The 62,967-nt window shown below is 35.4% G+C and overlaps 6 protein-coding genes across 9 annotated transcripts; 2 read left to right on the top strand and 4 right to left on the bottom strand.

Moving 5' to 3' along the window:
• Positions 1-2,092: 2,092 nt before the first annotated feature.
• On the bottom strand, positions 2,093-4,294 carry LOC125496754 (putative pentatricopeptide repeat-containing protein At1g12700, mitochondrial). The gene has a single exon (XM_048642307.2). It carries the CDS (start codon positions 4,086-4,088, stop codon positions 2,232-2,234), a length of 1,857 nt encoding a protein of 618 aa, XP_048498264.2. The 5' UTR covers positions 4,089-4,294; the 3' UTR covers positions 2,093-2,231.
• A 16,917-nt stretch (positions 4,295-21,211) lies between these two features.
• On the bottom strand, positions 21,212-24,465 carry LOC104885131 (putative pentatricopeptide repeat-containing protein At1g12700, mitochondrial). The gene has a single exon (XM_057394359.1). The coding sequence runs from the start codon at positions 24,413-24,415 to the stop codon at positions 22,589-22,591; it is 1,827 nt and encodes a 608-aa protein (XP_057250342.1). The 5' UTR covers positions 24,416-24,465; the 3' UTR covers positions 21,212-22,588.
• Positions 21,760-22,421, bottom strand: LOC109134679 (tRNA-specific adenosine deaminase TAD2). Its single transcript, XM_048642305.1, has 2 exons — positions 22,293-22,421; positions 21,760-22,194 (listed from the first exon to the last, which is right to left on the bottom strand). Exons 1-2 carry the CDS (start codon positions 22,419-22,421, stop codon positions 21,760-21,762), a joined length of 564 nt encoding a protein of 187 aa, XP_048498262.1.
• A 9,254-nt stretch (positions 24,466-33,719) lies between the features above and the next one.
• On the bottom strand, positions 33,720-38,247 carry LOC104885132 (putative pentatricopeptide repeat-containing protein At1g12700, mitochondrial). 3 transcript variants are annotated; one of them, XM_048641753.2, is made up of 2 exons: positions 36,209-38,247; positions 33,720-34,476 (listed from the first exon to the last, which is right to left on the bottom strand). In XM_048641753.2, the coding sequence occupies exon 1, from the start codon at positions 38,118-38,120 to the stop codon at positions 36,294-36,296; it is 1,827 nt and encodes a 608-aa protein (XP_048497710.1). In that variant the 5' UTR covers positions 38,121-38,247; the 3' UTR covers positions 33,720-34,476; positions 36,209-36,293. The 3 variants fall into 3 exon arrangements, with proteins under 3 accessions (XP_048497710.1, XP_048497708.1, XP_019103301.2); XM_048641751.2 differs by having other exon boundaries at positions 33,720-34,435; XM_019247756.3 differs by having other exon boundaries at positions 33,720-34,429.
• Positions 38,248-40,716: 2,469 nt separating this feature from the next.
• LOC130591190 (uncharacterized) lies at positions 40,717-41,596 on the top strand. The gene is made up of 3 exons (XM_057394128.1): positions 40,717-40,829; positions 40,938-41,249; positions 41,389-41,596. The coding sequence occupies exons 1-3, from the start codon at positions 40,717-40,719 to the stop codon at positions 41,594-41,596; spliced, it is 633 nt and encodes a 210-aa protein (XP_057250111.1).
• Positions 41,597-48,414: 6,818 nt separating this feature from the next.
• Positions 48,415-61,889, top strand: LOC104890823 (acyl-CoA-binding domain-containing protein 4). Of its 2 annotated transcripts, none has more exons than XM_019249005.3 (18): positions 48,415-48,784; positions 49,544-49,614; positions 49,878-49,941; positions 50,032-50,100; positions 51,423-51,617; positions 51,761-51,838; positions 51,988-52,098; positions 52,185-52,251; positions 54,040-54,101; positions 54,614-54,753; positions 55,081-55,207; positions 56,180-56,294; positions 56,852-56,940; positions 58,078-58,161; positions 58,255-58,437; positions 58,637-58,786; positions 60,495-60,554; positions 61,382-61,889. In XM_019249005.3, exons 1-18 carry the CDS (start codon positions 48,626-48,628, stop codon positions 61,565-61,567), a joined length of 2,010 nt encoding a protein of 669 aa, XP_019104550.2. In that variant the 5' UTR covers positions 48,415-48,625; the 3' UTR covers positions 61,568-61,889. The 2 variants fall into 2 exon arrangements, with proteins under 2 accessions (XP_019104550.2, XP_010674725.2); XM_010676423.3 differs by having other exon boundaries at positions 48,416-48,784; positions 58,634-58,786.
• The last annotated feature ends 1,078 nt before the right edge of the window (positions 61,890-62,967 follow it).

Genomic DNA, 62,967 nt, shown 5'->3' with positions numbered 1-62,967 from the left:
TTGGACTATTCAGAAATCAACTCAAAGGTAATACAATTAGGAATCACATACATAAAGCTAGATACAGACACATAAAATCAGACTGATCTTTGATGCCTAACTCCTCAAATAGAACGCTTACTTGAATACTTGAAGCAAATGACGATAGGCTAACCAGTATGAAAAAGTGTCAGCAATAGTTGCAATTAAGAATTATCTTACTCAAGTCATTTCAAGAACTTGCTAAGAAGATCCTTAGATGAATCACTTAAGAACTTGCTAAGAAAATCCTTAGATGAACTTGCTAAGAGACTTTAACGAGCCGAGCTGAGCTTGGGGAAGCTCGGCAAGCTCCGAGAGCTCGTGAACGGACACGATTATATATACATAAATATGTTAACCTAGATATCACACAACAATAAGTTAATAGTTCTTTTCTTTAAAAGAAAACCTATAAAATAAAATATTAAAAAGGAGAAACAAATTAAACATGTAAAAAACCAAGGGGCTATAATGAGTCATGTTTGTTCGTGAACAATTCCGAGCTCGGTTCGTTTAACATTTGGCAAAGCTCGACTCGTACAAAGTTCGGCTCGTTAAGCTTCGAGCTCGAATAAACTTAAACGAACACAAGCCGAACAAACCACAATACGGGATCGACTCGGCTCGATCGATAAGCAGCCCTACATGAAACATATAAAAGATTTGGCCTCCTTCTTATAACATAAATTATTCACACTCAGAAATACAATAAATTTAAAACTCACTTTGACTTTTGCAATAAATTTGCCACACTCATAAATACTTACTTTTTAAAAAGCTCATATTTTTTGAAAATTTAATTTGAAATTTCTCAAACTAATACTAATGATATTATTAATAATTTTGAATAGACGGAAAAATACTCCATAGAACTTATGATGCAACCTCCCAACCCCAAAGACTCAACTCAATGCTAAGAATATAATCCCGACTATCAAACATACAAGGACAAGTCCATACATGATGCATCTAATTTTGGATTCCAGATCTGAAAAGAAAAATAAAACATCCCAAATTGGATTTCTTATAGATAGATAGTCACTCTGATTCGAAAACACTCACATGTCTAAAATTAAACACTAATCTCCAAATGTAACAAAGGATCTCAAGCAGAAAGAAGAGTAAAACTAATTATCATCACCTAATTAGAACACTAATACCTATCTTGTAAAGTTAGTTTCTCAAACCTGGTAATTAGAACACTAATAACTATCTTTAGTAGCCACCTATGCGAAATGTTGAAGAATCCTGTGTTTTTACTACAGAGGCAGTGTTCCAATTCTTTCTAGTTACCACATAACATTTTTATTAAATATTAGTAAAAAGAAAAGGTCAGGAGAGGTATCAGGATAGTGCAAAAGTCAAAGCGGAATAAGTATAAATAAAAAACGAAGGGAATAACATATAAGATCATTCAAAATTATATGAATACATTGAAAGATTTTCCTTCCTCATTAGATGAACTTTCAGTAATGAAGGTGGTAATTTATTTCTCTAGAACTGATATAGAATTACAGATCAACTATAAAAATACCTAAATGTAGTGTTCACTATTCAATATTCATTTCTACTTCATAAATAATTCTATGAGCTTGCATATCTCCTAGAATAGCTTGCTTCCAAGTAGGAGTCTGTAGGATTTGCGGTTTTTAACATTAAGAGTGCTATAGATAACAACATCGGGTGTTCTCTCTTCCTGAAACAAATCTTGGGATATGCTTGTTGTATCAGTCAGTCAGAAGCATTGCTGGATATTAGAGAAATCAAACAGTGGAGCCTAGTAAGTAAATAATAGTAACCTCTTCACAGTTAACCAACGACATCACAGCCACTTCATGATTCAATCAGAAGCAGTTTTTCGAATTTCCAGCCACAAAATTGAAGGAGAAAGATCAACAACATTCACCCTACTTTAATAACAGTTTGTACATATAACAGAGGACAATATCACAAGCCACTTCCATCTCCAAAAACAGTCATTGCTTCCCCAAGCTGTGCACTTTCGCATAGGCCTCAAGCGATGAAGTGAGAGTGAAGATGGAGTTTCCTTGAAGTTTTTATGGGGAGACAATTGTTAAACGTGCATATAAAGTGGCAATATATAAAGAAAAGGCATCCTAGTAAAAACAAGGAAAAACTAAAAGGTACAGCAAGATACTACTCCAATGTAGTACTAGATTTAATTAGGCAATCAATAAGAGAACGACAGTTTACAACTTAGCATCTATTCGATTGATGAACTTCAGCACTTGGTCCTTTGACGAGTCACTTAAGTTATTAGAAGACAAAAGCTGAATAAATAATGAGAAAGTGTCAGCATCACCTTTGAATCCCTTGCTAACCATAAGATCACAATAGTAAAATGCATTTGACAAGTCATTGCTGAGAATATATCCTCTGATAATTGTATTATAAGTACGATCATTGGGTGAGCAACTGTCTTCCTCCATTTTCCTCAACAATTGGATAGCCTCATCCATGAGCCCTTTCTTGCATAAACCTTTAATCATTATATTATATGTTATCACATCAGGTTGTAAGCCCTTCAATACAAGATCTGAGAAGAATTTTGCAGCATCTTCAAGTTTCCCAGCCTCACACAAGCTGTCCATTAAGATACTGTATATGACAACAGTAGGCTTAATACCATTATTCTCCATTTCTTCAAGTAATGTCACTGCCTCATCAAGTAAAGCATTTTTGCATAAGCTATCAAGCAATGAAGCATATGTGACAACATTAGGAGTAATTCCATGACCTTGCATATCCTTGAACATCTGGCGTGCAAGGGAGAGTCTATTGGCTTTGCATAATCCATCAACAAGAGTGGTATAGGTAACAACATTAGGTGTCACCCCTTTCTTAAGTATTTCATGGAACAAGTTGAGGGCCTTGTCCATGTTTCTAGCCTTGCAATATCCATTAATGATAGTGTTAAAACTTACAATATCAGGCTCACAACCATTCTTGGCCATCAAATCAAGTAGTTTTTCCGCATCCTCCATCTGACCACGCAAACAATAACCATCAAGTAGAGCATTGTAAGTTATGACATCTGGAATCTCACCTCTCTCAATCATGTAGTCTAGAATAGCTTGTGCTTCATCAACATTCCCATCTTTGCAAAACATGTCAACAAGCATGTTGAAGGTGGTAACATCTGGCGCTATGTCACACTCCAACATCTGAGCTAGCATATCTTTAGCCTCGACCTTGGAGCCGGAGTTGTAGAGACCTCTAATCAAGGTGTTATAAGTGACAACATTAGGTATGATGCCCTCACTTTTCATGGCAGTGAACAGGTCGAGGGCCTCTCTCAACAGCCTATCCTTACAAAGACTATCAATAATGGTGCTATATATAACAAGGTTAGGTTTGCAACAACCAGAATGCATCCTCTTAAGCAAGTGAAGGGCTGCAACATTATCACCAATCTGACAAAGGCCTTTGAAAATAGCACCATAGGTAACAATGTCGGGTTGGAAACCTAGCTTAACAATTTGATGGAGCAATTGAAGAGCTTGAGGAAGCTTATCACAGTTAATAAAGCCATTGATTAAGATGTTAAAGATAACACAATCACCATCAAAGGGGTAACCAAGCTTAAGTCTTTTGGCGAGAAGAGAGAGGCCGAAATCGACACGGCCCAAATGACAGTAAGAATTGGCGAGAATACCAATAGAGTGCATATTGGGTCGAATACCTGACAATTCAAGGTTTCTGAGTAGAGAGATAAGGGTAGAGTGAGGTTGAAGGCGTTTCAATTTGGACATGGCAGTGAAGAGCTGATTGAAATAGATTATAGAAGGAAGAGGGCGCAAAGAGAGCATTTGATGGAAGAGAGAAAGGGGGAAATTGAGATTTGAAAACCCTAATTTGCAATGCTCTCTAACTGATTGGAGAAACAATTGACGATCTTGAATAAAAACATCAGATGCAGTGGAGTAATAATAGCGTGAATGAAAATGAAAAGAAGGAAAAGGAGTAATAAGAGTAGTACCACCATGAAAGAAGGCAGCAAAAGCTTCAGGAGTAGACTTGAACTTCATCTTCATCGTCATCTTCATCCCTGCTCTGTTTCTGGGTTGTAATTTCAGAAAATGAACATATAATAGTTCCTAATCCAGATTCCAGAATAAGATAAAATGAGAGCCAAAAATTATCAAGATAAATTCGATTTCTCTTTGCTGGAGCTTAGTTCATGATTTTTTAACACTTCAACTGAATTTCATATTCCGTCATTCCGTGTGTTGTACTAAAGGCTCTGTTATTTTGGATTGAGGTAGTGAAAATTCAGTTCAGTTTAGTTCAAATCACTCTAGGTTTATTCAATTTAACTCAGTTCACTTAAATCTAGTTAAGTGCAAAAGGATAGAGTCTGAGTACTACACTTATGTCAAAAAAACAAGGACTACCTTAAAAATAAAATATTCAAAAATGAAACCATTATATTAATAATTTACTTAGTAATTTGAGAAAAAATAAGGTTGCAAAATAACAAAATATATAATGACAAATAATAGGATTACAAGATAATATTTTCATACAAAATCTAAACGACTCATTTTCATCTTTGCTTCTTTTTTTTTCTCTTATTTATATTGATGTTTTATATATGTATAATTTGATTTTCAGGAAATTGTATTATATAAGATTTTTCCATTGAAGAAATGATTGTTAAAAATAATAGTAATATTTAGATTATTTATACTATATAAGATTTCTATATAATTATTAGGGCTAATTGGCTAGAACAACACCACCATTGGCCAAAGTGCAAGAAACAACAGATTCTTAAACGAGTGCAAAGCGTAGCACCAACTTAAAGGTGGGGTGCAGAAAATAGCATAAATGACACCGGACAACGGAGATTCCATGGAGGTAGGGAATCTCCATTATTTTAATATTTTTGTTAATTCCCTCCTCTTTTTTTTAGTATGTCACGTGCCTCCTTTTTTTTTTCTTCCTTTCCATTTCTTTTTTGTTTCTCTCTCTTCTCCTCTTCTTCTTCTTCAGGCTATTTTATGCACCTTTCAACTTCTGGAATTCGCCATTTGAGACAAGGAAGACGAAGAGCAATTGAACCTCTATGCACGAATCAGAATCTGAACTTCAACTTGGTAACTTTGCCTACATTGATTTTTTTTTTTTATTTGGGTAATTTGTTGGTTTGTTGTAGTTTAAGTATGTGTTCTCAGCCTTCAATCCACTGACCTCCATTTTCAACCCTTGAATTTTCCTTTCGGCATCCGCTTTTGCTTCAATTCCATTTCTCAATCTCTTCGTTTCAGATTCCAGGGCATCATTAGTGGATACAAGATCTAGAATAACCTCATCAGTAGCACGTTGTCCATATGCTTTCTTATCAATCCACTCAAAGAATTCACAATCATTATCCTATTACAAATGAAATTCAAATCAATCAAATTACATAAAAATGGTTAATATGGATTGATTTCAAAAATATTCAACCTAACTTGAACACCCATGGAACTGTGTGCCATGGTTCCCATTTCTCTTGCTCACATTTTGCGCCATGGCTGGCAACCCATGGTGGCAGTAAACTTTCCCATGCCTTTCAATCATGATGAAGGTTGGCAGTTAAAGAAGAAGATAAAGGGAGAATTGGGAATTTTTGTTAATTGAGATTTGGGAATTTAGGGTTTCTGATAATTGAGAAAAGGGGATTTAAAATAGAGTTGGCAGTTAAAGAAGAAGAGGGAAAAAAAAGGGGCACGTGATTTACTAAAAAAAAGGTGAGGGAATTAACAAAAATATTAAAAAAAATGGAGATTCCCTAGCTCCGGTGGAATCTCCGTTGTCCGGCGTCATTTATGCTATTTTCTGCATCCCACCTTTAAGTTGGTGCTACGCTTTGCACCCGTTTAAGATTGTGCTGTTTCTTGCACTTAGGCCAAAGGTGGTGTTGTTCTAGCCAATTAACCCTAATTATTTAAAAAAAATTGTAATGACTAGATAATTGTATTATAGAAGTGTTTTCTATTATAAAAATAGGCGGAAAATAAGTCGACTCGGGTTTGGAGTCGGACGTTCGGATTTTAAGTGGGTCGGATTCGGAATTGGGTTTTCGGATTTTAAGTCGGAGCCGCATTTTCGGATTCGGAATTGGGTTTTCGGATCTTAAGTCGGAGTCGAATTATGCATAATCTGATCCAAGTACGACCCATTGTCATTCGTGTACTAAAGGCTCTGTTATTTTGGATTGAGGCAGTGAAAATTCAGTTCAATTTAGACAAATTCAGTTCAGTTTAGACGAATTCAATTCAGTTCAGTTTACTTAAATCTAATTAAGTGCAAAAGGACAGAGTCTAAGTATTACATTTATGTCAAAAAAACAAGAACTACCTTTAAAATAAAATTTCCAAAAATGAAACCATTATATCAATAATTTACTTTAGTAATTTGACAAAAATAAGGTTGCAAAATAAGAAAGTATATAATGACAAATTATAGGATTACAAGATAATATTTTCATACAAAATCTAAACCACTCATTTTCATCTTTGCTTTTTTTTCTCCCTCTTATGTATATTAATGTTTTATGTATGTATAATTTGACTTTGACTTTCAGGAAATTGTATTATATAAGATTTTTCAATTGAAGAAATGATTGTTAAAAATAATAGTAATATTTAGATTATTTGTACTACATAAGATTTTCATATAATTATTTAAAAAATTGTAATGACTGGATTATTATATTATAGAAGATTTTTCTATTATAAAAATAGGCGGAAGATAAGTCGGATCGGATTTGGAGTCGGGCGTTAGAATTTTAAGTGGCTCGGATTCAGAGTCAGGTGTTCGTATTTTAAGTCGGGACCGGATATTCGGATTCGAGTGTCGGGTCAAACTCGATCCTATATTTAAAATACGACTTCTTATAGGGTCAAGTCGGATTCTGCATAACCCGATCCAAGTACGACCTGTTGCCATTCCTAAACGCCACCCGCATCTTGGATAATTATGCTTTGTGTGTATAGATTTCATTAAATTTTACGTCTAACTTTAGTTGTATTAGCTTCTCATTTGGATTTAGGTAAATGTCAGTTAATCAAGATAGCTTAAGTAATTTTTTAAAAATTTTATAGAATTTGCTGGATAATTATTGAATGCAACTGGACTTTCATGTTCCTTTTTTGATCACGTATAAGAAAAAAAACATCAATATATATAAAGCTTGTAATGTAAGTTTAATTCTCGCTTTTCGCTTTATTTGGTATAATTAATAAATGTGTGAGCTAAATATGTATAAAGGAATTTCATACAAACAAATATAGAATATTTATCACAAATAGTCATAATTAACAACCTTTTTAAAACAGAATCATATTTAAACATTGAAAAACAATGTCGAACAACCATTATCTTAAAATTTACTATTTCCTTATCACTTGTTATTATATATCTTCCTCAACTTCACCTACATTGTCAACCACCATAAGAAGCACTATAACACAGTTATTTAACATCATAGTCCTCCTAATCGAGCAGTTCTCTCCTAGTTTAATTTATTTACATGATTTTACTTGTTATGTAAGAGCAAATAATGCTTAGTTTAGTTTTTTTGTTTTTAATATGGTACTATCTTTAGTGTGCAATTCTGTTTTAAATTAATGCAAATTTTCTCGTTGTAAAAAAAAAAATCACTGCATTTTATCTTCACGACCATTTTCTCCCACCTCGACTCCTCACCTTTTCCCATTTGCTTCTTCTTCTTATATTTGTGTCCTTCCTCACTTGTCTACGAAGTATATGCTATCATCATTTTTAAATAAAAAATCATTAAAAAAAGCTTAAATAAATGCGGTGTCGCCCCTTCCCCATATTTATTGCTTGTTTTTTTTTCCTTCTAATTTTACATGTTGAACTTTTCTTTTAATTTTTCCCCACTTTACATTAGAACTATTTTCTCCATTTTCCACTAAGAAACTGAATGAAACCAAAGCCTCATGTATGTTTTTAAATCATAGAATAAAAAGTAGAAGAAAACAATATTAACTTATGACCCTTGAACTTCAAAGCTTATGATGCATATTCAAAATTGTTAGGCACCCAATTACTATATTAATGAATGCATTAAATTAAGCTGAATACATATACTTTTCTTCTCTCAGTGTATCCTTATTTTCTTGGGAAAGAATGATCTTACAAGTCAAAGTAGAATATTATCACAATCATGATGATTGATGTAAAAATTTTTTAAAAACCAAACATCAAATTATTATTAAGAAACAAGGCGAATAATTCTCTTAAAATTCTACTATTTATTCTATTTCTCTCTTGTTATCCTTTTCTCTCCCCCTCCCCCCTCCCCCCCCCCCCCTTCAATTTCCCTTGATTTCTGACTCCAACATCACTCACCCTCTCTCCCTCCTTCTCACTTACTTTCTCCCCTCTCACTCATATATTTTAGAACTAGTATTATGACCCGTGCATAATGCATATTGTTTTATTACATATTTAAAGGAAGTCACATAATAACATTAACTTAAATTCCCATATTACACAAAATCATAAAACATAAAGTATGAGTAATTGAGTGGTGATGAACAAAAATTACAAATAAAATTTTCAAATCAATTTATATGTTTGCGAACACTTCCTTGTAAACTACATTTGGCATATTTGCATGCAAACAATGTTCTTCATCCAACAAAAGGATCTTGAGACCTTTTTTGCTTGTAAGGGCTTGTTCTCTTCGGCATAAAACAGCTGAACTGAACTGTACTGAACTTATTAGAGCTGAACTGAACTGAACTTATTGGAGATGAACTGAACTGAACTGAACTGAATTGAATTGAATTGAATTGAATTGAATTGAATTGAATTGAATTGAATTGAATTAAACTGGATGTAATAAATATATAAATAACATTTTAAACAATAATAATATGAATATTAAATAATAATTATAATGATAAGTAATAATAATGAATAATAATAGTAGTAGTATTTTGGATATTTTAAATGATAGTTACAAATAAATAATATTATTAATCATAAATTAATAATAATAATAATGATAATTAATAATAATTATTTATATTATTTGTATTAATATATTAATATTTGATGATGATATATAATAACAATAATATTTAAGAAGTAAATTAATATTACTTTTTTAATAATTAGATTTAATAATATAAAATATTTAGTAATAAAAATAATGATTGGTTGGACCGCGAAAATTACATCATAAACCGTCTTGACGCGATTTGATTGGTTTATGGGCTAAAAAAAGTTGGTTTATTTGTGCTTTGACCTAAACCATGTTCTTCCTAATAATAATAGTAATAATAATGAGTAAAGCTATAATAAACAAAATAATATATAGAAACAACAACAATAATAATAATAATAATACTTAATAGTAATATATATATTTAAATAATAATAATAATAATAATAATAATAATAATAATAAATAATAATAATATAAATAATAATAATAATAAATAATAATTAATAAATTTTTAATGAAATAAAAAAAAAAAAAAAAGTAATTATAAAATATATATACCAACATAATAATAGTATTTAACAAAATGGTTATAAAAGAATGGAGCTGAGCTGAACTGAACTGAACTGATTGGAGCTGAACTGAACTGAACTGAACTTATTGGAGCTGAACTGAACTGAACTGAAAATAAGCTGGGGAGAACAGGCCCTAACTCTGGAAACGACAAACATAAAATTTTCCATGGCTGAAAACAGCTATCGAAAGATACATCTACATGAGACAGAGTTTGTCCTTGACTTTTATTTTTGGTCATAGTAAAAAAAATCATTAATTAAATGAAATGTCGTCTGTGAAATCTGATAGAAAATTTAGCGAAATCAGACGGGATTAGTGTCATCTTTCGGATAAATATTTTTTCTCCAACATTGCTTTCGAAAATAATAGTAACTTCCCGTGCATCGTGCATACTGCACTTGAAATGTTTTGTCTTATAAATTGAAAATTTTAAGAAGTTTGTCCTAAAGTCATGGTGGTGAATATTAACTTGTGATTTAAGATTTCATAATCATGTATTGAGATTATTTTAGAAACTGACTTATAACCCGTGTCTTTAGGCTGATGTAATTTAAGCCATGGTGGATCACATGACCCACCTATATTTTTTTTAAAAAAGTTGATAGAAATAGTATTTGCTCTGTCTATTGCTTCCCATAGAGTCTAAGATAAAATCACAATTCGCACCACCAATAACACTCAGCCATACGAAGGTTTCAGCAACCAGTACTTATGAAAGTCTTATTCTAACTTCTTGCACCACCGATGCATCATATTTGGCCACCCACTGGTAGCTGCCACTTAGTCATGATTTTAATATTTATACCCGTGCAACTCATGGGGATTTTTTTTATTTTTATAAATTTAAGATTTTATGTTATTTCCCTAAAATCAGGGTGAAAATATTTAACTCGTTCATCTATCAAATAGATGATAAAAAGTTAGTTAGGAATAAAAAAATAAGTATATACATAAATGTAAATTTTAATTTGCTATTAGACCTGTGCAAATTGTACGGGAAATTTTGTTTCCTAAATTTAAGATTTTATGTTGTTTTCCTAAATCATTGTAGAAATAGTATCTTGTGATTTAAATTTTATAATCATGTATTATTTACTTTGAAAATGGCTTATGACTCGTGTTTTTAGCAGTTGATATCATTGTGGATCACGTGACACATTATTAATCTTATAAAAAAAATTGATTGAATTTTTTCACTTATGGCCTACGACTTCATTTAAAGGATAGATTAGATCACACAATTTGACCATATCTCGTACTCCAATCATTGAGCCACTTTTGTTCCCGCTACCTACAATCCCTCTCACCTCCATATCTTGCTACCTTGCACCACCATTGCATTAGGCCACCCATTGGACACCATTGTTTCTAATAATCTGCATTTACCTTTTTTCCATTCACTTTGCATACATTTTTTCTGTTGATCTTGTAATTTGTTGATGGATTTTTGTTAATTTGCAATGAGGTAATGTATTCTATTGAGTTTTAATTAATAAAAATAGAAATGTTTATATTGGGCGTGGTGAAGAACTTCAAGTTGTGGTACCAATATACCCTTGGCTTGAAATTAGCTAATATGTAGTTTTATATTTGAAAACTCGTTTTTGAGTATCTTGTATTAGTTTGACTTTAATTTTATTATGGTTTTTTAAATGAAAACAATTTTTTTATGAATATGGTTTAAATCTCGAAAAATTGGATCGGAGTGTTACTTCTAGAGTGAAACTTTTTATGAAGTTTTCAATTCACGCATTGATTATTGATTGACATTTTGTTGTTGACGGTGGTGATTCACAGTTGTAAAATCCTGGATCCGCGAGTAACTATGTATAGATTTTGACTTATGACTTATTTCGAATAATAAGTATAATACTCGAGTAAATATGTTACTTCAAGCTCTCTCATATTATTTCTTAATTATACTTGTTTAACTGATCACCTAATTAGCTCCTAACTTTATTTAGCTTAATTGTTGCCTATCTTTTCTCTTGTTGAGATTCAAAGAGTTCCCTAATAATATTGTTTAGCTGACATGTCATATATGTGGCAAATAAATCAAGCTGCATGAAAAATGTCCCTTTTTTTTTGCAAAATGGCTCGTGATCACGTATCAACATATGATAGATCCTTATAAGTTTTAATTCCGGTAAATGAATTATTCAGAAAATATAAGTTATATTTTCAGAAATAAATATTGATATGTAAACCTCAACTCCTAAAACACATACATAAAATATATTATCTTACTGATTGTTTCTTTTTAGTCATTAAGCAATATGTCAATTATATCATGTATGCAAATTATTTACTTGATTGACAGAAGCTACATATAAGCAGGTTTTTTTTTTTTGCATAATTTGGAACTTGGTTTTGATCAATAAACGAAGTTCAATCTATATGATGATACATCCTTCCTTGGCTTTGCTCATTATATCATATAGATTGAACTTCGTATATACATACTTCTAGAGTTGAATTCTCCCATAAAGTAGTACATTTTGATTTTCGAACATTATAGTAAAAATTTATTATTAACTAAAATGTTACGTCCCAATCATCATATAAATTACTCCATCCGTTTCCTAAAGATCTTCCCTCTTTCCGTTTAAGAGTGTTTCCAAAAAATCTTCCCTCTTTTGCTTTATTCCTTATTTGGCAAAAAAATTTCCTTACCTTCTCTCATATCACTATCATATGGTCCACCATTACATTATTAATTCAATTTTACTCCCTTTCTCTCTCCACTTTAACCCTTTATATTTGTTTATTTATCTTAACCTTTCTCTCTCCTATTTTACTCACACCATGCCCACACAACTTGATTTTCCTTAGTAACTGTAGGAACATTAAGTGGGAAGATCTTTAGGAAACGGAGGGAGTATAACATAATTTTAGATAATATAAATCCTTGGTACTAAAAAGGTAAGATCGCGTGTACAATAATATAATCAAAATTATTATTTTTGTTAGATTTAGTTTGTAATCACATAAGTAGGAAGTTATATGTTTTTCTAATACCTCATATGTATAAAGGCCAATTTATTATCAATTTTGCTCCTAATTTTAAAATATTATTATATTTTATTTATGAAAAAATGATAAATATCATACAATACCTCATTTAGTTTTACACATAATGTTGCAAGAAGAGAAACATTTATGGTTAATATGTCGAACCATTTATTAGATTCTCTAACACTATAGTTCAACCTATCTAATGAAAAAATACTGGCTTAACCCATTGCTTCATTAAGAGCTAAGGACTGAGGTTCAAATAAAATAATAAGTTGCACTATTACATGCACTCAATCTTAATCGAATTTATTTGAACAAAATTATCCGAATTGATTAGTTATTTTATAGTCGAACTTTATTTACTTATTTTTATTGAACTGACTTTTTCTGAACTTTTCCAGACTTATTAATTTTTATTAGATTTTATGTGAACTTATATGAATTTGACTGAAATTATTATTTTTTTTGTTTTTTAATAAGGAATAAAAAAAATAGAATGTTACCGTATCGTATTCTTCACATTTGGGATTCGAACATAGACTACGAATAGTTGTTGTTACATTTAGAATAAATATCGAAAATGGGTATAGAGAAAAAAAAAAAGGAGAGAATCGAGAAAAGTAAGTGTGAAGTTCTTTCTAGGACACCCCAAGATGGAAAATGTTGAGTTGGATTTTAACAGGAACGAACTAAAACTAACATGGAAATACAATGAGGAAAAAAAAAATGAGCATTGGAGATAATATAGATTGAACTCAAGAGCTAACTTGTCAAAAGTTTGAAGTTGTTCTAGTATAGTAATGTACTGATGTGTGTCTATAATAAAGGGCACATAATAAATAAGTGCATGAACAATGCAATGCTAATATCAAAAAATAAAAGAGAGGTTCTCTCTACCTCACAAATAATTCTCTCTCTTCTAAAACCCCTCTAAATTTTCCCAGCCTAAAATCCACTTATATTAATAGTTAAAGATGAGTACGTAAAACATTCTTAGTGCTTCATCTATCTTCTTCATTCTGTATTCTTCCTGTCCAATCATCTATTCCGAAAATTATCTTAATCCTCATAGTTTGAAGTGTAAATTTGGGAGAGCATGCTAGAAAGGAAAACCTAAATGGAACAATCACAATCAACCTCCAACTTTGTAGTATGGCACAGAAAACAAGGGCCACTTATCAAAACTCCAATGGATCAGTTCAGTAACATTCCAATAGACATTTCCTTAGTAGTCGCGGGCAATTTCTCGATAAAAGGGAGTTTTCAGTTCGTCACATTCAGTCTTGGGTGGACTCATGGGTCACAAGAGGAAGGATAAAGGTAACAAAGGAAGGAGATCTTTTTTTCTTTCACTGTCGTGACATGCAAGATAGGTTTGACATTTTAGGCTTATATGATACTATGAACTTTAGAGGAGCGCTACTTGTTCTCAAACCATGGAAGCCATTGGATTCATTTAAATCCTTCAATTCTCCGAATCAGCTATATGGGTGCGACTGGAAGGAATCCCCTGGTATTCAACTCGAAATCCATAGCTAATGAATTATTTTCCCGTATAGGAAAAGTACTTCTTTTGATGAAAATTCAGAACGTCCGGGAATAAAAAAATTCTTTAGGGCCCTGGTTTGGCTCAAGTCAAAGCTCCTCTAGTACCAGGGATGTACATCGAAGTCCAAGAAAATAGAACGTTATGGGTGGATCTTCGATATGAAGGAATTTTTGTATTCTGTAAGCGTTGCGGGAAGATTGGACATAAAAGCTCCTCATGTGACCAATCTTGGGAAAAAGCAAAGGAGAAAATTGAAGCCATAATAACAGGGGCGTGCAACCCGGAAGCTCCTATGATGTATGGTAATCCAAATGCATCTCTTTATACAAACAAGATCATAGGTTTGCCTCATACCCCTGAGTTCTTGACTACAATGGTCAAGTTAAATGAACCTAGAAAACCTCCCGATCAAATATCTTCAAGTAGCAGTTCAGGAATGATGATGAATGACGATGATCATAATCAGACAAGAGATGAAGAGATGCAAAATGCATCCTCAGATCAAGGCTCTTACTCGGACGGATTCAACAATGGTCATAGCCCGCTTTCCGGCCCGTCTAAGAGACCAAGGGATGAAGGTGCTCAAGGTAGGAATTTCGAAAAAGGTGGACCCAGCAATCAAGTTGAGTATGGGCTTAACCCGAGTAGCCCGAAAATCCGGTCCACAGTGAGCAAGAGAAGCAAGGGCAAAAATGTCATTTCAGTTTCTAAGCTTCCTTAAGAAAGCGAAAAAAATGAAAACCTAGAAGAGGGTGAGCTGTGGGAGCCAGCATTGCATCATCAACCTCAGGGTGTCAGGCGGCGAAAAAGCAATCCCTACAGGTTATTTCTATTTCCACCCGGTTTCCAAATTAAAATCCTCATTTACCCATTTTCATTATACCAGAGCACTTTCCCGAAATAATCTCTCACCCGGATCCTACCTTACCACTAAAAAGTCCTTCAATAATACCCATCCCCTTTCTCTTTCCTCAACTGTACCTTTAACTAATCAGTTAACCCCACGTGATACATCAATAGAGAATATGGAATCAAATAACTCCTCTCCCACTCATCCAACTCATTCACTCAACCTCCAAATTTACCAATGTCTCCCCCTAACCAACAGCTTTATGAAAACATTCCCCCTTTTTTGGCACCTCCTGTCCCTTTTGAAGGGCAATTTAAAATTTACAACAGCAGGAAGATTCGGTTTTTATTATAAATGATGATATGCGTGCTTCATGGAATATTTATTTGGCTCTAGCAGTATGTCGTCGTACTTTAATCCGGATGATGCTCTAGCAATGGGGGCCCACCGTTTAACTCCTTTCCTTTAAATGATCAGCTGACTGGTCTGAATTTCACAATCTGTTTCCAGAGGATATCACTACCCACCCCCATAGACTCCTCTCCAAATCCCAGGTTCACACTCATCTTTGCAAATGGTTCATCAAGCTCATTTCACTCAGTATTCCCAGGGGTCCCAGCCACTGAATTTGCTGAATTGAGGATTTTTCCGACCTGGTCGCAAGTTACAAATACAATGGCTCAGAACATTTATGAAGATTCAACACTGGGTAAGCGCAAGTTTGGGGATCTACAAGACGTAGTGTGTGCGGTCGAGGGGAAAACAGAGGAGATGGAAGAAGTTTTGAAAAGGGCTCACGAAGAAAAAGTGAAGAAATTAAAGGTGTATGATTCATCTGAAGTTCCAGAAAAAATCAAAGAGGCAGGCCCTACGGATTTGTCTTCTCCACACTTAATGCCGAAGACCACACGGACAAGTGAAGGTCTCTTGGACCCGAGCCCATCAGAAGGTAAGTTTATCAAAGCTAAGCTTCCTTTTCAATTTGAAGAAGCAAGAGAAGCCTCCTTATGTGATGGTGGTCCAAAGAAAGTAACGGGCAAACCTCCAAGGCCCAAACATGTGATTGTCCAAGCTTTAGTTTGTGAGAAAAAGAGAAAATTCGAGGAGTTCGAACCATTGCTGGATGAATTTATCAATGAAGTCACACTGGATCTGCACAAATGGATTTCAGAAAAAAGGCAGGAAATTCTCAGAAAATTTAAGAAGTTCAAATACAGGGCTTTTTTTGGGGATGAAGGCTTGGAGACTGGGCCGAAACAGTCTCCAGAGGCACCATGAAAGTTCTTGCATGGAATTGTAGGGGTCTAAGATCAGCGGACTCCCCTACGATTCCGTTTTTGGGATGGTTAGTCCGCAAATGTTTACCTCAAATCCTTTTCCTATCGGAAACTAAATCGGATAGTAGTATAATTAACAAACTAGCTATGTACTTAGGCTTTCCTAATGTAGCCACCGTAGATAGTATAAATAATGCAGGTGGCCTAGCTTTATTTTGGAGTAACGATGTAAATTTAGACTTAAAAGTTAGCTCTACTAACTATTTTGCCTGTAACATCAACGATCTAGTTGATGAGGATGTATATATATGGAATCTTATTTTGTTGTACGGATCGCCTTACTTAGATAATAGAGGGGAGGTTTGGGAGAGGATAGCTAATATATAAGTCGAAATCCTCTCGATAGTGTTATCATGGGAGACTTCAATCAAATTGAATTCCTCAACCAAAAGATGGGAGGTTCGGTGTACATCCCAGGCAGAGAGAATTTTTCGAAATGGAGGGATCAACTTGGACTTTCTGAAATTAATTTTCAAGGACAAAACTTCACCTGGTGCAATAATCGCTCGGAGCCAGAACGTGTTTATGAAAGATTGGATAGGGCTTATGCTACAGAAGATTGGCTGCATAGATACTCAGAAGCAAGGATATTGAATATGCCGATTCTTATCTCGGATCACAGCCCAATTCTTCTCATTTCCTCGCCAATTTATTCAAAAAAGAAGTCACCAATTAAGATGGAATCCTGGTGTTTCGATTTCAAGGAAGTGGAGACTCTAATTTCCAATCACTGGAAAGTTTCATATAGTGGATCCCCGATGTACGAGGTAGCTCAGAAATGTCGAAGCGTTAGGTACAAGCTCTTTCAATGGTGCAAAAATTACAAATTCGAGAACAATATTAATTGGGAAGAATTTCTGTCTAAGTGTGGCGAGACTCAAGCTACTTGTCTATGAGTGGTGGAGGAAAATTGGACGAAGAAATCAAAGAAGAGAGTATTCGCAAATTGGAAGTTCAATTAAAGTTCTGGCAACAGAGAGCGAAGAGCAAATGGAAGGCATGGGAGGACACCAACTCCAAATGGTTCTTTCGAAAAGCGAAAAGACGTAAGCAAAAACGAGATCTTGGTAATCAAAAATTCAGCAGGAAAATGGGTTTCATCAAAGCAGGACATCCAGGGGGAATTTCTTGGTTACTTTGCAAATATTTTTCAAGGATCACAACACACTCAGGAATACTGGGAAGAGTTGGACGGGATTAGGCATCTGGTTCCACAAATGACATCATGCAAAGGGAAGATCTGATCAAGCCAGTTACAAGAGAAGAAGTCAGAAATGCAGTGTTCCAAATGGGAAGCCTGAAAGCCCCGGGGCCGGATGGCATTCCAGCATTTTTTTACCAGAAGCACTGGTCAATTGTCGGGAGGACATATGGAGAGCGGTATCCCATTTTTTTACCACTGGCTTTATTCTTCAAGAATGGAATCAGACAAATATCTGTTTAATTCCTAAGGTTGAGCGTCCGGAGCAAGCGTGTCAATTCAGACCCATTAGCCTGTGCAACGTAATCTACAAAATCATCTCGAAGATCATCGCCAACCGGCTAAAACCAATATTAAAGAGCATACTGACCCCGTACCAGATTGCGTTCGTTCCAGGAAGGTTGATTTCAGACAACTGCCTCATTGCACATGAAGTTGTCAACCTAATCAAACAACGCAAAAAGGGTACGCATTTCTTAGCCGCTCTCAAGATTGACATGTTTAAAGCATATGACAAAGTGGATTGGGACTTCCTATTTTGGTTATTGACGCAAATGGGTTTCCCGCCATTTTGTCGACAATGGATTATGCAATGTGTTACCACTGTCTCCTATTCCATCCTTGTAAATGGTGAGCCTACTACAAGATTCAAACCATGTGCGGATTACGGCAGGGTGACCCTCTTTCCTCTTACCTGTTTATTTTGATAATGGATATTTTGTCTAGATTGTTGCTAGATGGAGTTAGCAATGGTTCATTTCAAGGAATCAAGCTTTCTCGATCTAGCCCGATTTTGTCTCACCTTTTTTTCGCAGACGATTCTTTAATTTTCTTCAAAGCCACCCCCGAAGCTTGTGCAGGTGTGAAAGATATTCTTGCTCGGTTTAGCAGATTGTCGGGAGAAGTAATCAATTACAACAAGTCCCATATCATGTTTAGCCCAAACACACCCCTCAGGTTTAAGAGATTCATGAGAAGTATTGTCGGCACCCCTCTGAAGAGTCTTTAGGGAAATACTTAGGATGTAATATTGAAGTGGATGGTAGAAGTTCTAGAAAATTTCAACCATTGGTAGAGAAAGTAGAGAGGAAGGTTTCCAGCTGGCATCATCTCACTTTGTCACATGCGGGAAGGGTCATATACATTAATAGCATCCTCTACATGCTAAGTCTGAACATTCTAAGTGTTTTCCTCATTCCTAAGACCACGGTCGATAAGATAAATGCGATTTTTGCTAGATTCCTCTGGGCCAATCCCAACTCTCCATCGCCAATATTCTGGAAGAGCAGGAAAATCATCGAACTGCCGAAAGGAGGAGGAGGGTTAGGGATAAGGAATGTCCACCTTTTCAACAAAGCACTGCTAACGAAACAAGCAATCAGAATCCATAATTCACGTCAGTCTCTGATCTCACAGGTCCTCTTAGCCAAATATAAAGCATCTCCAGTAGATATTGTTTTACGGAACAAAAAAATGGGCAGAGTATCTTGGGGATTGAGAGGACTCTGTAAGGCGGTTCAGGATTGTCGCGCGGGTTTCACAAGTCAAATTGGTGATGGATCAAATACAGACATCGAAGGTGATAAATGGATTAGGGAAGGCCCAGTCATAGTGAAATCTGGGATTAATCTAGCTCACATGGGAATTCGACAGGTGAAGGATCTTCTGAACACACAACAAAAAACATGGAATTCTTCGCTAATCTGGAAATGTTTCAACTCTGACACTGCCATGAAGATATTAGCCACTCATATACCGGCAGAAGACCTGCATGACAGATTTGTTTGGAGCGAATCAAAATCGGGTGTACCCAAGGTCAAGGATATTTATGCATTCTATCTGACCGACAAAGGAGAATTGAATATCACGCAGGAAAACAGACAATTCTGGAACAAACTTTGGGCCTCCGATCTCATACCAAAATGGAAGTTCTTCACATGGAGACTACTGAATAAGGCTCTGGCTACTAGCTCCAATCTCCTAAAAAGAAACATTTCGATACAAGAGATGTGCTTTCTATGTAAGCAATATAAAGAGAATGAGAGTCACTTATTCAGAGATTGTAATATATCAAGGCGTGTATGGGCAAGCTCGCTTTTGGGAATAAGAATATGCCCCATGACAGTCATATCTGTTGAAGAATGGATTAAGAACTTTCTCAAGCTATTCTGGAAGGAGGATGGCGTCAAGTCAACACGGGTATCAGAGTTCATAGCAGCACTATGGGCTATATGGATTCATAGGAATAAGTCGTCTTCAGGAGTGAAGAGGTGAATCCGATCGCAATTATGAACTTAAGAATAGCTCTTCTCAAGGAGATTAGAGAGAGTAACAGATTCCGGGATAGAAACAACCCTCTCTCTCACACCGATAACTCAAGTTTGGATAGATGTCACGACTCTCAGCTTAGTTCTTCTACTGACGAATGTATAGTTAAGGTTGATGGAGCTTGGAAGAGGCATAAGCAAAAGCATCCACGAGCGGGAATTGGATGGTCAGCCCTCTTGGACAATTCCAAAATTTTTGAAGGAAATGATGCAGTAATCTCTTTGTCTTCCCTACAAACGGAAGCTCATGCAGTTCTCCGAGGGTTACGTGAAGCATACGCTCATGGTGTTAACCGAGTTCGCATTTACTCAGATAACAGAGTTCTCGTACAAGCCCTTCACAAACGTCAATACCCTTTCGAAGTTGCATCTATCGCACATGATATACAGGCTTTGCGTAGTAAATTTTTGTTTTGTAATATCCATTATGTAGGTAGAGATGTAGTGGCCCCTGCTATGCATTAGCTACAGCAGCCAGATTAGGTAGTCTCATATAACTTAAATATGTTTGTACTTGTTGTCAAAAAAAAAAAAAAAAAAAAAAAAAATACAAAACCATAATAGCAGAAATAATTGTGGTCACACAATAGCAACAAAGATATGTAGCCCTATACTACGGGGTTACAGATCCTACTGGGTCTCTGCAAATCCTGAATGCCTAGGGATCAAGGGTTGAAATCATCACATTCCTTGGGAGAGGATAGCAGATATCCTAACAAGAGAAATGGCAGAGTTCATCATTTTCTTCAGACATGATCCTTAATTGCTTCACTGCACAATCCCCAGTATCACTAGATATTAAGACAGAGGAAATACGCACTCGTATGTTCAGACACGCACATGCACACAACTTTCCTAGCATCTTAATAGACACACACATACAGGCAGCATCCCCAGCATGGCAGCATCTATTACACTAAGAGGGTAAAAGTAGATTATGTATTCATTTACACACACAAAGACACATGCGCACAATACCAAATATTCAAGGAAGGCAAAATCAGCTTCATTATCCAGTTGCTCGATTTTCAAAGTTCGAAGGACTCGGTTAAACGCACATGAAGTGGCAAGAAGCCGAAAACTACAAAATATATCTTCTTGCTTTTAGTAAAATCTGTAATTTCTTATAGTTTAGCATGTGTCCCAAAGAAAGACACTTTTAGACACTGGAACATTAAAGATTACAAGAAGTCACATAAAAATTACACTTTTCTGCTACTTTTACCCTAATTTTTCGCATAGAATGGCCCCTATAATTTTCCATACCCTATATAAAATATGGAGGAAACAGACAACCATTCATATTTCCAATTTATGTTACAGATATAGAACGCCAAGTAAAACCAATATTAACGTATGCATTCAGGTCTATTATGCTACAGCTCCTTTCCATATTAAACTAAGATGGACTTTCAATTATACCAAGAAATAAGAAAAACAATATAATCACTCTCATTCAAATGTCCAACAAAAGAATGTAAAAAGACATAAATTTCTACTTGTTGTCATGGTAAAGAGGTATTGGATGCAAGTAAGGAAGAAAAAGATTCTTCAAAGAAAGAAAAAAGGGGGTGGAATCAGCCGATGACAAATATAGATGCTTAAAGTTCCAATAGTTATTCATTACCAGCTTCAAAATAGACAACCACCAGGAATCCAGTTCACGAATCCAGATCAAGAAGCTTATAGATTTCGGGAAGATCGAATAGCAGCCACATGCTAAGCTATCTGTAGCACATATATAGCAATGCACCTCCCAAGCTCTTGCAATACGCATCTTCACAAGCTAATAAGCATTGGAGGACATAGATTTAGTTGAGGACAAATAATGAATATAATGCAATTAGCCAGTGACAAAGCTCTTGAATTTCACGCTTAAACTACTTGCTCCTTACAATTAAAGCTGGTGTTCTAGTAACAACAAAGAGAGTCTCCAAAGGACAGCCAACAAGAGAAAAGTACTAAGGTTGAAATCTGCTCGATGAAGCTTCGGAGCATTAAGATTACCATGTTGATAGAAGATTTTGAAAAGAGAAATTGCTTCTGGTGCCCTTATTCCTCCAGAGCATTTTAAACCAGTTATGCCAGCATTATTTGATTGTACGCAGCTGGTTTCATGCAATGAAAGAATTGGACCACATCCCCCAAACTTATCATTGGTACATCCATAGTAAAATTCCTTCAAACCAAAATCCGATAAGGCGCTTGCACACATTATGCATGGCTCACATGTAACAAAAAGGGTGCACTCTGAAATCCTTTTCACAACTTCAGATTGTGAAAGTCCATCTCTGTGCCATTTATGTAAAAGGCCATCAATAGCTGTCCATCTCTGTGCCATTTATCTAGAAGGCCATCAATAGCTTCCATCTATGCATGCTTAGTAGAATTACGTGTCTCATTAGAACGATGGCTACCTCATGCAATCACCTTCCTGTTCTCGACGATTACACAACTAACTGGCACTTCAAGTCTGTGAAGAGCAACTTTTGCTTCCTGTATTGCCAGCTCCATAAATGCATCAGAATTGAGAGAATCTTCAGACTCAATCAAACCCATCAGGAAGAGGTGCTTTAAGATTAAAATCTGACAGCTTTAACTCCAAAAAGACAGATAAATTTAAGCAAGAGCCCCTTTGATTAAGAAGCAGAGTAACAGACGACAATAGGCCGACCAGTACGAAAAAGTGTAAGTAATAGTTGCAATTTGGAATCATATTACCCACATCATTTCAATAACTCCCTAAGAAGATCCTTAGATGAATCATTTAAGTTTCCAGACGACAATAGGCCAACCAGTAACGAGAAAGTGTCAGCATCACCTTTGAATCCCTTGCTAACCATAAGATCACGATAGTACAATGCATTTGATGAGTCATTATTGAGAATATATCCTCTGATAATCGTATTATAAGTACCATCATCTGGTGAGCAACTGTCTTCCTCCATTTTCCTCAACAATTGGATAGCCTCATCCATGAGCCCTTTCTTGCATAAACCTTTAATCATTATATTATATGTTTTAGAATCAGGTTGCAGGCCCTTGAACGCAAGATCAGATAAAAAATTTGCTGCATCTTCAAGTTGCCCAGCCTCACACAAACTATCCATTAGGATATTATAGATGACAACATTAGGCTTAACACGATTATCCTCCATTTCTTCAAGTAACGCCACTGCCTCGTCAAGTAGCGCGTTTTTGCATAAGCTATCAAGCAATGAACCATATGTGACAACATTAGGAGTAATTCCATGCCCTTGCATATCCTTGAACATCTGGCGTGCAAGTGTAAGTCTATTGACTTTGCATAGTCCATCAATAAGAGTGGTATAGGTAACAACATTAAGTGTCACCCCATTCTGAAGTATTTCTTGGAACAAGTGTAGGGCCTTGTCAATGGTTCTTGCCTTGCAGTATCCATTAATGATAGTGTTGAAACTTACGATATTAGGCTCACAACCATTCTTGGTCATCAAATCAAGTAATTTTTCTGCATCCTCCATCTGACCACGCAAACAATAACCATCCAGTAAAGCACTGTAAGTTATAACATCTGGAATCTCACCTCTCTCAATCATGTAGTCTAGGATAGCTTGCGCTTCATCAACATTCCCATCTTTGCAAAACATGTCAACAAGCATGCTGAAGGTGATAACACTTGGTGCTATGTTACACTCCAACATCTGAGCTAGCATATCTTTAGCCTCGACCTTGGAGCCGGAGTTGTAGAGACCTCTAATCAAGGAGGTATAAGTGACAACATTAGGTATAATGCCCTCACTTTTCATGGCAGTGAACAGGTCGAGGGCCTCTTTCAACAGCCTATCCTTACAGAGACTATCAATGATGGTACTATATATGACAAGATCAGGCTCACAAGTTCCCGATTGCATTTTCCTAAGCAAGTGAAGGGCTGCGGCATTGTCACCAATCTGACAAAGGCCTTTGAAAATAGCACCATAGGTAACAATATCAGGTTGGAAACCTAGCTTAACAATTTGATCGAGCAATTGAAGAGCTTGAGGAAGCTTATCACAGTGGATAAAGCCATTGGTTAAGGTGTTAAAGATAACACAATCACCATCAAAGGGGTAACCAAGCTTAAGTCTTTTGGCGAGAAGAGAGAAGCCGAAATCAACACGGCCCAAATGGCAGTAACAATTGGTGAGAATACCCAGTGAATACCAATTGGGTCGAACACCAGAGAATTCAAGGTCTCTGATGAGAGAGATAATGGTGGAGTGAGGTTGAAGGTGTTTCAATTTGGAAATGGCAGTGAAGAGTTGAGTGAAAACGATGATAGAAGGAATAGGGCGCAAAGAGAGCATTTGATGGAAGAGAGAAAGGGGGAAATTGAGATTTGAAAACCCTAATTTGCAGTGTTCTCTAACTGATTGGAGAAACAACTGACGATCTTGAATAACAGCATCAGTTGCAATGGAGTAATAATTGCGTGAATGAAAAGAAGTAAAAGGAGTAATAAGAGTAGTACCACCATGAAAGAAGGCAGCAAAAGTTTTAGGAGTAAACTTGAGCTTCATCGTCATCTTCATCCCTGCTCTGTTTCTGGGTTTCACTTTTTTCTTTCACAATTCAATTATTTTAGTTTAGGTTGATTTAGAACAGTTCAATTGAGGTTTATTCACCTCAATTTAGTTCAATTCAGAAAAATTCTCTTTAGTTCACTTGAGTCCAAAAGAACAAAGTCTAAGTACTACATTTTATGTCAAAAAACAAGTACTACCTTTAAAATAAAATTTCCAAAAATGAAACCATTACATTAATTTTTTTTTGAGGGGGGACACCATTACATTAATAATTACTTAGTAATTTGAGAAAAAATAAGGTTGTAAAATAACAAAATATATAACGACAAAGAATAGGATTACAAGATAATATTTTCATACAAAATCTAAACGACTCATTTTCATCTTTGCCTTTTTTTCTTATTCATATTAATGTATGTGAAACTATTGGATCAGACCGTCTGACCCAATGTGTTTGGTCGGACGGGCTGAGCCCAAAATATTCACAGAAGAAATTAGAGAATCTGAAATTCCTTCAATGTCAATTCTCCCAAGTCCCAACAATCAGCTTCATCCCAAAGTCCTTTAATGTCCACCAAACTATTGAAACCCACAAAAACTAGGGCTGGCAATGGGTCGTGTTGGGTCAAGATCAAGTTGGGTTGGCGGGTTGGTGGATTGAGAACTCCTTGACCAAACCTGACCTGTTAACTTAAACGGGTTGAGATTTACAACCCAACCCAACCTTATGATAAACGGGTCAACCTTCAGGTCGACCCGTTTAATTTTTTTTCGTATTTTTTCTAGAAAAAAAATGAAAAGAACACAATTTATTTGCAAATAATTGTAGGCAGCAAACTAAAATTAAGTCATTATATAACCATATGATAATATTGTTCAAAATCAACACAAATGTTAATTTAGGTGGAAATCTGAAATCTCTAACCTTTTAAGTAGAGTTAGGTTTTTACTTTATTACTTTATGGTCCAGTCCAATTTTTTTGGGCTGAAATCTGAAATGAGTTAGGGATTTTTTTAGCTTGGTTTTTCATAAATGGATTAGGTGGGTCAAAATCAGGTTGGAATTTTCAACCTGACCCAACCCATTTAATTAAACGGGTTGGGTCAGGTCGACCCATTTAATTAAACGGGTTGAAATTTTCGACCCAACCCATTATTAATGGGTTGGGTTCGGGTCGGGTTGGCGGGTTGGGTAATATTTTGCCAGCTCTAACAAAAACCATCCTTCTCTCTCCTCGCTTCCTTTGCGCCATTATACTTTTTCAGGTTTTTTGGATATGGAATTAACAGCAGTAACTAAAGGTGGTGAAGGGTGAGAATTATTAGTTGGAGTAGTGGTAACAGTAACAGGCTTGACATGATTTTGCACAAAGTAAATAATATCATTGTATAGTTTCCTCAAAAGTCTACATTCTGCGTACGAGCATTTAGAAGAGGCAGGTGAAGATGATAAGGGAGATGATAAGTCAAAAGTCTACATTCTGCAACGCACATTTACATCGTCCCCCACAACAACCCATATTTGCACAACAAGATATCAGGTTTCATCTTTTATCTCCATCGAGGAAATTATATACTTTCATTTAGAGGTAACTCACTTTCATTTAGAGGTAAGTTATTTCATTTAGAGGTAAGTTACTTTCATTTAGAGGTAAGTTACTTTCATTTGGAGGTAACTTACTTTCATTTAGACCTAAGTTACTTTCATTTAGAGGTAACTTACTTTTATTTAGACTAGCTGAAAAAAATGAAGACTAACTGAAAAAAAATTAGGACTAACTGAAAAAAAATGAAGACTAATTGAAAAAAATTTAAGACTAATTGAAAAAAATTTGAAGACTACCTGAAAAAATGAAGACTAACTGAAAAAAATTGAAACCAACTGAAAAAAAAAAGAAGACTAACTGGAAAAAAAAATGAAGACTACCTGAAAAAAAATGAAGACTACCTGAAAAAAAATAAAGACCGCCTGAAAAAAATAAAGACCAACTGAAAGCCAAGTGCGTCTAACTGAAGCACAAGTGCTTCTAACTGAAGTCGTCCGACGAGAATATTGTGTCGGACGATACGAACTCGTATGTACAATCTGACTTTGACTTTCAGAAAATTTTATTATATAAGATTTTTCCATTAAAGAAATGATTATTAAAAATAATAGTAATATTTAGATTATTTGTACTCTATAAGATTTTCATATAATTATTAAAAAAGATAGTAATGACTGGATTATTGTATTATAGAAGATTTTTTTATTATAAAAATAGGCGAAAAATAAGTTGGATCGGGTTTGGAGTCGGACGTTTGGATTTTAAGTGGGTTGGATTCAGAGTCGGTGTTCGAATTTTATGTTGGGCCAGAGTCAGGTTTCCGGAATTGGGTGTCGGTGTCAAACTCGGACCCATATATAAAATCCGACTTCTTATAGGGTCGGAGTCGGATTATGCATAATTCTATCCGACCCGTTGCCATTCCTAAACACCACCCACATTTTGGATAATTATGTTTTGTGTGGATAGATTTCATCAAATTTTACGTTTAACTTTAGTTGTATTAGCTTCTCATTTGGATTTAGTTAAATCTCAGTTAATTAAGATAGCTTAAGTAATTTTTTTAAAAAAATTATATAATTTGCTGGAGAATTGAATGCAACTAGACTTTATCTATCTCTATTATATAAGGGAAGGGAGGAGCAATGGTGTCCTCTTTTGAAATGCCTATTTTGCCCCCCTTCCCTTTCTACATTACAAAAGGAATGTCAAATCAAAATCAACACTCAAAGAAAACTACTGAAAATTAATTTACAACTCACTCACAAAACACTTAAAAGAAGAAACTTTACAAGCCACTCATACAGTTCAGAAAATCAAGTTATAAAAATCACGCAAATTACTCAAATAATCAGGAAACTTTATTAAATCTTAAAATTAACATACAAACTAAAACTAATAACCTCGAACGTCAATACGTACTTAAACATTTACAAAAATTTACTTACAAATCACTATTCTCAAGAACCATTCACAATTACATACTCAAAAAAGTTACCTATAAACACAAATCTGAGAAAAACATAAGATTTTGACGACGATATCACACATTCATCCATTGGCAATTTGCGAACTTCCAAAAAGGTACATAATTCTTTTAACCTTCAAAATTACTCCCTCCGTTTCCTAAAGATCTTCCCTCTTTCCGTTTAAGGGTGTTTCCAAAAGATCTTCCCTCTTTTGCTTTATTCCTTATTTGGCAAAACAAATTTCCCTATTTACCCTCTCATGTCACTATCATATGGTCCACCATTACATTATTAATTCAATTTTACTTCCTTTCTCTCTCCTACTTTAACCCCTTTTTATTTGTTTATTTATCTTAACCCCTTTCTCTCTCCTACTTTACTCACACCATGCCCCACACAACTTGATTTTCCTTGGTATCTGTAGGAACAGTAAGTGGGAAGATCGTTAGGAAACGGAGGGAGTATTTAACATTAGTTGAAATAGACAATAGCAACTTAGTCGACTGTTATGTAGTTAAAAGAATGGAGATGAGAGCAATGAGTTCAAAAGGACTTTTATACAATCAGACTTAAATTTAATTCATTTTCATATAAAACAAATTTAGTTTTTTCTAGAAAAATGCCAATATTAATATTTTTGTAAAAAATCCATGTTCAGAACTAAATTTTGTAAAACAAAACAATATCAAACTTTTTACGAAAAACTTTTTGCAAAAATCCATTTTCAGAAAAAAAAACTACATTAATTTGTGAAAAGTAATGATTTTTGTTTTTCTAAAAAAAAAATATCAAATTGGGTATGAAAAATTCAAAATTTCATTTCAAATATAATTGAAGTTCAAAGTGTTAAAATTTAGAAAAGTACAAAATTTAAAATGATGAAAATTTAAAATATCAATGTGCGAAAAAAGAATTTAGAAGTTAGACAAGGAAAAAAAAAATTGAATTTAGTTTATACTTTCCGGTTAGAATTTTATGATCATGAATCAAATTTAACCCTTGCTAATGCCTAAAAAAGGTAAAATTTGTGTTTTAAAAAAATGAGGCATGCATCGCGTGCGTAAATTGCTAGTACTAATATATTAAAAGACACTCTCCTCTAAGATTCCAATGCATGTGCTCTATTTTCATGTCAAACGACCTCTCAAATAAAAAAATAATGTTGTGTGGTTAGAAGGTATCGAACACGTGACCTTTGAAAGGAAAAGTGATAGTTTAACCATTGATCCAACATAACATCATTGATTAATATTTCAAAATAAAATTTAATAAGGTCTTGTAATTATATCTCATTAGACTATACAAGTAGTTAGATACCTAACACATTAATGGTAATGATAATAGACTATTATGGTCAATTTTTTCCTTACAAGACAAAAATTTAAGAAAGGAAACAACCCGGAGCATCACCCGGGACACTCACTAGTTTGATATTAATAAATGTTTGAGCTAAATATCCATAAAAGGAATTTCATACAAACATATATAGAATTAACAACTTTTTAAAAGAGAATCATATTCAAACAAGGATAAATCGCAGCTTACCACCTAGACTTTTCACGTTTTTAGAAACTCCCACCTTAATGATTTTTTTTTATAAATTTCCACCTACCATTTTCAATCTTATTAAAAACTCCTAATGAAGGATCCCCTTAATTTCCATCCAATATCTTGGTATAGAAATTAAGTTGATTCTTGGGGATGATAAAAGAATTCAAAATCCAATTTAAGAACAAAAGTTAAAATTGATTAACATCTATTGCTAACAAGTTAAAATTGCCACATATGAAAAATTCTCACTCCACGTTCATTTACTTGAAGGTAGTATAATGCATTAACTCCTTACACTAATACAAGTATAATACTATATAATCATTGTGGTACTTTCACTAAAATTCTAATAATAAAATAATCAGCTAATCTTGATATGAAACTATGAATAATAAAATAATGGATAATAATACAAATGTTTATTGAACATTGACTATTTGGACCTTATTGGACCTTATTAGACCTGATTGAAACTTATTGGACCTTATTAGACCTGATTGGAACTTATTGCACCTGATTGAAACTTATTACACCTGATTGGAACTTATTGGACTTTATTAGACCTGATTGGAACTTATTGCCCTGATTGGACCTTTTTGCAACTTATCTGAACTTATTGGACCTGAAACTTAATTTTTTAAGCTGAGGAGAAAACACCCAAACTCTTAATTCAATTTCTTGTAGAAAGAATTAAGCGATTGTTTTCATCACCAATATTTTAAGGGTTTATTTTTCAAAAATCATGCAATTACTTATCATGTCATTACGTTAATTTGTTCACACTTTACAAAAAGTTACGAAAAGTAACAACTTGGGGCATCGTCCGGGACACTCACTAGTTTTTTTATAAAAAAAAACCAAACATCTAATTATCATTAAGAAACAAGGCGAACAATTCTTCTCACAAAATTCTACTATTTATTTTATTTCTCTCTCTAGTTATCCTCTTCACTAGTGCTGTCCCGTTTACCGAATTCGAACCTGACCTGAAATAAGCGAGTTTTGGTTGAGATTTTTGACCCATTTAAGTAAATGGGTTGACATGACTTACCCATGTAATTAAATGGGTTAGGTTAAGGTTGACATTTTCAACTTATCAAAACTTATTGCTTTAGAATAACTTTCAATCTTTACAAAAACTTTCACCTACTCCCTCCAATATGCTCTATCACCATTTGTTGTTTCATTTACTCTTCTCTTCTTCTGTTTTGTCTCCTTGCATTGTCGCCCTTCTTAGTTACTCTGCCATGAGCTCTTCATCTGGATTTGGTGGCCCACATACAATTCCTTCATCTAGTAACTTGACTGTGTCAGTTACCAATTGTTGTGGAACATGAACATCAGTTGGTAATTGCCGCAACCTGTCCAATTTTTTCTTGCCAATGTGAGGATTCTTATAGTTGTTTCCACCCTTAACCTTTAGGATTTCCAGCATAACAAGCTTGAGATTGCAACCATGTGTAATTTATGATTCTAGGATCATAAACATTATAAGCTTCCTCTATACTTTCAATGAGCTCATCTAGTGTGTTTGGGAATTGTTGGTGTTGAATTAACTGTATTGCTTTGAAAAATCCCAAATCCAAAAGATTTAGGTCAGGGGATTGTGCTGGTTGACATACAAGATGCATATCAAAACCATCTTTTCTTGCTGCTTCCAGAAACTTTGCATCATCTAGTAATATATGTGGTCTGGCATTATCTTTTTGTATCCATATTGTTTTGCACCTATTTGCTGACCTTTTCTTTTATTGATGGTAACAACTTGTTGATAATCATTTCTCTGATGACTTGTTTGGTGATGTGTTGCTTGGCTTTGGTCTCTATAGTGCCCCTGTTTCTGTTTGCACTCCATTTTTGTGCTGGAACTTTAATTTGTCTACAAATGGATAAATGCCAATTTTTCCATCAAAAATGAGTTCCCTATTTTCTCCAAACCATGGTTTACCAATGGCACCCATGAACATGACCTTAGTCATGTGACTTTTTAACTGACATGCCCTATAAGGATCTTCTTCATCTGAGAGAAGATAGAACCTTTGAGTGATCCTACTCATAAAAAACCACTTCTCGTCAATGTGAATCATGTTTTGTAGAAGGTCAAATCTGGGTCCCTCATTCACTGTCCTGGGTATGATATTGCCCATCACAAACTTAAGCCTTTTAATTTTGTTCTCAGCTGTGAGCTTTGGTTTTATAAAACTTGTGTGGGATCTTAGGATACCCTTTTTTTACCAGCCTATAAACTGTTGAAGGACTCACCTCAAAAGCAGCAGCAAAAGACCTTAATGTTGTCCTCTGTTTTAGAGGCACAACTAGAAGCATGTCATCAGTAATTAAAGACTTCCTTCCACACTTGTATTTTTTGGGTGACACATTCACCTCTTCACCAATGAGTTTCTGATTTTTGGCTTGTCTCCATATTCTTGTTATTGTTGACCTGTGCACTACATATTTTTCGACTAAAAACATGTTGAAACCCCTTGGGAGTTTGCAATTTATGGCAGCCTCAAACATTTCACTTGCAATTTGTGCCCTTATATTGTTAGGAATCATTGGGTTTTTGTTTGATGTTGTTGTGTCAACACTAGTTTGCTCTAAAGTTTCTTCATCAATTTCATTTTGGATTCATTTTTAGAATCAGTATCAAAGACATACCATGGTTCATCATCATCATCATCATCATCACTGAATCTGTTAATGGCCTCCTCCAATGATAGAAGTTCATCGACTGATATGTTAGCTTCATCACATGAATTTGAGTTGTTACTTGAATGCAGTTCTTCAAGGGCTAGCAGCTCTTCCATAGCCATGTCATACTCATCTCCAACACCATTTGCCATTAGATATGCCATGAAATCATCATCTTCCATCTGAATTTTTTTTTTTAAAAAATATGCCTAAGTGCAGTGTGTGTAGTGAGTGTGAAGTGTGTGCTTGAGTGATTTAGAGAGTGTAATTGTCTTTCCTTGTTGTGAATGATTTTTCTTGAAGAAGTTGTAATTTTTCGTACATACAGTGAGCTTTTACAAGGACCCAAAATGTGTGCTGCTGTGTTTTTTAAAATTTGGTGGGAAAATTCAAAATTTTGGGGAATTTCAATTAAAAGTGGTACAGTTGGTCCCTCCCAATTTTTTCCCTCCCTTTGCAATTAAAAGAGGAATTAATGGGGAGAAAAGTGGTCCCAATATTTCTCTCTCTACCTTTATTAAAACCTGTGCCATTTCTCTATGTAGCAAGAATAAAAACACGACGGAAGTATAATACTATATAATCATTGTGGTACTTTCATTAAAATTCTAATAATAACATAATCAGCTAATAGTGATATGAAATTATGAATAATAAAATAATGGATAATAATACAAAAATTTATTGAACATTGACTATTTGGACCTTATTAGATCTGATTAGAACTTATTGGACCTTATTAGACCTGATTGAAACTTATTGCACCTGATTGGAACTTATTACACCTGATTGGAACTTATTGGACCTTATTAGACTTGATTGGAACTTATTGCCCTGATTGGATCTTATTGCAACTTATCTGAACTTATTTGAACTTATTGACCTGAAACTTAATTTTTTAAGTTGAGGAGAACACACCCAAACTCTTAATCCAATTTCTTGTAGACAGAATTAAGCGATTGCTTTCATCACCAATATTTTAAGGGTTTATTTTTCAGAAATCATGCAATTACTTATCATGCCATTACGTCAATTTTTTCACACTTTACAAAAAGATACGAAAAGTAACAACCTAGGGCATCGTCCGGGACACTCACTAGTTTTTTTTTTAAAACCAAACATCTAATTATCATTAAGAAACAAGGCGAACAATGCTACTATTTATTTTATTTCTCTCTCTTGTTATCCTTTTCACTAGGGCTGTGAAAAACTGACCCAACCCGTTTACCGAATTCGAACCTGACCTAAAATAAGCGAGTTTGGGTTGAGATTTTTGACCCATTTAAGTAAATGGGTTGACATGACTTATCCATTTAATTAAATGGGTTAGGTTAAGATTGACATTTTCAACTCGAAATTAACCTACTTTGACATGTTTTAACTCATTAAAAATATAAATTTTCTAAAAAGTTATGTTGAAGTTGGTGAAAATTTTAAAAATACTAATTGTGGAACACATATACTGAAAATAAAATCTAATCATGCATACTTTTATGTGAATTTATTGTTGAAAACTAATAAATTTTAAAAAAAAATTAATAGTAATAAATATGTAAATGGATTAAACAGGTTATATGAGTAACCCGTTTAATAAACAGGTCGGCTCAAGGCTGAGTTTTTCAACCCGCTTTTTAAACAGATTCGATTTAGGTTAGAACATGTTCAACTTGTTTATTATTAACCCGAACCCGAACACGACACGACCTGATATGTTAATCAACCCTACTTTTCGCCCCTCCCCTCCTTCAATTTCCCTTGATTTCTAACTCCAACGTCATTCTCACCCTCTTTCCCTCGTTCTCACTTACTTTCTCTCCCTCCCATATATATTTTCGAATTGTAATTGACTCTCACTACTTGTTTGTGGCACCATCATTTATTTAAAAGAACTAAATGAAAAAAAATCTAATGTTCTTTTTCTATTTCACCCTTCCTTGTTTGTAACTTAATTTTTCTTTTGCAGATTTTAGAAATACATTTTTTACCATTGTTTCGATTGTAGATTAGAATTCAATTTTCTCATTTACAACTATAGGTATAGAGTTGGAAACATGAACTATATAAGCAACTAATAATACATTTATAGGACATATACATAAGATTAATTAACAAAAAGGATCACCCATGCGATATAAGACCTCTTATATGTGTCCTATTCCTATACAAAAGACAAAAGAGAAACATGAAAGTGGCCCTCATCCACCATGACTATTGGCCTATTGCATAGCTGTTACATAACCATTTCATCTTAAGCCCCTAGAATACCCCTTCATATTGAAAACAAAATTAGTCAATAATCTAGCGAAGTAGTTACAAAATAACAGACAACCCAAGTTCAAGTTATCAATAAAAATCCTAACCACGCACGGTGAAAACGAGCAATAGATTACCGGTATCAAAGCATACTAGATTCAAACAATTTATGACTGTGACAGTGGCAAACTCATGGCACGGTGTTACCTCCATTCAATTGTCACTCGATGTAAATTTCGAACTCAGGAACACAACGACAAACAATGAAAACCTTTGGCAAATGCTAGGGACTATTCGAGCACAAGAGACTTGGCTGAAACCCAAAAAACATGGCAACTTTTGTCGTTGCTCTTTCATCAAACTCTCATCTCTTCTTCTCTTCAACAATCTTTCATCAATATCAACAGGCTACTCTTACACTCCCACCATGTTCTCTCGACCTTCATATTTTTCCTCCAACTCCTCTTTCTCTATCTTCCTTACATTCATCGAATCGCTCTGCTTTCCCTCTGATTCTTAGACATAACAGCAAATCAGCAATGCAGATATCAGTAAGCTACAAATTGAAGTGTTGGGTACATCACAAATATCAGTAAAGCTGCAGATATAGAAATAGAAATTGCTTTACACCATACCATGAGATAGCAAATCAACAAACACCAACTATTCCCTGGAACAAATTTTTAAAAACTTGAAAGTTTACAAAACACTGAAACAATCAATATAGCTACTAATCACTCGAATAATAGAGAAGACCCATATAGAAAAGGTGTGATAAATCAGGACAGATAAATGCATAAAAGTAGGTAAAAAATTCGCTTTATCTGACTGCAGAGCAGCACAGTCAAGAGACAGAAAAAAAAGGGCAAAACATAATCTTTGAAGGAAAGCTCTCTCGGCGTGGGAGAGTGTCTGTATTTCTATTCAACCAGACCAAAGATGAATTGGACAAAAAGCAATAGAACAAACATCAAGTGAGAAACAAAAGGAACTAGAAGCAAAATCCGAGAATAGATGAGTCAAGGGAATTTTTCCTCATTGGAACAATTGAAATAGCTCAATCAAGCCAACAACAGATTTTCAATTTGCAGCACTCTTTCAATAAAAAAAGAACAATATCAAGACCCATTATAAATAAATGAATAAACTAGAGAAAGTAAATCAACATGGATTGATTGGTCATTATGTAAGTTCCTAATGCTCTCAGTTCTGTGTATATGCATTGATAAATTCCTAATAAAAGTACAGAAAAGTAGATTCATATCCCATTATGTAAGTTGGACCATTGTCAAGTTAGCTTTTCACATCTCTGTATATGCATTGATCGGTCGATTCCTTCAATCAGGTAGCATTCAAATGAATATAAAAAGTTCCAAGAATCATATAGAATATTTGACAATACATTCTATATCTAGCTAAAAGCTAATCCTTGTTTACCCATCCACACTTTTATTGAACTAAATTCAAATTCCTTAGGTATGTTCCTAAAATTAGCTGTATTTTACCCATCATCTCCCACCTAAGAAATATTGGTAGAGTTTCTATGATATTGAGCACATATATGCATAACCTAACTGTATATCAAGAACTAATAAGAAAACATTCTTTTCTTTTCTTGGTAGATGGTGTAGAGAAATAAAAGATTGACTGAAAGAGAGAGTTTATGGAAGGCCCACATCTTAAGAAGTATAGGGACAGAGTGTGAGAATATGGGATTAAGTTGGAGGGTTCACAAGACATAGCTTGGATGGGGTAAAATTTCCATTTCGAATAACAAGAAACATCTTTTGTCACATCCGGAAACAAGTATAGAAAACTTTTTATGGACAGAGGAAGCAGTAGATATCGGACTATTCAGAAATGATCCATACTGCTCAAACAACAGTTCAAAAACAATAAGAGGGTCTTGTGATGGAATAGTGTCGTCAGGTTCAGCTACGAAATCGCCATTATATGCTACATCCAACAAGTTGTGTTTTCCAACTCAGTTAACAACAAATTTTAGTCGCCATGTTTTGAAAAGAAATCTGAAAGTGCACACGCATAGAAAGGAAGGGGGAGGTTGAAAGAAAAGTTTTGAACTGCGAAGGGAGCTAATCTGACAAAAAGATCAACATAGAAGACTAGAAGGTCAGATTTCCAGAAATATTGTCTCATTTTCCACAAGATGCCAGCTAACTGAAATCAGATCAAAGGTAATACAACTAGGAATCACATACATAAAGCTAGATACAGACACATAAAATCAGACTGATCTTGATGTCTAACTCCTCAAATAGAACGCTTACTTGAATACTTGAAGTCGACAGCAATAGGCCAACCAGTATGAAAAAGTGTCAGCAATAGTTGCAATTTGGAATTATCTTACTCAAGTCATTTCAAGAACTTGCTAAGAAGATCCTTATTAGACTCACTTAAGTTACCAGACGACAATAGGCCAACCAATAACGAGAAAGTGTCAGCATCACCTTTGAATCCCTTGCTAACCATAAGATCACAATAGTACGATGCATTTGACAAGTCATTGTTGAGAATATATCCTCTGATAATTGTATTATAAGTAAGATCATCGGGTGAGCAACTGTCTTCCTCCATTTTCCTCAACAATTGGATAGCCTCATCCATGAGCCCTTTCTTGCATAAACCTTTAATCATTATATTATATGTTATTAGATCAGGTTGCAGGGCCTTCAATACAAGATCCAAGAAGAATTTTGCTGCATCTTCAACTTTCCCAGCCTCACACAAACAGGCAATTAGGATATTGTATATGACAATAGTAGGCTTAACACGTTTGTCCTCCATTTCTTCAAGTAACGCCACTGCCTCATCAAGTAGCGCATTTTTGCATAAGCTATCAAGCAACGAAGCATATGTGACACTATTCGGAGTACTTCCATGACCTTGCATATCCTTGAACAATTCACGCGCAAGTGGGAGTCTATTGACTTTGCATAGTCCATCAATAAGAGTGGTATAGGTAACAACATTAGGTGTAATCCCTTTTTCAAGTATTTCTTGAAACACATTGAGGGCCTTGTCGATGTTTCTATCTTTGCAATATCCATTAATTATAGTACTAAAACTTACAATATCAGGCTCACAACCATTTTGGGCCATAAGATCAAGTAGCTTTTCAGCATCCTCCATCTGACCACGCAAACAATAACCATCGAGTAAAGCATTGTAAGTTATGACATTTGGAATCTCACCTCTCTCAATCATGTAGTCTAGAATAGCTTGTGCTTCATCAACATTTCCATCTTTGCAAAACATGTCCATAAGCATGTTGAAGGTGATAACATTTGGTGCTATGTTACACTCCAACATCTGAGCTAGCATATCTTTAGCCTCGACCTTGGAGCCAGAGTTGTAGAGACCTCTAATCAAGGAGTTGTAAGTGACAACGTCAGGTATGATGCCCTCACTTTTCATGACGGTGAATAGATCGCGGGCTTCTTTCAACAGCCTATCCTTACAAAGACTATCAATAATGGTGCTATAGATGACAAGATTAGGCTTACAAATACCACATTGCATCTTCTTAAGCAAGTGAAGGGCAGCAGCATTGTCACCAATCTGACAAAGGCCTTTAAAAATAGCACCATAGGTAACAATGTTGGGTTGGAAACCTAGCTTAACAATTTGATGGAGCAATTGAAGAGCTTGAGGGAGCTTATTAGAGTGGATAAAGCCATTAATTAAGGTGTTAAAGGTATAACAGTTGGGGGAATATCCAAGTTTAAGGCATTTACCCATAAGAGAGAGACCGAAATCGACACGGCCCAAATGACAGTAACAATTGGCGAGAATACCAATAGAGTGCATATCGGGTCGAATACCTGACAATTCAAGGTTTCTGAGTAGAGAGATAAGGGTAGAGTGAGGTTGAAGGCGTTTCAATTTAGAAATGGCAGTGAAGAGTTGAGTAAAAACAATAATAGAAGGGAGGGGACGCAAAGAGATCAATTGATGAAAGAGAGAAAGGGGGAAATTGAGATTGGAAAACCCTAATTTGCAGTGTTCTCTAACTGATTTGAGAAACAACTGACGATCTTGAATAACAGCATCAGTTGCAACGGAGTAATAATGGCGTGAATGAAAATGAAAATGAAAATGAAAAGAAGGAAAAGGAGTAATAAGAGTAGTACCACCATGAAAGAAGGCAGCAAAAGCTTCAGGAGTAAACTTGAGCTTCATCGTTTTCTTCGACCCTGCTCTGTTTCTGGGTTCTAATTTTATAATCCAGTAATCTAACTAGTAATCCAGAATAAAATTAAATGAGAGCCAAATACTAGACTATTACTATAATACCATTATACCAATTACTCACCATCAAATTTTCGTTATTCTCGGATGTGTTTGCCCATTTCTCTTACTTTCAACTCCATATTCCGTTGTTTGTGTCATTGTGTGTCTTCCTTACTAGACAAGCACTAGACAAGCAGTCAAGCAGGGAGTTTGGCTTTGCTAATTGGGAACATAGTACTTCCTCCGTTTCTAAATAAGTGCAACATTTGCATAGTGTTTACTATTCACAATTTAAACTTTAATTAGCTTTGGTTATTTACATTTTAGGAAAAACATAGTCATGTGAGATCTTGTTAGATTCGTTTGAATGTGAATTTTTTTAATATCAACTTTTTACAATTTTTACTTATTGATATTTGAAGATATTAATGGTTAATGCATTGGCAAACGTGAAAACAAGAAGTGTTGCACTTATTTAGAAACGGATGAAGTATATTAGTTAGACTAGTTTAACACCCGTGCAAATTGCTTGAGTTTTTTACATGAAAGGTTTAACGGTATGTATTCGATATGTATAAAACAAAGAAAGTCACATATAACTATAAAAAACGCATTATTGTATAATATGTAACGAAGTATATGATATGACAAGTGTAAGTGACTTAGGAATTGGGTTGGCTCAAGTGGTGAGCTTTCTCATCTTCCCTAGAAAAGTCTAGGGTTCAATTCCTACCTCAAGCATTTGCTTGGGATTTAAGAGAGGAGGGGGGTTGGGGTGTCTGGCTTGTAATGGGCCTTTGGGTAGGGGACCTGCGCGAGGGCTTCTTAGAAGATTTCTTCTTATCAATTTTTTTTAAAAAAATGAACAAATTGAAAGGAAAACTAATTACATAAATTAAAAGAGATATCAACTAAAATGAAACTATTAAGCAACAAACACTTTATTAATATTTTATATCAACTCAGAAAACAATGTAATATAAAAAACATATTATAATTTTTCACCCTTGTCATTCACTTTTTAATATTTTAACCCACTCTTTTGTTTCTCTCTCTACCTTTTCAGTTTCTCTCTCATACTTTTGTACTTCCTCATTGGTTTTCCCCCAAAGTGAAGTGAGTAAATTAAAAAGAAACAGAGGGAGTAATGCTTAAATTATAAAATTTACAATTAACTATACATGCATGTCTCTAGGTATATTGACAGTAATTCAATTATTTTTGATAATTATAAATTCTAGGTATACATATGGTGCTAGATAGTTAGGAATTGGTTATGTTGATATGTTTTTATATTTATAACAAATATGTAATTAGAAGGACAAAAGTAAAAGCTTCAAATTTGGTTCAATTATATAAAAAAAAAACAACTACTTGTTATGAAATATAATATGGATGCCCATTATACCCCCGTTAATATATTCGGGATATTATAGGGTTTTGTTCTCCAAGTAAAACCTAACTATTGTGTTGTATATATATACCCATGACTATATGGAATAAGATACAACACGATTCTCTCTTCCTCTTCTGTTTATTTACAACACGTTATCAGCACGAAACCCTAGCCAACTGAGTAGTCGAAGCCAATTGATGGGAAATCATATTATCACACGACAATCCCAACACCAGTTTCCGGTCGCTTATTACGTCAGCTCCTCGTCTCGCGTTCATCTCGCCGGTGCCGTACGTGGTTTTTTATTCGCCACAATTGCCGCCTTGCTGGAGCGTTTTGTTTTTGTCGCCACTTTGCCGGAACCCGGAACTCAGGTCTGAGAACGGAGAACCTACTGAACTGCAATACTGGTTGAGGTATTTTATCCTTTTTATTTTATTTTTTTAATTATTATTTCTGCTAATTTATGAACCCTACTGGTTAAATCTGCTAATTTATTTCTGCTATTTTATTTCGCACGAACTGAGCCTACTTATAAACTTCCCTTTTTGATGTGAATTTGATATATGTGTAGTGCAAAGCAGATGTATAGATAGTATTGTATGCAGAAGAAAAAAAAAAGGTAAATAACTAAGAAAGAACGATTTTGTATATGTACTGAGCAAGTTATACATGAAAATGTTTCTATGTTCATGATGCAGAATAGTCAATACGTTGTACTTATGTTGGTACTAGCGATAGTGATGTTATGCTTCATTAAATGTATTAATGTGTATGATTGTGTTAATGTTATAATATTCTGTGTAATGTTTGATAATTATGTGCTACATTCTATGAACGTAGCATTTTTGAAAAAAAAAAAAACTGTGTGGAATATTAATATTTGTGTGATCTGGATATATGTGTGATCTGAATGAGTATATGTGTGATCTGAATGAGTGTTGATGAAATAGAAGAACATATGATGCTCAATATATTATAATGTTTGTGATTATATTAATTCTTCCTGTCACTTTATTTTTATGAGCAAACCTTTTTATTTTGCTTGTTTGTTATTAAATTACAACTTTATGCTATTAAACTTCAATATTGCATTACAATTTGATATAAAGTCCTAATTTCGCAATATTCACTTGTATATAGTAAACTATGTCGAACCTTACAAAACTTGAATTTGCACGCCACCACCTCCATGAGGGTCTTAAGACTGAGTACTTGACTGTGAAAGATCCACAAGTCCTTTGGAGTAATCTAAAGGAAAGGTATGACCACCAGAAAACTGTAATACTACTCAAAGCTCGTTATGACTGGTTACATTTAAGACTACAAGACTTTAAGTCTATAAGTGAATATAACTAAGCTATGTTCAGAATTACTTCACAGTTGAAATTATGTGGAAAGAAAATCACTGATGCAGAAATGCTAGAGAAAACATACACTACCTTTCATGCGAATAATGTTGTCCTGCAGACACAATACCGTGAAAAGGAATGTAAATATTCTGAACTTATATCTTGTCTCCTTGTGGCTGAGCAAAATAATGAGCTACTGATGAAAAATCATGAATCACGTCCAACTGGTTCCACTCCATTCCCTGAAGCGAATGCGACATCCCATAATGGGAAAGAAAAATATCAGGCCAACAATAGTGGTCAAGGACGTGGACGTGGATATGGTGCGAGGTCTGGACGTGGATACGGATATCGAGGTCAAGGCCGAGGTGGTTCTTTCAAGAATTCATATTCCCACCAGAAGGGGCAATAAAGATGATAACAAACAAGAGAAAGATAAAAATGAGAACGTGACCAATGTATGTTACAGATGTGGAGGAAAAGGTCATTGGTCTCGTACGTGTCGTACACCAAAACACTTGGTTGACCTATATCAACAATCATTGAAGCAAAAGGGAAAGAAAGTAGAAACAAATCTTGTGTACGAAGATGGCGAAGGTGACTTTGATTGTGGCAATACAACTCACCTGGAAGTTGCTAATTTCTTCACCACCCCTGAAGGGAATAACAATCCTTAGATTCGATTATGGTCATTTAAAGAATAAAACTTCGTTTTCATTTATTAAGTATTACTATGGATTTTTGTTTGGATTATGTTATTTTATTTTAGATTTTATTTGTCAATACTATGATTTTATATGACATTGTTAAATTTTGGTTATTTAGTTATTCTTATATATTATTGTTATTTCATTTATTTGAAGAATATGAATACCCCTCAAGTTCAGTTAGCAATGAATGGTGAAGATTAATGCCTAGCAGACAGTGCAACTACTCTAACCATACTAAAAAGCAAGTATTTCTCTTTTTGACAATGAAAGAAACTAGTGTGAGTATATATCGTAGTACAAAGATAATTGAAGGCTCCGGAAGAGCAAATATATTATTACCTATGGGAACGAAATTTGAAATCATTGATGCACTATATTCTCCCAAATCTCAAAGAAATTTATTGAGCTTTAAAGATATTCGCCATAATATATCATATTGAGACAATAAGTGAAATGTTGAATACCTTCATATCACGAGTATTACCCAAGGCACTAAGAATATTTTGGAGAAATTACCTACATTTTCCACTGGTCTGTACTATACTAAAATCAATACAATTGAAACATATGCCATAGTAAACAGGAAGTTTGCAGATAATTTCACTATTTGGCATGACCGGTTGGGCCACCCTGGTTCAATAATGATGCGAAAAATAATTGAAAATTCATGTGGACATTCATTGAAGAACCAAAAAGATTCTTCCTAATGATTTCTCTTGTGCTTGCTCACAAGGCAAGTTGATAATACGACCTTCACCAACCAAAATAGATTTTGAATCTATCAATTTTTTGGAACGTATACAGGGAGATATTTGTGGGCCAATTCACCCACCATGTGGAACATTTAGATATTTTATGGTTTTAATTGACGCATCGAGTAGATGGTCACATGTATCCTTGTTATCAACTCACAACCTGGCGTTTGCGAGACTACTTGCTCAATTGATTAGATTACGAGCACATTTATCAGATTTCCCTATGAAGGCAATTCGCCTTGATAATGCTGGTGAATTCACTTCTCAAGCCTTTGATGATTATTGCATGTCTATTGGGATAAGTGTTGAACATCCTGTAGCACATGTTCACACACAAAATGGTCTAGCTGAATCATTAATAAAGCGTCTCCAGTTGATTGCTAGACCACTACTTATGAACTCCAAACTCCCAATCTCTGCGGGGACATGCTATATTACATGCAGCAGCATTAATTCGCATCAGGCCAACGAGTAATCAAAAGTTCTCCCCATCACAATTGGTTTTTGGTCAGGAACCAAATATTTCCCATCTAAAAGTTTTTGGGTGTGCTGTATATGTTCCAATTGCTCCACCACATCATTCTAAGATGGGTCCTCAAAGGAGGTTAGGAATATATGTTGGATATGAATCTCCATCAATAATTCAATATCTAGAGCCATCCACAGGGAATCTATTTAAGGCTCGATTTGCAGACTGTCACTTTAATGAGTCAGTTTTTCCAACATTAGGGGGAGAGAATAAACAACTGGAGAAGGAAATCAGTTGGAATGAATTATCATTATCTCATCTTGATCCTCGCAATAAACAATGTGAATTAGAAGTTCAAAAGATAATTCATTTACAAAGATTAGCAAATCGATTGCCAGACGCATTTACTGACCCAAATAGAGTAACCAAGTCGCATATACCAACTGCTCCAATCAGAATTGATGTCCCAGAAGGAAAACATCAAATTGCTAGTGAGTCTACAGCACGCTTGAAGCGTGGTAGACCTATTGGTTCCAAAGATAAGAATCCTCGGAAAAGAAAAGGAGCAGCCGAGCAGGAATTGATAATGGCCAGACCGAGGAAACAAAGAATTTTGAAGGATGTCCAGGAGAGACTTTAGACATGGCAAATCAACTGATTATGTCATGTCTGGAATAAAATGGAACCGAAATCAAATCGACGTCGATGAAATTTTTGCATTAGCAGTTGATGTTATGGAAGAAAATGAGGATCATGAACCAAAGTCTATTGAAGAGTGTGCACAAAGCGATGATTGGCCAAAATGGAAGGAAGCAATTGAGGCAGAATTAAAATCTCTTGCAAAGAGAGAAGTATTTGGACCAGTAGTCCGTACACCTAAAGGTGTAAAACCAGTGGGACATAAATGGGTCTTTGTGCGAAAGAAGAATGAAGATGGTGAAATTGTGAGATACAAAGCACGTTTAGTTGCACAAGGATTCTCACAAAGACCTGGAATTGATTATGAAGAAACATACTCCCCTATGGTGGACGCAACTACTTTCAGATTTCTTATTAGTCTGACAATAAAAGAAGGACTTGATTTACGTTTAATGGATGTAGTCACAGCCTACTTATATGGGCCACTGGACAATGATATTTATATGAAAGTCCTAGAAGGATTTAAACTGCCAGAAGCAGCAAATTCTAATTCTCGAGAACATTACTGCATAAAATTAAACAAATCTCTTTATGGATTGAAGCAATCAGGGCGTATGTGGTATAATCGCCTCAGTGAGTACTTATTAAGTGAAGGCTATAAGAATGACCCTATCAGTCCATGCATTTTTATAAAGAAATTTGGGGCAGGATTTGTAATAATTGTAGTGTATGTTGATGATTTAAATATTATTGGGACCCCTGAAGAGATTTTACACACAGTGGAATATTTGAAGAAAGAATTTGAGATGAAAGATCTTGGAATGACAAAATTTTGCTTGGGGATACAAATTGAGCATCTAAAGAATGGAATCCTTGTACATCAAACAACATATACGGAAAAGGTGTTAAAAAGGTTTTATTTGGATCAAGCACACCCGTTGAGTAGCCCAATGGTTGTAAGATCACTTGATGTTGATAAAGACCCATTCCGTCATCGAAAAATCAATGAAGAAATCCTTGGTCCTGAAGTACCATACTTAAGTGCAATAGGGGCATTGATGTATCTTGCTAGCCATACGAGACCTGACATATCATTTCCTGTGAACTTGCTAGCAAGGTTTAGCTCATGTCCAACTCGAAGGCATTGGAATGGAATAAAACATGTACTTCGTTACCTCCAAGGAACGAAATATATGGGTTTATTTTTTTCTAACCAACCCAAAGAAGACTTGATTTGTTTTGCAGATGCAGGGTATTTGTCTGATCCCCATAATGATCGATCACAAACAGGATATGTGTTCATAAGTGGTGGTACTGCCATTTCTTGGCGTTCTATGAAGCAAACCATTGCAGCCACTTCTTCTAACCATGCAGAGATTTTAGCTATCCACGAAGCTAGTCATGAATGTGTATGGTTAAGGTCCGTAATTCAACATATACGAGAAGATTATGGCATATCTATAGGGAAAGAAGCTCCAACAGTGATGTATGAGGATAATGCAACATGCATTGCACAGCTCAAGGAAGGATACATCAAGGGTGATAGAACAAAACACATTTTACCAAACTTTTTCTTCACCCATGAACTGCAGAAGAATGGTGATGTACAGGTTCTACAGATTCGTTCAAGTGGAAATTTGGCAGACCTATTCACCAAGGCACTTCCCACCGCTACTTTCAAGAAATTAGTTTACCGTATTGGATTACGTCGTCTCAAAGATCTCAAGTTATGTAATCATGAGGGGGGTAGATGCGCGCTGCACTCTTTTTCCCTTAACCATGGTTTTTCCCACTGGGTTTTCCTGGTAAGGTTTTTAATGAGGTAGCATCTTACACGCATTAGGAAATATTTTATTTTAAGAGAGAACTTTTATTTTGTATAATGGACATCCAAGGGGGAGTGTTATGAAAATATGGATGCCCATTATACCCCCATTAATATATCCAGGATATTCTAGGGTTTTGTTCTCCAAGTAAAACCCTAACTATTGTATTGTATATATATACCCTGGACTATATGGAATAAGATACAACACGATTCTCTCTTCCTCTTCTGTTTATTTACAACACTAATGGATCATTTACGTGTTGTAAACGAATTGATACTAATTTAAATGAGTTTCTAGTTTAAAACGATTTTATACTAATTTAGAATAATATAATGTTAAATTTTATTTGAATTGATAATATAATGTTAAATTTAAATCGCATAATAACTTGAGTTTATTAATTTTGTGTAATTGTTAAGTTCGAAATAATAATATGTATTTTCATTCTTTGGCAACTATGAAATGATTATGATACTAACATACATAATCAGATAATAATTATTTTTTTAATATATGATTTTCCTTAATCATGTTATTACAGATAGTTTCTTTCCTTATACTCCCTCCGTTTCCTAAAGATCTTTCCTCTTTCCGTTTAAGTGCGTTTCCAAAAGATCTTCCCTCTTTTACCTCTTTTTCTCTCCTACTTTAACCCCTTTTTATTTGTTTATTTATCATAACCCCTTTCTCTCTCCTACTTTACCCACCCCCACACCCCAGTACCCCACACAAATGGATCCTCCTTGATATATGTAGGAACAATAACAAGGAAGATATTTAGGAAACCGAGTGAGTAATTTACAATACTTTTTAATATATATATATACACACACACACACACACACACACACACACACACACACACACACACACACACACCACACACACACACACCACACACACACACACACACACACACACACACACACACACACACACACACTAGTTATATAATACCTCATATTATCTTGTTCAAAATGAATTTGGGGTTAAATGAATCGAAAAGTACAAATTGGACGGGAAAAGGCCAAAATAGGCGTAAAATCACATGACAACTTTATCTAGCTCATCAACAAATCAAACAAAAAATAAAACATGCAAAGAAATTAAACTAGTTACCTCTTAACACAAGTGGCGAGAAATGTAGAAAGAAGAGATAGTTGGAACTTTATTTTCCTTGCTTAGTTTCTTTTCCTACAATTAACAAAATCCACATTGCACATTTTAATCACATAATCAACTAAGAAAAGCGAATTTAACTAAAAGAGTGGACATGGGTTATGCAAATAAGATTACGCATGATCATTTGACAATGTGCTACATCAAAAGGGGATTATGCGACTAAGTGAGTTGTTAACATTTAATCACATAATCACTAAAAGAGTTGCACATTAATCACATAATATGAATTAAGACAAGCAAAAATCTACACTCTCCCACCCCTACCTACCACCACGCACACCATCCCCCATCCCCTGTCCACCCTCCCCAGTCCTCCCTCACACCCTACCTACCCTCCCCCACCTCTTGCCCAGTATCCCCAGCCCTCCCCCCCACACCCTCCGCCACCCCCTGTCCACACTCCCATACCCTCTACCTACCCTCCCCAGCCCTCCCCCACCCCTTGCCACCCCCCTGCCCACCCTTTACCCATACTTTACTCTTACTCTATCTATCATTACTGTCTCAACTTAACTGTTTTCGCTCTCCTCCAATATCTCTCATTCACTACTCCTTAGTTCTAACTCCCAACTCATGTGATGAAAAAAAATACACTCTTTGAGAGGTTAATATTTCACATAACCCAATTAGAGCAACTACAAACCTACCAAAATCAGTTCCCACGACATTATAGTAAAAACAACTAACACCCTTAGCTTGGAACCGAACAATTTTCATTAATGTTTTTGGAAAGTGCCCTTAAAAACCGCAGCCCTTCGTATCAAAAGGGCTGCAATTTCTAGTTAATCGCAGGCTTTCATACTTAAGGGTTGCGTTTTCTAAAAAATACAACCCTTCCAGTTTTTTCCTCTAGTGACAAAAATATGTCTGCTTGACAGATGAACATAGAGATATAGAGTAAATGAGAGGGGAAGGGAGGGGGAGTAATGAAACCAAGATTCATAACAATGCTAAAGAGAACTTAGCAGTATACACTTTTTTTTCTTTAGTTGCTACCATATCATCCATTCATCATATATATGATACTCGTTGCCATCCCCTACTCTGGAATAGATTTGCTTGTGCACCTATATTAGATTATCCTACTTAAGATTTCGATCTAGGATGCGATCTCCGCATCTAAATTTATTGAACCTGATTAGATAAATGAATCCTAATTATTTCACCAAATATTAACACCCGATACTGAGTAAACTTGAAACTACTTATTATTTGATAAAGTTAAAAGAACACACCCTTAGGCCTTAGTAGACGCTTCTCCATAGGAACATTTAAGAAAAACGAATCATACATTGACTCTATTTAGGGAAACATTTTCGTTACCTTATATGACAAGGTGCTAATATATTGTAGGTACTAAATTAGTAATATTCGGCGAGTACCTAAATTTTAGGTGGTTTAAATGATTGAAATCGACAAGTTAAATTTTGCAACTTTTCAAAATCGAGTAACTTTTTGGTTTTTTGATTTTCAAAATCATATGATATATGTCCTATAATGAATAAAAAATTAATCAAATTTATTGGGAACATGGTGATTTTAAAAACTGACAACTAAAAAGTGAAAATCACTTTATTTGGTTTTCTATTTTTGGTTTTTTAGTTTTCAAAAAACTGAAAACTGAAAACAGAAAACGATAACGAACGTGCCCTTAATTTTTGAAAAATCATTTTAAAATCTTGATAACCACTGATTTTGTCAAAATAATTTATCAACTTAAGCAGCTAAATTTATCAAACAATTAAGCTAATTAACTATTTTTCAATTCCGACATTTTATCAGTTTCACCTAATTTATCAATTTCAATATGTTCAACTAATATTGTCAAACATATCCATTCACACTTGTCCAATTTCTTTCCAAAACTTTACTATTTGTACAAGTCTTTCCTTGTAAGCCGACAAGTTGCACCAAAGAACCACAATCCGCATCCCACCCTGCATCCAAACTCCAAACGATCAAAATCAAAACCCGTCTCGTCTGTTTTTCTCCTAATTTTCTCTCTCCTCCATTTCTCTCCAAATTTTTCATTCCTTCTCCTTCACTCATCACTCTTCAACGCAATTTTGATCTTCATCACTCCAAATCCAGTGCGATCTGCAAGCAACAGCAGCATTCATCAATGGCGAGGGCAAGCACTGGCCCCGCTTACCCCGAGCGCTTCTACGCGGCCGCTTCTTACGTTGGTTTCGCCGGATCTCCTGATTCTTCTTCCTCAAACGCCGTCGTTTCTAAGTTCAACAATGAAGCTGCTCTTCTACTCTATGCTCTCTATCAACAGGTCAATTCTCTATTCTATGTACTTTTTTTATGTACTATTTTTGTATTTTAGTGGATCCATTTTAACAATTTGAATTATTATTATTATGATTATTGTGTAGTGTTGGAATTCTAAGTGGATCTGATTTGAATTTCAGTCTTTAATTACTGTTTTATACATCTTTTGTGTTGAGATCATTTTTTTTTGTTGATAAAATTCTGCTGCGATCTTATTAATTATGCAAGTGTTTTAGGTTTGACATTCGGTTGTTTTTGTTAAAGGTAGATTGAAATTTCACAATGTACGAACGCATTTGTGTTCTTTTTGGTGTTATTGAGTGGAGGTCAATTATTTTAGATGTTTGATGGTAGAATCCCGAGCTGACGAATTGCACCAGTGGTGATTGATCTGGATTTTCTGATGTGTTCGAGGTTAAACAGATCAGATGTGTTTGCGTGATTGCGAGGTCAACAGAGAAATGAATTGTTCGATTGGATTAAGATTTTGGCGAATTATAGTAGGCTAGTATCTCAATTATGAGCTTATGACTATATACTAATAGTCTAATACATTACGGCATAACAGTTGCACCCGTTAACGTATAGAGGATATAGAATAACTTGTGGAATTTTTGCTCGGTCTTTGGTTGTTAGTGTCTTGTGTTTGTTGGTTGAATTATGTGTCTTTGTTCTGTCATAGGAATCTCGTTTCTGAATTCTGATTAACTTGGCTTTAACGAGGAGTCAGTTTTGGTTTTAATTTAGCTTGTTTTGGTTACAGGCTACTGTTGGATCGTGTAACATTCCGAAGCCAAGTGCTTGGAATCCTGTTGAACAAAGCAAATGGAAAAGGTTTGTCCTAACTGTGTCTTGTTGCTTTCTTGGCTTTGAAATGCGTGCTTTATTTGATATTTTAACATATTTAATTGAGGAAGCCAAATAATGGCGTAGGTCTATCCAAGTCGATCCTTTTTACATCTTTGAAGTGCACATGGTTTCGATAACTTAGCGTTACCTTGTGTTGCTTCTGATATCTATTTAAGAAGCCATATAATCGACTATGATCTGTTCATACGTTCTTTAATGCACTCTTTTACCTGTTTCCTTTTTTCCAGTTGGAGTGGCCTAGGAAACATGGCGCCTGCTGAAGCTATGCGCTTATTTGTGAAGATTTTAGAGGTTTCGAAGTGCCTAAAATTTCTATGCTGTAGCTTCCAATTGATAGCGAGATTTTAATATGGTTGTCTTATTTGTTTTTTTTTCTAATAGGAAGAGGACCCAGGATGGTATTCAAGAGCTGATGTGGTGTCAGATGCAGTTGTTGACGTGCAAATGAATGTGAGTTTGCGACACCTGTATAGTTTCTATATGCCGAATGACGTATTTTTGATACTAAGCATATCTTGTTTCTCTCCTGTAAGATTGAGTTTGTTGTTTGATAAGTAAAAGCATATCTTGTAATATCTGACTATAAGTAATTTTAAAAGATAAGTAGACGCGAAACATGCAAATACTCGTAATTTATGGATTTGTTCAGAGAAGCAGATTCATGATACACAAATCTCTTTTGTTTCATAAAAATGAATTTTACTATTATAATATAATGATGGGTCAAAAATGTGTACTTAGAAACCACAAAAAATCAAAATGAGATGCTCAAGCTATAACACAGTACCAATTTACCATGGTCACAACTCACACGGCCCTCACTTGTCTTGACTTTTGGTCAAATAAAGTCAAAACTTTATGTCTTTTCAATATTTTATGCTTTACATACTATATGGATTATGGACTGAATGGTTGAATTTGGTGTAACTGGATTTGTTGGTTGATGGAAGTGATGTTGCTTGATCGAAAAGGAAAACAAAACATTGCTAACTAAGAGGTTAATGGCTTAGCAAATTTGTGCGATGTTAATTTGGTTGATAAAATTCTGTTTTTCTATTTTTTATTTTTATATTTTAAGGAAAGTAAAGGCAAAAGTGGGTCAATGGGCTTCAAATCATGAATAATCATGATTTAGGATTCCAGATGAGTGTAGTTTTTTGCGCTCTTGATATTTGATAGTGTGTGCAAAGGTTGCAACAAAAATGTACTTTAGTGGTTAGTTGTATTTCTATGGGTTTATGCACAATGTCTATTATATAGATTCAATTCTAGATCTCCCTGTTTAGGCCTTATTTAAGGAGTTCCCCCGGAATTTGTTATCAATTTACAGCAACCTAAAGTAATATACTTCTATTTGAAGGTTGGAACTATTATTAGAGTGCTAGAGGATTGATTATGAATAACTGAAAGTTTATGTTTGCTGACCGTTATTTTTATGGCATTATTGGCATAATATATTGATTGTTTATGCATCTATGACAATAAATACATAACCAATAGACCCTTTCATGTGTTATACACACTAAACAAGAAAGAAAATCTCTTCTTTAGTTCTTACAATATAGCCAATGTATTAGTCAGGGCCTTTCAGTTTATCTTTGAGATAGATTGCTTATTTGGATGCTAGTTAGGCATGCATTACAAATAATTTACAGTAATCCCCTGTGTTTTATAAAAATGTGTTGCCCTAATGGTCTCTTTAGTATTCACTTTAATGCTCCATCTGCAATATATTACTGACGTAATTCTTCCTCTGAATTTCTCTGGCTTAGCAAAATCCGAAGAGTGAGGTAGTTGTCGAGAATGGCCATGCTTTTCCGGAGACAAAGGCAGTTTCCGCTGAAAATGGAGTATCAATGGAATCTCAGGATAAGGATGTTGTCTCTGAAGGTCTTGGTTCAATTAGTGTCTATGACCAATGGGTTGCACCTCCAGTTTCTGGTCTACAGCCTAAACCTCGATATGAGGTATTGGGTTATTATTGTGGCCTTTTTTCGTTATTTTCATTATATGCTTTTCCTTCTATTTAGATGGTTGGTTATACAAGTTTAGACGTTCCTTCCTTCTCTTTGTGTAATGCTGTTGTTAAGGTTGAGTTCTGAATTTGCAGCATGGAGCAGCTGTTGTAGGAGAGAAGATGTATGTTTATGGCGGAAATCACAATGGTCGTTATCTTAGTGATCTTCAGGTAATTTATAAAGATGAATACTGGAAGATCTTGGAGTGCCGCAAATATTTGGGTCTCCTATGTCTTTAATAGTTAATATGAGGTTGAAATTCTCTGTTTTGTGTGTGGTCCACCCCCATTGTATTGTGTTAACCTGACAAATATTGTAGGTTCTAGATTTGAGAGCTTGGACCTGGTCTAGAGTTGAGGTCAAGACTGGGGCTGAGATGCCAGAAGTGCAAGCTTCCATTCCATCGATCCCTTGTGCCGGTCATACGTTGGTCAGTATAGGAGCTGTTTCCTACTTGTGATGTGTTGCTAAATTTTTAATGCAAAGTGAATCAATGCCAGCCGTTAAATTATGCAGATAACGTGGGAAAACAAGCTTCTCTCAGTTGCTGGACATACGAAGGATCGTTCTGAGACAATCCAAGGTTCTATTTTTATTGAAATGTTCTAGGAAATGAAACCCATAAATGCCTGCTTCTTTACATGTTCGTTGCAGATTTGCATTCTTTTGCAAACTGTCAAGAATGATTGGTTTTCACTGTGTTATAAATCAGGATGCTGAAAGCAAACAAAAAAAAAAAAGAGAATCCCCACTCCTAAAGACAAAAAAATCTTTGTTTTTCTTTTTCCTGTCATGCTGGTGTATAAATCATAGATTGTTCAAGCGCTCTATAAAGCTACAGAAAGCTTGTGGTGACCACCTTGGTTTTTGGTTGGAATATTATAGCTAGAAGGAGAAATATTTGAAGTTTGAACTCTTATTGTAATATGGCAGAGCTTTGGGGATATTCAGTGCATAGGGAAGTCAGTGATTGTAGATCAGCCAAAATAAATCCTGAGAAGCAATATCTCATTGAAAGGCGCTAAAACAGAAAAATGATCACATCAATATATCCCATCTGGATCCATGCTTCGTAAAAAGTTCTTTATACCTTTTCAACTAGAGCACCAACAAACATTTACGGTGAAAGCGCTCTGCCAGACAATCTACTCCTTGTCTCTACCAAAATGATTTATCTAACTAGGCAGTACTTTAATATAATGGCCTGCCGGTTCTCAATAGGATTTTCTATCCCATATGGTGTCTGATGGAGTGTCCCAATTAATTTTTGTTTTGCAACCTCATCCACTTCAATCTTGAATTATTTTATATTGATAAGGTGGCAAAATTAGTAGAAGTTGAATACAAGATGGGACATTAAGTGGAACACAATATCTCAACTCAATTGTTTTAGCTTTTACCATTCAACTTGATTTTCAGTGTGATGAATAGGATGCAAGCTCATGATGTGATAATAGACATCTCCCACTCTCTCCATTTCCTTTAAGTTTGCACTTCAGGTTCATATTTTTTCTACCAGTTTTCTTTTATCCTCTCCTGCAATCAAAGTATAGATTTTACCTATGGCTAACATTGGAATGCCAACTAGCACGTATGAAGGATTTAGATATGGTGATTTTGGTGACTGTCTTTAGTTTTAAAAAATGCTCCTAGGCGCGAGCAAAATCGCTTCCAAAGACCTAGGCGAGGCGACCTACGCGCAAGGAAGCGCGCACCACCTTGGCCGCTTACTGTGGAGAAGCGAGAAAGATGAAGAGAGTTGAGTTCAGATCTAGAAAAGAATAAAATTTCCTGTAAATCAAAAACTTACCCAGGCTTTAAGTTATCATTTCGACCAAGATCCCTCATTTAATTGCATAAGATTACTTCAATTTGAATCGTAAAATCAACCAATTTGGTGAAACCCTAGTTCCCAAAATTTGGTTAAACTTGACAATTGGAGTTGGCACTCGTGACAGAGAGTGCCGACTGGACTTTCTGCATGGTTACCGGCCCTTCAAGCCTTCGGTAGCCGTTGCCAGTAAAGGTTTTGGTATGCTCCTCAGTCCTCATGATCTACCATGTTTCTCTTGTGTCTGCCTCTTCGATCTGGAATTATGGATGCAACCCTTATCTTATCACGTTTCTCTTCTCTTCTTTTTTTTTTTCTTGTGGTCCCCACTGGCAGTAAAGCCTCATCTTTTCATGTGAAAGGTTAGAAGTAAATGTGAAATATGATAAGCATGATAGTTGGTAAGTGCTTTAAGAGCTAGCAACTAAAGTCTTGGTTTTTTTAAAATTGAGAACACCCGATCATCTGTGTAAGCCTTAACAATTGTTGCTTTACATTTCATTGGATAATGTATCTGACTTGTTTTTATTTTCATCACAGTGAGGGTTTTTGATCCGCAAACATCTACTTGGTCAATCCTGAAGACATATGGAAAGTCACCGGTACATATAATCCTCTTATTCTATTTGTTACGAGAGATAGCTTATGGAATATAATCAAATAAATTGGTAATTAGGGCCTTGAGGATAATAGTTTTTTCTTTGCTGGTCTTATTCCTTATAACGGGAAGCTTTGAGCTCCTTTTTCCTATGAGTACATCTCATTCCGTCCAAGTCAATGATCCTAGAATGGGAAATCTAACTGATTGTTGCACTTTTACCCAATTTCTTGATGTGTTTCCCTTGGGAGCTCATTTCTAGGTAGTTTAGTGTTCCTGTGTGATTCTTTTAAAGTTTGAAAGTGGATGTAGAAGATAGAGAAAACTTGTGCTCTTATAGGCATTAAAAGCCTGTAACTGTGAATATTTGGGTTTTCATGCGCACTGATGAATTAATGTCCTCTTGAGATTGATGTGACTGGCAGGATGAAGTAGGTTTTGCCTGTGCTTGATTGTCGTATCGCTTGTGCTTTTTCTTGCTTACTTCTAAGACCATGTACGATGTATGTGCTGCAGGTATCACGTGGGGGTCATACAGTCAACCTTGTTAGCTCCAGCTTAGTTATCTTTGGTGGTCAAAATGCAAACAGAACTCTCTTAAACGATCTTCACATTCTTGACTTGGAAACCATGACGTGGGATGACTTTGATGCTGTGTAAGTGGATGTTTTTTATATACTTCCTAGAGCAAGCTTATTCTCCTTAGTTGCCAGTTTGTTTATGCTAATAGTATCTGCAACTGATTTCAAAGGCATGAATGAGATGTATATGTGAAATATTGGCTGATTTTGGTGTAAGATACTCAAGGTTTTAAGACCTGATACATTTTCTAATATTCAAAATCTCATTGTACTGGATGCTTGATCTGCATTTCACATATTTACTGATCTTTACTCTTTTGCATCGTAATAAGTTTGACACAGATTTAGAAGGTTATTTTAGCTGTTTTACTAGCTTGATACATATTTTTGATCTTATTTTAGGGGTGTGCCTCCTTCTCCAAGGTCTGATCATGCTGCTGCAGTACATGCAGAACGTTATCTCCTTATTTTCGGTGGTGGTTCTCATGCTGCTTGTTTCAATGATCTGCATGTTCTTGATTTGCAAGCTGTAAGCCCTCACTTCTCTCATAGCCAGTGATGTATTGTGTTTAGGGAGTCAACGAGCTCAACTAAGACCGAGCCTGGCTAGGCTTCGCTCGGCTCGAGAAGGGAAAGGACTGAGCTCGGCTTGGCTCGGGAAAGTTTGCGAACAATTCGGCTCGAGAAAAAGCTCGAGAATAGAAGTAGAAGAGTTTGCCTGATTCACGCACTGCATATATAACCATACGAATAGTTTGCCTGATTCACCTACTGCGTATATAACCATACGAATGGTTTGCCTAATTGACCTACTGCATATATATCAAAGGAGGAAAAAAATAAAAGGAAAAAGAAAAATAAAAAAGAGAGGAGAAAGTTAGCCATCAAAGGATGAAAAAACGAAATAAAGGAGATGTAATTAACCAAAACAAAGTCGTCCTACTCGCTGCCCAGGACCACACTGCTTGCTGGCAGTATGACACCACCGCAAGTCTCAGCCCTCAAGAGTCAAGAGTGTACAATGTAGATTAGAGATTAGGGTTGAAACTGAAAACCCTTAACGGCTGGGCTGTCATTCTTTCCTATAGTTATTTTCTATTTAGTTTGATTTTGAAGTGGGCTGGAAATTTTTATTTGGTTTGTATTTTTTAAGTGGGCTGGAATTCTTATTTGGTTTGTATTTTTTAAGTGGGTTGAAAACTGGGCCTTATGTTTTCTTTTGGTGGAGTACACTAGAGGTCCAAGTTGGATAAAAATCAATGCATAATACAGTACTTTAAAATTTATCGAAAATATTTGCGAGCGTTCGAGCCGAACTCCACTAGGCTCAGGCTCGGCTCTTTAAGGTCTCGAGCCGATCCTTAACTTGAGTCGAGCCCTCTTGAGCCGAGATTTGACCGAGCCGAGCTCAAATAGTTTGTGAGCCACCCTAGCTCATTAGCACCCCTATTGTGTTGCATGATTTTGCTTCTTTGTATCTTCATCCTCTTTGCTTCTGTAGATGGAATGGTCGAGACCCATCCAGCAAGGCGATATACCTACTCCACGTGCTGGACATGCAGGTGTGACTGTCGGAGAAAATTGGTTTATTGTCGGAGGAGGTGATAATAAAAGTGGTATGTATTTGTCAAGTTCTTTAATTGGACTTCTATTTTTGGAATAATTCATCCATTTTTAGTAATCTAATTGATTGGATCTACCTTTCTTTTTCCTAATGGCCTTTTATATTTTTCTACGGCACATGCACAGACTGTTTTATTTCTATTCATTTGATGGTTCATGCACAAACTTATTACTATCTCCAGAGATTAACTACATTAGTGGAAAGTGTGATCTCCTGTGGTCCAAAATGATAATAACATCAATCAAGTATGTGTGTCATGTGTGTGTGTGTGTGTGTGTGTGTGTGTGTGTGTGTGTATTTATGGGATTGTAGGAAAACAATTGGGTGCTAATGGATGTAATTTTGTTCATCTGAGGTAAAAAAGAATAGGCTTTCTTACTTGGAAGTAGTTGTCTGTGTAAAGTTTGTTTCTAGCTCTTTCAGAAGTTACTATTGAAACAGTACTTGCATTTTTCTTACCTTCCTTGGTCTGTCTTCTTTATCCAACATGAGAATTTTATCTTGGACAGCTCCCATAGTCTTTAAGCATGTTCTTGCTGTATTTGGCAGGTGCCTCTGAGACTCTTGTCCTCAATATGTCGACACTTGTCTGGTCAGTTGTTACTTCAGTCAAAGGACGTGTTTCCCTTGCTAGTGAGGTAAGCTGCTTACTGTGTAAGTGGAAATCATAACTCACATCAGACTGTCCATTGTGCTACTCTTTTTTTTTTCATGTTTACAGAAAAACCTACCATATCTTGTCTAATAATATAGGTAGGCAAGGTCTGATGTGGACAATCTTACTCGTGCATCTTAGATTTGCTAATCCTGTTTATCTCGTTATTGGATCTGAGGTAGTATAACGGGAAGTCACCTAGAATGGTGCACCAGCAAGGGTAGTGGAAAGTTGGGTTAATCTAATGGATTTTCTTAGAAGAAGTCGCTGTAGACCAAGTATGACATGGGTAGAGGGCCCTAAGAATGGTTTGAAGATCAGGTTTGCAGGAGCATTACAGCACCTGATAGAAGGAAATGGAGCCATGGAGGTGGATGATCTATGCGGGCAACCACTGGAGATTAATTCTTGAGTCATGTAGTCAACCCCATCCTACGAGATTAAGGCTTTGGCAATGTTATCTTGCGTTGTTGATGTGAATGAGAGGACTCTTTGGTAAATCAAATGTATATAATAGCAATTTATGTTGGGGTGACCTATACTGCCTAAAATAGCAGAACATATATCACCTTTGGGTTTGTGCACGTATTTTAGGATTGTTAATGAGAGTATTATTGAGATATAGAAAGTGAATTATGCCCTGAAGAGAGAAGAAGGGTTATGTGATATAGAGAAGATTTGTTTTTCATTCAGGTCTCGAATATAAAGGTGAAGAAAAATTTGGAACATCCATATATAGGAACTGTGAGAAAATTGTGGGTGGAGAAAATAGCTTTTAGGATTGGCTTTAATTTATTTGCAAGGTGGCTTTTGATTGCACCAGGTGCATTTTTATCTGTAGGTGGATAACTTTAAATCGCTAATGGGTTAATGTTATAGTCCATCTCATATAATACAAATTTGCGATGGATATTTATATCTGTGTTGCAATAGATCAGCCTATTTTTGTAATTGTCCTTGTTCTAACTATGTTGCTTTGATGAGCACATTTCTCGTTGCTACAGGCCTGCACTCTTTTGCTAACACGTGCCAATACAACCAGGGTTGTTCTGTGGAGAACAGCTCTTATTTACACGCTTCTTTATTAGAGCATTGTATCATACTTTTTCTTCTATTTCAGGGCGTAAGTTTGGTTGTGGGCTCATACAATGGGGAAGATATTCTGGTTGCTTTTGGAGGTTATAATGGGCGTTACAACAATGAGGTCGTCATGTTCCCTGCCTCTTAAATTGTTCCATTCTGAATGAATTTGTATTATTCTTCATATGCTTATCTTAATATCATGTGTTTTTGGCAGGTTCATGTTCTCAGACCTAGCCACAAATCAACTTTGCAGGCGAAGATGATAGGAACACCTGAACCTGACAATGTCTCTGCTGTGCATAATGCCACAAATGCCACTAGAGATTTGGAATCTGAAGCCGATGCAGGGCCAGATGGAAAAATTAGGGAAATCGTAGTGGACAATATTGACGGGGAGGTAATTTAACAACGCCAATATGTTAGTTATTTTCTGGGACCAACGGGATGAATAGTCAGAATAGTTGTCATATGCACCAGCACGGATAAATATTGTCAATACTATTTTGCACTTTCTTCATAATTTTGTAGCCTAGTCATTCTGTTGAATCTTCTGCTGTCTTTGATGTCAATATGCCTTTTGCCTTTTTGTGCAGAAGATTAGAAGCAAAGAGGGTGGAGAAGGTTTAAGAACTCTGAAGAAAGAAAAGGAAGAGCTGGAATCTGAACTAAGTAGAGAAAGTTTACAGAATCAACAGTTGAAGCAAGAGTTAGCAGAAGCTGAAAATCGAAATGCAGACCTTGTAAAGGTTATATCTCATCATTATCACAATTTTTGTCATCTGCAATCTATTGCTTGTTTATATGCTAATGATTATGAAATACGTGGGGTTTGCAATCAACTTAGAGAAGATGGAGTGTAATAAGTTCTTATTGTTTCGTAGAGTGCTGGATGAATTAGTGTAATGATGTTCCCACTATTTGGTAAGTGGGCGTTGTCAAAATGTCTGGTTCACTATATATGCCAATATGGGTGGATTTTTGGAGGAAGGTGCTCTAAATTATCTGATTCCCCATATAAGGAGCCATTTGGTTTATGAAGGGGAAAGGGAAAGAGTTTAAGAAAGAGAAACAAGAGAAAGGAAAACCCTTTGATTAAAAATGTTATTTGGGTTAAATACCTCTCTTTCTCTTCTCACCGTTGCTCCACCATCTTTTCCCCCTCTCTCTCATGTACCACCTACCCCCTCACAGTTTTCCATCACCGCTGCCCTTCACCACCACGGCCACCACCTCTTACCACTGCCCCCTTCTTTCTTTTCCTTCTCCACCACCATTAAAATTGAACTGTTAGGTTTTAAATGTTAAATTCGACCGTGGAAACTCTAGATCTAGAGTTCTCATGGTCGACTTTGAGCATCTAAAGCCATAAGAAAAGGTACTCATCCTTGTTATTCTTGATTTACTTTTTTGACTTTTTAAGGTTATGGATTTTGAAGTAGTGTTGGAGATTTTTGGGTGGATGGTTGTTGCTTATGTGATGGTTTATGTGACTAAGGTGGTGCCGTGGTAATTTTCGTACATAGGGTGGTGGTTCCGGGTGGTTGTTGCAGTGGATAGGGTGGTGGTTCCGGGTGGTTGTTGCGGTGGATAGGGTAGTGGTTAGGTTGGCGGTAGAGGTGGGGACAGTGGTAGGGGGTAGTGGGTCGATGGAATTGGTGTAGTGGTTCAGTGGCTGGGGTGGTGGTGAATCATTGGTCAAAGTGACCATGGAATAGAGAAGGGAAAGGGTAAGTGAAACCGGGGGGGGGGGTGGGTAATGGAAGTAGAGGAGCTTTGGGGGAAAGGAGAGGGTAAAGGAAATGATTAAAATGTGTTAACAAACAACAAGTATGGGAATCGAAAGAGCTTTCCTGTAGCATCCGAACTCCAAAGTACCTGGAGTATTTGTTGCGCTCTATTATGTTGGTGTGTTAATTATATAGCTTTGCTAGTGCTCCTTAAATTTATTTGAAACAGTTAAATCGAAAGAGCTTTTTGTCTGGGGCAGCTCTCTGGTCTGCTAGAGTTTTGTTTCTGGGGCTTTGTTTCCACCAGCTCAACCAAGATTGTATATCCGGGAGTTTCCAGTTAATTGGGATATAACTTCTTGAATTACCCTGACAATTCGAATGTATAATGGCCAAGCACCCTAGACTCTCGAGATCTTAATCTATTTACCTGTATAATAGAAGTAGACCAAGACAGAAAGAACACTAGTTTTTGTAAAACAGAATCTGTTTGATGTACATTCTTGTGGGAAGGAATCTTTGTTTTTGTCTCTTATCATATGTTGTGTATACAGAAGTTTTTTATTGAAACCTCATGCCATTCAATCTATAATACAAATACAATTTTTGCCTTGGTTTAGTGTGCCATTTTGCGCCTGAGAGCAATACACATGACATCAGACGTGAGTTGGAAACCTCAAACTACTTTTGTTTTCAAATTTAAGTTGGATCTTTTTCCCCTTTGCAGGAGCTCCAATCCGTACGTGGTCAGCTTGCTGCAGAGCAGTCAAGGTGTTTTAAACTTGAGGTATGTGTTGCCAGACTTGATATGTTCTACTGTATTTTTTCCCGAGAGGCTTAATTGACACCTCTCTTGATCCAAACTTTAGATTATATCAGAATGATGCTTGCTGGATTTGTAATATCTTTGTAGTTCCATATGGAATTGGCACAGATATGCACACCTCTATCTTTGGATGGATTGTTGAATCATGCTTAAATGGTTGTGGCCATCTCTTGTAGGTTGTTGGATGAGAAATTCAGAAAAAGGAGAATTTTGGATATATGGTTTTGTGCCCATTTCATGTAGGAATTAATGGCTGACCTTTTCCAATAGTTTTAAGTATTTGAAAACATTTCAAGGGGGAAAAGCGGAAATCAATGAAATGTTGACATTAGGGATGATAATTCTTCCCACACTTCGTAGATATTAAGTCCACCTAACCTAAGAGGTAATGATAAATCATGCACGGTATGTGAACTTAATATTCTCTCCAAAATACCTTCTATTTTGTCTTGCGAATCCTACTCGGCTACTCTACACCTGTTTGCTGTGCATGGGTTATCATCACTAGGATATATGTATCTTCCCTCCTGAACCTAGTGAGGTTGAGCAGATGATACATATTATTCAGGTTGAAGTTTGGTCTTCTTGGTCTCTTGACAATTTTTCAATCATAAGAATCAGTGTTGAGGATTATGGATCTATGAGACGAGATCATCTTGAGCCTTAATTGATGCCTGTACTATTAGTTTTCCCTGAAACTTACTAAGAAATCGCAAAATTGAACACATTCAACTATGTTTTTGTGCGTCAATAATAAAGTTGATTGCTGATCATTACTTGATTGGCAGGTCGATGTTGCCGAGTTACGGCAAAAGCTACAAACAATGGAGCAATTGGAAAAAGAACTAGAACTCCTGCGTAGACAGAAGGCGGCCTCTGAGCAAGCAGCCTTAAATGCGAAGCAGAAGCAGGGTTCTGGTGGTGTATGGGGTTGGCTTGCAGGGTCCCCCCCTCAAACAGAGAATGATGCCTGATTCAGAGTAGAGAATGTTGCTTTGTTTGTGATTGATTTTGTTTCTCAGTGAAATTCATTATGTTTTGCTTTGTCTACCAGATTTGATTTTTTGGTCCGAGGATAATAATCAATTTTATTTTTCCTAGTCCTAATTTTAAGGCATCAAAGGGGAATACAAATTGGAAAACCCTGTATAAAATAGTCATGTAGTATTTTCCGGCTCACCATACTGCTTGTATTTTCCCCCCCAGTTTTTACTTCCGGTAGTATGTAATTTTTAAAAAGGTGTAAAGACTACACTTAAAGATTGAGAGGTATAAATTTTTGTTTATGTTGGGATCTGTTTTTTTTTACCTAATTAAGATAAGATTTTGAGTACTACTGTCATTTTTAGTTTTAGTTATTTTGAATTCTCTAAACTTCTTCCCATGTTTATGTTGTTTTGGTGGTCAGCGAAGCCAAAACATGGGAAGAAGTTTAGAGGATTCAAAGCTAATTCAAGGAATTTCTCACGGCAAAAAACATTTGTCTTTTGGCAATGGGATAGGTCATTCAATTGGTAAAATCAGTGATGGAAGGCATGAAGAGTCGTGAAAAGGTGAGGACTTCTTCCATAAAATGTTGAAGTGGTAAGGTGTTTGCTATAGAGTAATATGCTCTTTTATTGATATTTAATTTTTCTTATTGAAAATTATGTTATTTATGTTTTGTTTTTATTTTTATTTTTTATTTTTGGTGTTTGCGCCCGGTTCACCCTTCGGGCTACATCCGGATCGAGGCCAAGTTCGGGGTGGTTAGGTTCCATTCCTCTCCCAAGGGTGTTGCGGAGATTCGAACACGGGTCCGTCCTACCAAAGCCAGTCTCCATCACCACTGGGCCAACATTTATTTGGTATTTTATGTTTTATTTATGATAGTTTCAAAACTGAGGTCATTGCATCAACACAAAACTGAGGTCATTAAATGCGAGATGCGAGGTTTGGGGTTAAAAAGGCAACAAAAGTGACTAAGCCTATGTTTAGTTTACCTGAAATTTTCTGATCTGAACTTATCTGATCTGATCTGAACTTATTTTTCCTGATATGATCTGATATGATTTGACCTGATCTGATTTACAAGATCTTATCTTTTATACAATATATATTATTACTATCATATTATTACTTTGTGATTCATTATTATGCAATATATTATAAGATCTTATTTATAGTATTACTATTATTATCATTTTATTTCTATCACAACTTTTTCACAACTTTTATTAATAATTATTATTATTATTATCATTATTATAATAACACCAACAATAATTATAATCATAATAATAATTAATACTTCCCCTCAAAAAAAAAAAAAATAATAATTAATACTAAAAATAATTATATAATCCAAGTCATTAATTTATAAGAGCACTTATAA

Source organism: Beta vulgaris, chromosome 4, assembly GCF_026745355.1.
Source record: "Beta vulgaris subsp. vulgaris cultivar EL10 chromosome 4, EL10.2, whole genome shotgun sequence".
Classification (NCBI taxonomy): domain Eukaryota; kingdom Viridiplantae; phylum Streptophyta; class Magnoliopsida; order Caryophyllales; family Amaranthaceae; genus Beta; species Beta vulgaris.
This window is presented reverse-complemented; position numbering and strand designations above follow the sequence as displayed.

What these genes read in the sequence shown, in the direction of transcription:
- LOC104885131 (XM_057394359.1), bottom strand. Translation starts at nt 24,415, where the DNA reads ATGAAGATGACGATGAAGCTCAAGTTTACTCCTAAAACTTTTGCTGCC.
- LOC104890823 (XM_010676423.3), top strand. Translation starts at nt 48,626, where the DNA reads ATGGCGAGGGCAAGCACTGGCCCCGCTTACCCCGAGCGCTTCTACGCG. An exon ending in TCTATGCTCTCTATCAACAG is followed by an intron (nt 48,785 to 49,543) that starts GTCAATTCTCTA and finishes TTTTGGTTACAG; the next exon opens with GCTACTGTTGGATCGTGTAA. An exon ending in AGGAGGTGATAATAAAAGTG is followed by an intron (nt 56,295 to 56,851) that starts GTATGTATTTGT and finishes TGTATTTGGCAG; the next exon opens with GTGCCTCTGAGACTCTTGTC.
- LOC130591190 (XM_057394128.1), top strand. Translation starts at nt 40,717, where the DNA reads ATGTCGAACCTTACAAAACTTGAATTTGCACGCCACCACCTCCATGAG. An exon ending in TGGAGTAATCTAAAGGAAAG is followed by an intron (nt 40,830 to 40,937) that starts GTATGACCACCA and finishes AGCTATGTTCAG; the next exon opens with AATTACTTCACAGTTGAAAT. An exon ending in GGACGTGGATATGGTGCGAG is followed by an intron (nt 41,250 to 41,388) that starts GTCTGGACGTGG and finishes TGTATGTTACAG; the next exon opens with ATGTGGAGGAAAAGGTCATT.
- LOC104885132 (XM_048641753.2), bottom strand. Translation starts at nt 38,120, where the DNA reads ATGAAGCTCAAGTTTACTCCTGAAGCTTTTGCTGCCTTCTTTCATGGT.
- LOC109134679 (XM_048642305.1), bottom strand. Translation starts at nt 22,421, where the DNA reads ATGGGTTTGATTGAGTCTGAAGATTCTCTCAATTCTGATGCATTTATG. An exon ending in TAATCGTCGAGAACAGGAAG is followed by an intron (nt 22,195 to 22,292) that starts GTGATTGCATGA and finishes TAAATGGCACAG; the next exon opens with AGATGGACAGCTATTGATGG.
- LOC125496754 (XM_048642307.2), bottom strand. Translation starts at nt 4,088, where the DNA reads ATGAAGATGACGATGAAGATGAAGTTCAAGTCTACTCCTGAAGCTTTT.